General features: G+C 38.2%; 2 long non-coding RNA genes across 2 annotated transcripts; both read left to right on the forward strand.

Annotated features, from left to right (window-relative positions):
• Nucleotides 1-9603: 9603 nt before the first annotated feature.
• Nucleotides 9604-29486, forward strand: LOC114313071 (uncharacterized). The gene is made up of 3 exons (XR_014360878.1): nt 9604-9796; nt 25709-25800; nt 29299-29486. It is a non-coding gene; the product is annotated as an uncharacterized LOC114313071 (long non-coding RNA).
• An 11371-nt stretch (nt 29487-40857) lies between these two features.
• Nucleotides 40858-43364, forward strand: LOC145820003 (uncharacterized). Its single transcript, XR_014360867.1, has 4 exons — nt 40858-41208; nt 41299-41343; nt 42086-42131; nt 43149-43364. It is a non-coding gene; the product is annotated as an uncharacterized LOC145820003 (long non-coding RNA).
• The last annotated feature ends 28725 nt before the right edge of the window (nt 43365-72089 follow it).

Raw genomic sequence — 72089 nt, forward strand, 5'->3', positions numbered from 1 at the left:
TCAACTTTTTTTTAAAATAAAAATTAAAAAATAGTCATACGAACAATACGAGCAATCACTCTATGATCTTTTTTGACCAATCACTCTAAGATCATTATAAAAAAAATCACATTAAAGTATCCCTACTCGTGAATGTAGCCCCGGATAATGTTGATCTAGTGCTAGCATGGAAAGGGCTTAGCCATACAAACAATCATTATGAGATATGTCATAAGTAAAGAGCACATATGTTGAGCTGCCTAGGAAATAATAACCCCTATAAATGTTAAGAGAAAGATATTATAAGAAAAATCACTTAAAAACATCCACACTTCTGAAAGTAATCGGGAATAAAAAAAAAAAAAGTTATATTTTGTTTCCTCCCTCTGGTTCCTTCCTCAAAATTTTGGTGTTGCGTAATTCTTGTTAAATTTTGTTTTACTCAATAAAAGATATTTATCCAAAAATAATAATAATAATAATAATTGAAAACTACAAATATTTTTCTCATTGCAAAGCAGATATTCTATCAAATAATTGGTCATGTTTGAGTTTTGGATTAATTTTAGAATTGAATACCATAAAATTAAAATAATAAAAAAAAAAGAGAATAAATTTTATCACTTTTTCATTCTCTCTAGAAATCACCAAATGCAATTTTAATTATTAAAATTTTGAATTGGAATTCACTCACTGTGTTTAGTTAGAAGATTTAATGAGAGAAATAGAAAGAAAAAAATATATATAATTCCATTTTATAGTTAGTTATACTAGAAAATATAAAGAAAAAAAAAGTGAGAGATAAATAAAATAAAAAATGAGAAAGGTCAGAACTTCATTTCCTTTATGTTCATGAGAAAAGAAACAGGAAAAGTAGAAAAAATATATCGGACTCAAAACATAGAGGATTGCTCACTTTAGCTCAAAACAAAAAGGGTTGTTTCAACAAATTCAAAAAAACCAAAAAAAATAAAAAATAAAAAATAAAAAATTCAAAATTTCTCATAATGCAAGTTTTTTTTGGTCGTCATCATAAAGAGTGATAGTGAGAAACTTTATTAAAGTTGAGGGTATAATAATTATTTCATCTTTAAAGTCTAATCTTATCGCTCTATAAAAAATCACTTTAAAAGATACTGACTTTTATTACAACTTTATAATTTAGTTTCTTTAATTATTTATTTTATTATTATTTCATTTGGGTATAGATTGGAAGTTAGTTTTTTTTTTTTTTTTTTGTTGACGTTGTCTGGTTTAGTATGTGTTGTAACACTCCCAAAACTTATAATAAATACATCTACAAGCATATATAAATGATAGCATAAATCAGAGTAAATAGTCATTTCATTACATGAAGTTAATGATACAAAAGGGTTCAACGTGAATAAATGCCCTATTGGCTTACACATTTCCAAGTCTTGACTTAGTTACAACAAAATGAGTTTCGCTCAATACATTTTAAGCCTTTGGCTTTACAAAAAGAAATAAACAAAAGTAGAGAAGCTCTTGCTTCCAAAAGTCCCTCCAAGCTATTGCTTTGGCGGAAGCATGTCACCAACACTTGAAAAAGTTATTCTCAAATAGGGTGAGCCACAGCCTAATAAAAATCATCTAACATAGCATATGAAATTTAGCAAAGGTATAAGTACAAGGAGTGTATTTAATGTCTATGATAAAACATCCACGATTTATATTCTCGTAAGACATCGAATCTCAAATCATAATTCGGTTTCCTCCAATTCATTTATTTATCTCAATTCATGAGTTAATTTCATTATTTTTCATCAACCAAACTGAGACTACAACTCAATGGTTTTCCAATCATACAAATCATTCATAAACACTTCAAACTGTCCTTTCACGGATATTTCGTCCGCGGGAAACCGTCAAACGGGACTCATGTAAATGTAGGCTATATAAGTACTACAATTGCCATTTTACAGAAATTTCATCCGCTGGATCAGCACCCATGTATAATTTCAGGACTTTCACCCAAGACACTCCGCCCAACTTAATTATAATGGAGTCCACCCCCTTTCTTCTCCCAAACAATGGAGTTCATCCATTTTCTTCTCCCAAACAATCATTCATGCATATGCATTAATGTATTTAAACACAATCATACGTGGAGCACTTCCTCTTTCCACTCCCAAATAATCGTACATATACAATGCATATAAACATACTCATATTCAATGACAATCAACAAGAGATTAGTTTCAATTTACCTAATCTGCATGCAATTTCTATAACAATCATAGTTATCCTCTACCTATAGCCCAATACAGTTATTTCTAAATAGATATTCAATCTCAAGACAGATAATTTATTCAAGATTTTCGAAGGATGAGATAATACATAACCAATCTCACCATTCATATCAATACCCTTCCAATCTCACATTTTCGATGCCAACTTCAATTATTTATACAAAATAATAGTTTGATCCAACTAGGGCAAACTTTTTCCTTTTTCCCAAACATTAACCAAGTGCCAAAATCATCAAATTAGACACAACACAACATCATTTTCAAACCCGACAATCATTTATTTACCTTCACCCAAAACCCCTCTTTCCATTTTATACCAAAACCCTAGGTTTTGCTTAAAACATTCCCAAAGCACACCATTGTTACACAAATGACAAATATTCAAGCTAAATAACATATGAAGGTGTAGAACAATCCCTACCTCAAGAAGAGAAGACGAGCAAAGCAAGGTTGAAATTCTAAAGACACCGAAATCCAAGTTTGTTCATATCAAAATGAAGATCTTAAAGCACTCTACCTTTTTCTCAAAGGCACTAGGGTGAAAAGATCAACGGATCTAGATGAAATCAAAGAGAGAAGGTGAGTTTTAGAGAGAGAAACTCATGATTTAGGTTTTTGAAAAGTTTTAGAGAGAGAGAGAATTAAAAAAGTGGTTCAAAATGTCATCTTCACGGACTGTTATACACGCAGTTCGCTCGAGCGTGGAAAGTGACGCTCAAGCATCAAACACAAAGTTCCGCTCGAGCGCAAGAAGTAACGCTTAAGCGTGGAATACACATTTTCAGAAGTTTTGTAGACGAAAGACCCCACTCAAGTGTGAGACTGGACGCTCGAGCGTCCAATACATTCTTCCAGTATTTTGCAGAACTGCAAATTATTGAAAGTTGACAAATCCAGCTCGAGCGCAAGAATGGCCGCTCGAGTGGAGGAGCAAAATTTGTGAAGCCTGCTCGAGCATAAGAATGCCCGCTTGAGCAGAAGAGTCAAAATCTGGGTATCATATGTTTGGAAAAACAAGCAACTAACCTGTTCCAAACATCCAATTACAACTCGATAACCAAGATAAGGGGAGACAGGGAAAACAAGACATGAATATCCGTTCTAAACCATACAATCCGACTCTGGAATGCAATAGATAACGGATCAAAACTGGAATCTCTATATATGTGTACCTGAACTGATTTTAAAGCATAAAATTAACAATTAAATAAACTTGCAGTGACTAATTAGCGTGACTTTAACATAATCTTAAATTTTATTTTAAATTTTTTACCGTTGGATCAATTTTAGAGTGAGGTCAATAGCTTATCATTGTCATAAAATATACATGAAATATTATTTTTAAATTTACTTAATGCAGTAACGTAATCTTAAATTTTAATTTAAAATTTTTACCATTGGATCAATTTTTAGAGTGAAATCAGTAGCTCATCATGTTGTCATGAAATATACATAAAATATTATTTTTAAATTTACTTATATTGATGCGGTAGAGGTTGGATTTTTATTTGGGGGAATTTTTTTTAAGGTCCCTGGTATTAAGAGTTTATAGCATAAAGGACATTAAATATTTTCATAATGTCTAAGGTCCCTCACACATTGATCCAAAGAAATTTCAATCTCCAGAGAAATTCTCTCCAAATTTCTCTGGACTTAAATTTCTCAGGACTTCTCTTCAAATTTCTCTGGACTTCCCACTGTCCAGAGAAATTCTCTCCAAATTTTTCTGGACTTCTTTCCAAATTTCTCTGGACTTTTTTTCAAATTTATCTGGACTTCCCACTGTCCAGAGAAATTCTCGCCAAATTTCTCTAGACTTCTCTCCAAATTTCTCTGGACTTCCCACTGTCCAGAGAAATTCTCGTCAAATTTCTCTGGATTTCCCACTCTAATTTCTTTGGACAAAATAAGTTCAAGTCTCATCTTAGCCTAAACTCTCTCTCACTCTCTAATATTTTTTCTTTGGATATATGGTTGCAGAAGAAGCTTTTGATTCTCCAAATTTCTCATAGCCATCATTGGTCATTCAAAATCAAAGAATTTCTCTAGTTACCTACCAGGAAATATTTCTTGGTTATCTAAACTTCTTTATTATTGGTCATTCAAAATCAAACCAAACCAGAGAAATTTGGGCTACCTAGAAACAAAAAAATAATCATAATTTTCTCTGTGTTCTGAACAAACTAGAGAAAATTGTAATTGTTTTTCTCTATGATTATTTTTCTAAGAAACATTTTATCAAACAAGTTAGCTTCAAAGCTCATAACTATATGTTTTACAGTTCTAAAAAGAGTTTTGTCAAACCAAATCTCACAATTATGTGTTTTGGAGTTCTAAGAAGCATTTTGTCAAACAGTTTAACTTCATACTATATACATGGATGTTTATATGTGTATGAGTTGTGAGAGAGAGAGAGAGAGAGAGAGAGAGAGAGAGAGAGAGAGCAATCTCCTCTTGACCGGTCAAGAAGAAGAGGCTATCACACTCAGGTTCTGTCAAGTGGATCTCTATAATAGTGATTAGAGATATATCTAGGTAGTCACTTTCTGGCTATTTGATGTAGAGTATCTCCATCGGATAAGTTCTTCCAAGAATTGTAAAGATATTGCAGTTAAAGGAATAACTTGAAAATTTCTCTGCATCTAATGTGACAGATGTGACAATCAATCGAAGGTCAAGTCTCCTCTTTACAAGCTGCTTCAACAATCCAAAAAGGACATCAATGTGGATTGTCCTCTCATGAGCTTCATCAAGCATTATAACTGAATACTGAGATAAATTCTCATCAATCAAAATCTCTCTCAGAAGCATACCATCTGTCATATACTTGATTACTGTATCCGGTCCGGTCCAGTACAAATGACGACGATGAACTCCGATGATGGAGGTAGAGTTTGTCGGAGAAAGAAGAGCAAAGAGAAAAGAAGAGAAGGAGAGGCAGTTTGATTTAAGGGAATCAAATTTCTCTGTGATATATGGGTGTTGGGGATTAAGGGACCTTAGACATCATAAAATAATATTGTGGATCTCTTCCATTATTAAAAATGGGAGAGGGACCTTAGACTAATTTTCCCTTTTATTTGTTGATTATAACCATCCATTTTATTTTAGATAAATTTAAAAATAATAATTTAGGTTAGTATATATTTAAGGGAAAACAATCCGACAGTAAATGTCAGGGAAAATAATTATAATTTTTTTTATTAATATATAATTAATTTTCACTAACACTACTTTAGTGTAATTTAATAAATTTTCAAACCACTATCAATTTTATTGAGATTGTAGATTTGGCGATATTTGTTTAGATAGATTGGATAAGCAGGGATCGTAAGATAATAGATTGATGGTTTTGGGACATATAGTCTTAGGATTATTTGACTAAAAATAATATATATCCCATGTTTTTTTTTTATGAGATTAAATGTCTGTAAATGACTATTTTAATAAATCTCATGTTTGATTTAAAAATTATAAATTGTTTACAATAACAATATTAAATTTGAAGTATATTTTATTTTATTTTTATTTGAAATATATTTTATTTTATTTTGCAAAGACCATTTTAATTTTATTTAAATAAGACATTAGAAGTATGTTTTCATTTATGATTTTGCTAATACAAAAAAGAGAAAGAAAAGAAGTAAAAGAAGACTTATATCGTGAGATTAATTTACACCTGTTTAAAAAAATTCAACATATTTTAAAAAAATTTAAAAATGAAATAAATAAATTATATATATATATATATGAGGGTCAATTTCATTATTTATCTAGTTAATATAGAGATTGGCTCAGTCTACCTATTTCTGTCCCACACACCCGCATGAGATTGAGTTATCTCACATTTGGCAGATTATTAGTCACCACTAGTCCAATTTTCACTTTTCTAACTAAACATTAGACTATCCATTTTATTAAACATAAAGTTCAATCTCATACCTTAATCCTACCAAACAAAGACTCTTTTTGAGATAACCTCTATTTATTATAGAGAGCTCCATCTATCTGTATTTCTTTCCTACTTTCTTGTGTATTAAACTCTAGGATACATGCTATATGCACTCTATTATAAATTAGGGAAAATTATTGATAAATCTCATTTAGAAGTGTTTTAACCCAAGAAGTCCATGAAGAAATTTTTTAACCCATTTAGTCCCATGTATGTATAGTTTTATTCCATAAAGTCCTTTTTCTTGATTTACACTATTTTTTTGGACACTTATGCCCTTATATTTAATTTTGATACCCTTATAAATATTATTTGAACAGTTAGCAATTTTATGAAGTGAACATTCATATTTTAAAATTCACATTGGTAGGAATGTAAAATTGGCTCGTGGGCGGCCCGAAACCCGTCTGCGAGCCGGGGCGGGCCCGACCCGTTGATAATGTGAATATTCACATTGACATGTTAACATTCACATGAATAAGAGTGTAAAATTAGCCCGCGTCCCGTGGCGGTGCGAAACCCGCCCGCGGCCCATGGGCGGCCCGGGGCGGGCCCGGTCTGGGCCGTTGACAATGTGAATATTCACGTTGACATGTTAACATTCACATTGATAAGAGTATAAAATTGGTCCGCGGTCCATGGGCGGCCAAAAGCACGCCCGCGGCCCGGGATAGGACCGGTCCGGCCCGTTGACAATGTGAATATTCACATTGACATGTTAACATTCACATTGATAAGAGTATAAAATTGGCCAGCGTCCCGTGGCCTGCCAAAAGCCCGCCCGCGGCCCGGGGCGGGCCCGGCCCAGCCCGTTGACAATGTGAATATTTACATTAACATGTTAACATTCACATTGATAGGAGTGTAAAATTAGCCCGCGCCCCGTAGCTGCTCGAAACCCGCCCACGGCCCGTGGATAGCCTGGGGTGGGCCCGGCCCGTTGACAATGTGAATATTCACATTGACATGTTAATATTCACATTGAGAACAGTATAAAATTGGCCCGCGCCCCGTAGCTGCCCAAAACCCACTCATGGCCCGTAGGCAGCCCGGGGCGGACCCGACTCGGCCTGTTGACAATGTGAATATTCATATTGACATGTTAACATTTACATTGATAAAAGTATAAAATTGGCCCGTGCCCCGTGGCTGCCCGAAACCCGCCTACAGCCCATGGGCGGCCCGGGGCGGGCCTGTTGACAATGTGAATATTTACATTGACATGCTAACATTCACATTGATACGAGTATAAAATTGGCCGCGGCCCACGGGCGGCCAAAAACTCGCCCGCAGCCCGGGGCGGGCCCGGCCCATTGACAATGTGAATATTCACATTGACATGTTAACATTCACATTGATAAGAGTGTAAAATTGGCCCGCAACCCATGGGCGGCCCGAAGCCCGACCGCAGCTCGAGGCGGGCTTGGCCCGACCCGTGACAATGTGAATATTCACATTGACATGTTAACATTAACATTGATAGAAGTGTAAAATTTACCCGCTGCCCGAAGCTCGCCCGCGGCCCGGGGTAAGCCCGGCCCGGCCCGTTGACAATGTGAATATTCACATTGACATATTAACATGCACATTTATAGGAATGTAGAATTGGCCCGCCGCCCGTGCGCTGCTCGAAGCCCGCCCACGGCCTGAGGCAAGCTCGTTTGGGTCCGGGCCGGAGCATGTCCGAGACCCTAGGTTAGGGCCTAGGCCATCACTTTGAAGCCCGGCCTAGCCCATCGGCCCGCTTAAGGCCCATTCAAGGCTCGGTCCGAGGCCTAACCCGCCTGAGGCACAATGTCTTTTTTTGTGGAAAATAATAAAATTTTGGTAGAAAAAATTAAAAAGAATTAAAAAAAAATGGCCAGGCCCGCCCAAGCCCGGCCTAAGCTCGAGCCTAGGCCTAGGCCTACCGGCCCGACCCGAGACTGTCGTCTTCGGGCCGCGGGCCAATTTTACACTGCTATCAATGTGAATGTTAATATGTCAATGTAAATATTCACATTGTCGCGGGCCGGGCCCGCCCCGGGCAGCGGGCGGGCTTCGGGCCACCCACAGGCCGTGGGCCAATTTTACACTCCTATCAATGTGAATGTTAATATGTCAATGCGAATATTCACATTGTCACGGGCTGGGCCGGGCTCGCCCCGAGCCGCCTACGAGCTTCGGGCCGCCCATGGGACGCGAGTCAATTTTACACTCTTATCAATGTGAATGTTAACATGTCAATGTGAATATTCACATTATCAACGGCCCGGGCCCGCCCCGGCAACGAGCGGGCTTCGGGCCGCCCAAAGGCCGCGGGCCAATTTTACAGTCCTATCAATGTGAATGTTAATATGTCAATGTGAATATTCACATTGTCACGGGCCGGATTGGGCTCGCCCCGGGCTGCCCACAGGCCGCGGGCTAATTTTACACTCCTGTCAATGTGAATGTTAATATGTCAATGTGAATATTCACATTGTACATAGGCCGGGTCCCTACACATTGACGATATGAATATTCACATTGACGGTGTGAACTTCATATTAGGGGTATTTTGATAATTATGTCACCCATAGGACTTATTGAAACATAAGAAAATAATATGAACTAAATAGAACATAAGTAGATGAAAAGGGTATTTTGGTCTTCTTATCTCAAATAGGACCTAATGGAATAGTCAAAAAGAATATGGATTGAATGGAACATAAGTAATTAAAGATGGATTTATGAAAAAAACTCCCTATAAATTAACATAATTTTATTATAAAATTTCATAATATTAATCACAAAATGAGTAATCTCGTTACAAATTGGCATAAAAAAAAAATGTAGTAACCAAGTCTTAAAATTTTGTAAAATCAAAAATAAAATTTTTGACATTTTGTTATGCTAATTTATAATGAGATTACACTTTTTTTTTTTTTTAGTATTACGATATTTTATGATAAAATTACGTCAATTCATAAAAAGTTGTATGTGGTATGCATCTATGGGTGCACATCATTCCCATATACAGGTTTTGTTAGGAAAGTAGGTTGGTTTTTTAGTTTTAGCTTAGGTTAAAAAGTCATGTTTGAATTTGATATTTTAATTTGTTTGACTGTTATAAAAAACATAAAAAATAATTATAATTTAAATATAATGACATTTTATTTTATAATTTTTTTATAATTATTTTAGCCTGCTAACCCATGCAAAGCGAGGGCATAATAGCCTCAAGCTCATCCTCCAATCTAATTATCTTATAAAGAGTAATGATACATCTCTTAATTTTAAAATTTTAATTAAGCTCTACGGATATGACAGAAAATAAAATACAAAAACATATATATATATATATATAAGATCAAAATATCACATAACGGTGAGACCCACCTACATTAAAACCCATTAAAGCTCGGGCTACCATCATTAAAGCTCGACCAACCCATCATTTTTGCTTTATCAATTCCCAAAATCTTTGCAACCAGTCACTGCTCTCTCTCTCTCTCTCTCTCTCTCTGTATCCCTGATCTTTCTTCTTTCTTGTTTTTGCTTTTGTTGTTTTGGATTTGTGTTGCAGAGATGAATGATCCTAATCCCAAGTATACTTCTCCTAATCCTGCTCAAGGTACCTCCTCTTCTCTTCTTTTCTCTTTCTCTTCTCTTCTCTCTCTTATCTGTGACTAATCAATCAATCAAGCTGATTTCAGAGTTGTTTGTTTTGTTGGAAAATTATTTTTTTCATGGGTTTGTTGGGAATTACTCGGGCTTATTGTGCTCGACTACTGTGAAGATCTGGTTGACTTCATAATTACCCATCATCATCCCTATTTGTTTGTTACCCGGGTAAATTACACACCCATCCTTACAAATCAGCCATTGTGATTTTTTTTTCACTCTTTTGAGATTTTAATTTCATAATAAATTATCTTTTTCATTAATAAATTATCAAATCAATTAATTGTTTCTAATGATATTAGAAATATATTTTAATTAGTAATTTAGATAATTTTATTATTATATAAGAAAACAATTATAAATTTTATTTTTTTAGTTAATTCTGTTAAATAAAAAATTATAACAAAGTGTATTTGTAATTTTCCAAACTATAGAGAGTAATTTATACTTTAAGAATACCTAAAGGGTGCATTTGTAATTTACCCTGGTTATCCTAAAGTTTTTATGAATTTTTTATTATACACATCCCTTAAAACGGATATACTATTTGCATTTTTGATTATATCATTTTCTTTTTTAGTTATGATTAATTTTCTTATTTAGTTATAATATTATTTTAATTATGACTCATGGATCTTTAGTTATGTTAGACTATCTCCAATGGTTTCTCAGATGTATCACCAAATTCAAATTTGGTAAAGAAGAGGGACTTTTTGTGCTCCAATGGTTTAATCAAAACGATATCAAATTGAAAAAATAGCAAAGGTTTCACCAAACTGAAGATCTGGGTACCTTTCACCAATTTACTGTGCAGGACTTTTGTGAGTTGACACACCGGACGACCGGCTGGACGTCCGGCCAGTTGTCCCCCCAGTCATCCAGTTACTTCAATAATTCCCACAAAAATGATACTAGATCTGAAGAAAGGAGATGAAGAAGAACAAAGGAAGACGATCTAATCCCTCTCTCACTCAACACAACCCAACCATTCATATCTGCTCTTCTTTACTTCTCTCTCTTCCATCATATCCCTCTCTCACGCAAGATGTTGAGATTCGCGTAGATAAAAGATTCGATGCTCATCCTCCAATCTCTCATTACTTGATCGATCTAATCCTTTCTTGTAGTTTACGATCCATTCAGTGTGTTTCGTCCCTCATAGATCCTAAACTTTTCATTTCTCAAAAATTTGTCTTCCGAAGGTTTAAAATTTGTCTAATTCGATTAGATTTTGATTGCTAGATCGCTGTTATTATTATTATTTTTTGTGATTGGTGTATGCAATTTAGATATTTTGGAGTTGAATTATTTGACTATTATGAAGGATGGCGGCTACTAGGTCATTCTCATAACCACATCAGCTTCTCTCTTTCTCTCTCATTTCACCTCCTCCTCTGTTCAAGATTTGTATTGGGTTTTTTTTTTTTCAAATTGCCTTGCCGGTCGATCGGCAGGTCGTTCTCCCAGTCGACCGAAATTTTGCTGATAGTCAAAAATATACGGTTAGAACGCTGGATATCAAATAGAGAAATTCTTTAAATTTTTACTCAGATTTAGTGAAACATTTGATTCATCATTGAAAATATTGCAATATGTAGTGTTTGATTATAAATTTTTTATAATAATTATAACATAAAAAATATAAATTTATGTCATTTTATTCTATCTCAACGTTGTAAGATCTCTTTCTTTTGTGATAATTCTTGGATGATCAAACGTAAGTGGATATTATACCTTTGGGTTTGAATAATAAAATATTTTCTTTTATCCTTTTAACTTTTATTTATTATTTTATTTTATAAGTGGCTACTATTCTTCTTCATTTGTACACTTCACTGGACTGGTTTCAGGCTTTGTTTGTCATAACTTAAAAAAGTTAAAAAGTTAAAACGTCACTATCCTATTTAAGTCATATCACCTCTCTACTACGTCACTTCAAACACAATCCATACCCAACCCATATTTCATAAAAAGTCAAAAAGTACACTTATTTAGATCATCCCAAACTACCCTTAGTTTCAATAGTATTATACACCTCACTGGATGGGTTTTGGATTCAATTTTGAGAAATAATTTTTAGATGCGTTTTGATTTGTCTGTACTGAATTTTTTTTTCACATTTTAGTCTTTTTTTAAAAATAATAATATTTAGATATTTCAAGATTAGATGCATATAAAAGTTTAAAAAAAATTAATTAAAATATAAAAAAAATTCACTAAAACAAATAAAAATCTAAACAAAAATGCACACATATTTTTGTTTGAATTTTTTTTTTATTTAGTATTCTTTTGCAATATTTAAGTCAATTTGTTTGTTTTGTTTTACTTTTTAGATGCAGCTTAATTATTTATATCTAAAAATACAAAAAAAATTAATTGAAATATGAAACAAATTTATTAAAAATAAATAAAAATTCATCTAAAAATAGTTTTTAAAAAAGCTAATCAAATATTTTCTTTATAATAATGATATATTCTTCTTTTGTTTTATTTCATTGTGATGTGATTGAAATTTAGTGAACTTTGTTCTAATAAAAAGATATTCTTCTTCATTATTATTAATGAAATTCTATGATAACACTCCATTATATGCACATTTAGTTATGAATTTTGTATAGTTAATTATGATATATTATGATATTAGTTATGACTTATTGTGATGTTGATTATGTCATTATTTTGATTATGATTTAAATTTTTTTTTATTATAACTAATGTGATAAGTCGTAGCGTGCAGATCTGACCAACATTATGTTTCTGACCAACAGTGTGCAGATCTGATAACATTACCATTATGTTTCTCACCAACATTATACTTTATTCCCTTTTTTTTTTTCATCTTTATTGATGTAAATTCATATGTAATACATGATTTTTTCATTAATAAAGATTTTTTTTTCTGATAAAATAAAATAAAATAAAATTAGGAGAGATGCTCCCCTAGCATATAAACTCGGATTAAAATTTCTACTACTTTATTTTTTTTTCTTAACCCCACATAAATCTCACTTAGACAAGGTCTATAACATAATTAGGGCTTTTGGTCGTATAGTACTACTTGGTAATGTGAAGTTTGCAGGTTCAATTCTTATAGAAAAGAATTTTAATATATCTTTTGTTTACCTTATGTAAATAGCATAGAGATGAACAATAATTACATATCTAAGAGGATATTGTCATAGTGTTAACTTTTTTTTTTTTAATTTTTTTATTATATTTTAATTGGTTTAGGATGTTGTAATTGGTTTAGGGATTGATAGACATCTTTCATATTTATTATGGTATTTGAGAGGCAACATAAATGGCTATTTGTGATTAATGGAAGATGTGCTACCTTGTATATAACCCATAATTTTTCTGTGTACATAGATTCACTCTCTTTTTTCATTTATTTTTTTATTCTTAAGTCTCTTCTTAAAAATTCAACTCCAACTTGTAAAGGATGGTATATAGGGTAAGTCCTTGTAGAGCTTGTGGCTCATTTAAGGGTACTTAAAAAATGAAATAAATCTAATTAACCAACTAACTAGTTTGGAAATCAAATTACAAATAACTTACAAAAGCACCCAAATATTTTTTGATTCTCATTAAGTATATTTCCCAATATAAAAAGAGATACTTAAAGAAAGAAGAGAAATAAAACACTACAAGAGCATCACAGATTGGGGGACTTCACAAACAGCAGAACGAAATTGTATTATCGACATATGCCAGTGTAAATCATAAAGTATTATAACGCAGCAGGAAAAATTTCAGAATCATACCTTTTAGTAGAGCCTGAAGCAAAGAATCTTGTGGGTAAATCACGTGCTTCCAGGATATGAACAACCAGCCCAGCAGTGGAGTGATACTACAAAATGAGTATCACCCACTCAAGTCACAGTGCAGAAGCTGGATCGTTCTCATATGGGAGAGAGTTAGAGAGAGAGTCTGGGAAAAAAAGTTATGGGTAAAAACCACATAACGTATCTGATATCGATATATAACTTAACCATATAATTTGATATATAACCATATATATCAATCTATCCATATCAGTTGATATGATAGATACAGATATCATGATTGGTTATCCAAATAAGTTTTGAATTCAAATTCAAACTTACTTGGGTAAGGTTCAAAGGGTTCAAAGGGTCGTGCCACATGGCCACCCAATTTCTAACATCTCCCATTCGCACATAAGTTGGCATGACACTGCCACATCTCTATCTCAATCTCCTAAAAAATGAACAATCTCATACTAGCCAATGCATCGTATGACCGCTGAGAAACACCTGTATGTGGGAGCTCTATACTAGAAACTCAAAATGAGCCAGCATAGAGACATCAACCCAAAAAGAATAGAAATAGTGTCTCATATACCCCAAACCCATCTAATTACACCGATCCAAAAAAAACATCTCTAATCCCTCAAAAGAGTATGTTTGACCCTCTCAATTCTTGTAATATATTCACACTCAATCCGCCTCTCATACAGAGCGATGTGAGTTGCCGGCAATGAATATACAACAGTGGTGTAATACTAGATGATCTTCACTTTGCCCTCATGCCATTTAGTTTAGGATTGACTGCTTTCCCATTGATGTCCCTTAAGGTCAAATCATACATGACCGCATGCAACATACCAAAGTAGCAGAACATCAACCCCTTACCTTATGACATAGTCAAAAGTCACAAAATGGTACATAAATGAAAGTCATATCAATAATGACACATAAGACTCACACGATGAGGAAACAGGGATCCATTTTCTCACCTCATTACTCGGTCGCCAAGCACATATAGTATGAATACATGTTACGGTGGAGTAACTCTTCCAAAAGAGTGACGTCATACTTGATACACCGTACAGATCTTAGTCTAGTCGCTTTCTAGCGCCTAACTCGAATTCTCTATTTGCTTGCCTACCAGGCGCCAAATGAGATATCGCATCTGGCTAATCATAACAGGCACAACATGGAAAGTGGGTACTAACATCCATGTTTGGTCTGTATCACGACCTCATCTTGGTTGTAACCAAGGTGACATACATAGTGGATAATTTAAGCCTCTTTTGGCTCCAAATAAAAATAAACAACTAGTCTCATCCTTGCTCGCTCCTAAGCGCCAAGGGCGATTGCTCATATGAGTGAGCTAATCTTGCCTGCTGACATCATCATCTGCTAATCATTATGACACAAACAATAATAATGTCAACATTCCATCATCTCATAACAAATAAGTGATCGATTTTAAAAAAACACAACCACAGTCTACGCAATTATAGATTCAAGCATAAGCCTTATCAGCACCTCTTGCGATAAGCATATACAACAGAATCGACCATTTGCGCCTCACATGAAGTGGTTCAAAATCACTACCTCTTGCGCAATTACCTCTCTAAAGATATTTTGGTGACCAATCTGCTTCCATTCAAGATGCGCCCAACTAGCGCATTGAATCTTATAAGGAGCAAATTAATATACTACTAGTAAAGCATTTTATCCACAGTCTAATGAGCAAGGTCAATGTCTAAACAACTCAGTTGACCATTAACCAAAGATAACACTTATCATGCCGAATACGCCCACATAGCGTACTTTAGGCTCTCATAACAAAAAAAGATCAAGGAATATAGGTCATCTGTTTCTCCCAAAGACAATCTGAGGATTCACTCAATAGCTAAGGCTCTGACTTTTACCAATAGGTAAGTCAATGGGTTTGCAATTTTGCATATAGAATCGTTCTAGGATATTCCTGGTGTAAGTCATCAAAGACAAACTAGGAATTCTCCTAAAACAATCCCTAAGGATCATACATCCGAGCATATAAATTACATCACCCATGTCCATCATATCTAAAATAGAGGACTGCCCACCCTAGGTGGCGACAACCTTATAAATTCTTGGCTCATAATGACTAAGTAAGGAAAAACTTCTTTTGGACCATTGATCATGCCTCAATGGTCTTCATCGATCATCGTTTGCCTATCATGGCTTGACGAAATCTAAGAACCACTATTTGGATAACTGTTTTAGGCTGTAAAATATTTATTGGAACTAGCAACCTTTTTGCGCTCCTAACTTTTCACCATAAAAGCAGAAGGTAAATTCTTACGGATCTACTTATCCAATTCTCCAACGAGAAAGTTGGGTCACAATGTCCACAAATCAATGTTCCGAACTTATGTCAATCATAGCTTAAGTCGAAATAATCTCACTCCCCAAGAAGAAGTCTTCTCATGGTCTACATTTTTCTCAATGGTGCGACTTTTCGGTATTTAGCGAGCCTTATGCCTCAACAATGACTATCCAAATTGCGCATAACCTCAGAACAGTTTCGCGTCATAATGGAAAGTTAACCAAATTATAGAAATTGTTAATCCTCAAAGACTTTGTCTTAAATTGTGCAACATTGATCCACTTTCTAAAAACAGGGGACTAGAGCCTTTGGCATTATCCTTGGCTCTTTATCATCTTGCGGAGTAATCATGAATGTTTGCTTCTCAATCACCCAGTGATGACGTGGAAAATTTTCACATTCGCTACCACGCAACTAAGAATGTAGAGTATTCTTCTCTAATGGAGTAATCTATTAGTAGGCACATCGCTCCCACTGTCCCTAGGATATTGGAAATTTCTTTTCATTCTCAACTAGGCTACATTGAGTGCTATGCTTAGAATTCTCTATCTTATAGAGTTCCAAAAACTTTATTCACGTCACCTTTACTAAGAAAACTTTATGCGACTTAGTTACACTCCCACAAAGCTGCTTACCTATATGCATATGACCCGGAGGGTTTACATGACAGCATACAATAATGCGCCACGTGACCCTATGTGTTTATAAGACAACATACAATAATGTGCCATAAAACTCTAGGTCTTAACTTCGCAACCTTATGAGAAGTAAAAATAAAGATAAGTTGCTTAACGGTTACAGATCGCCCATAGATGGCTCTCCACTAACCCATTACTTAAATGGAGTGTAAAATCTGATATGGAGGACATTTAGTTAGGGATATAGGCAACAAACTAAAGTGCAATTCCCAATTGGGAAACATTTTGTGCCATCATCCACCTAACATTAACAATACTTAATTCATTATCTCTACTACACCATTGTGCTGTTGAGTATTAGGAATAATCAATTTTCTAAGCATCCATTTCTCTTCACAGAGTTTTCTAAAATAACTCAAATAGATACTCGCCACCTTGGTCAAAACTAAAAGCACGAAAGCTGTTTTCTAATTGATCTCAACCTCATATGTGCAATGTCAAAAATCATCTCAAAACTTTTGACTTATGGGAGATCAAATAGTCTTGACCCAGATACGTATCGTAATCTATAAATGTGTCGAGATTGAGGCTTAGCTATCATACCCTTACACATATCTAGTCACAAATATCATAGTGGACTAAATGTGCCAATACAAATGACCTTCTACGGCTTTCCTACTTACTTGTGCGCACCCATTGCGAACAAAGTTACACATTCATATGAGAGCAGGATGTCACAAGCGAGTGGGCCCAAGAAGGCCTACTCAAACCATCGTGTCATCATCTCATTAATGTGATCAAGTATAATAAGCCACCGGTTCATGACCAATGTCATAAACTAATTCCAATCATCTTAATGTGTGAGTTCTTGAAGACAAGTTTTAAAGGTTTATGCCCAACTAGGTAATGACTCACAACTAATTCATATTCACTAGATCATAAAAGGATGTCATGGAGATATCAAGTGCGCCTAAGTCGCAAATTTAACTAGTAAGTGCTAATTCCCTACACCTTCAAGTCAATTTTATTCTCCATACACTTTACTACATCTAGTTGAAAGATGACAATACTCCTCTTGCCATCTCTATTTCTCGCTTCATAGTTACTTGCAATTAATTCTACTATCCACAAGAAGGAGAGAATAAGCTATCAATCTATGACAGCTCCTGAAGTAACTTAAGTGCGAATTAGGCTAAAGAGTCTAATTCAACACAATGCTCTTACAAGCGATGCTTCAAATTCTTAGAGTCATAACAACCTTGTCAGCCTGACAATTTTCATTACTATGCTGCAACGTTTGCGCTTAGTGGTAAACGTTATTCAAAAAACGTTAGCCTAGCTAAGGAATCATCCAAAGAAGCACCTCAACAGGTCTCACACTCAAGTGTGGAAACAGTAAGTGTCCAGACTTAGACAAGTTGGCAATGCTAATAGATTTTGCAGCCACTTGGTGCTAATCTTTTCACTTAGTGTTAATAGATTTTGCTGCTACTAAGCGCTAATCTTTTAACTACAAGTGATACTTTAATGCACACTATTATAGTGCGTGAAATTTTGCCCCATCCACTCCCAACAGTTGGATAGAGAGCAAAACACTGCTCATACTAGCTACTCATCTTACACTTAATGACTAATTCATTTAAGCTCGTATTTCTTGGACGACGTGACTCTTGAATGTTACTTCATCCAATGATGCAACATTATTACAAGTCAAAATACAAAGTCAATCCGCGCAGCTCAATAGTCAAGATCATATACAGATCTATTGAGGGCTTACTAATTTCACAACTCCAAAACTCGCCAATCAAAGCTACGTAGCATGCTGCGAACCATAGCGCATACATCAGTTTTTATTGTGTCAAACAAGGCAACAAAACCACGGCGACTTTGAGTCATGTTTCCTTATTTTGGCTCAATTAAGGTCTGACCTAAACTCTTCAAGACTTTTGCTCATCTAAGTAACAAGATTACATTGTTCACATTTGAACATCTCTACTAAGTCTAGGTCAACTAAATTAACTTCCATAAACTAAATCAATTTAGAGAGAAATTCGCATTGGGATTAATTTGATTAGCATAATATAATTTGCCACAAAAATCTAAATTAAATAGTGGCAATATTACACAAGTCGCAAGATAAAAAATTTGCTATGCTCGTAATCATCTCTTGCGCCACATGTGACAATTATCCAAAATTTAATTTAATTCACGTGCAAAATATTAGTTTTCGAGAGTAAATCTACAAAGATTTCTCTCAACCGAACAACCTCCCACTGATTATGGCATGTCTAAAAAACATGATAAAATATTCTAATTCCATACAATAGCATCTTAAAGTAGATTCACAATCAACTCATGCTATGTCACATTTAGTAATGGAATTTAAATAAAAAACAATTAATCATGATATTCTAATCACAACATATTAGAAACTCTAGGCAAAAAATAATAATATGCTGTATATAATATTCAGATTATGCCATAACAGAAAGTATATCACTTTTGAAATCTTCTGAAATTTTTCTGAATTTTTCTAGAATTTTAAATAACTAATAAACACACATAAAATTAGAAATAAATATTCCAGAATCTGGTAAACTAAAAAAATATATATACCAGTAAATAGTAGACCATTACAGTGGTCTATAGTAAAAAATGCAGCTCCAGAAACTTAATCATGCAACAGCAGAAGCATTTTAAACCAGAAATAATGAATTATTATTTCAGGAAAAATATTTTTTATTCTCATAAAATTTTAAAATTTTTACAGAAGATAGAAAATTTAATTCTGAGTCTAACAGTACCAACCACGCTTAAAACAAAGTTATAACGAATTACTTATCACCATTTAACGCAATTCTGGATTTAAAAAAAAAAACAAACTGACCCTTAACATCAGCAGCCAAGCCGGCGGAGAAAAAATGGCGTGGCTCAGCGCGCGACGGCACGTGTGTGATGGTGCGTGGAGGCGCGTCGGAAGCGCATCTGGCGCGTGTCAGCGCGTGGAAGTCGCTCATGACGTCAGGTGGCGCATGAGGTCCACGCGTCGCCTTCCAGGGTGTTTTTTGGTCCAACTTCGGTACTGTCGGACTCCATTTTTCAAATTAAATACATTTATGGCATTAAAAAGGACATTTAATGAACATAAAAATGAGGTATTTTATGCTCTTAATCTAATGAGAGTGGACATCTACCTCCTTTATTAATATTCATGCATATATCATGTATATATATTTATATAAAAATATACACATATTTTAATGCATAAAAATAAGCACGGAAATACCAATATTCGCTCTGATACCAATGTAAATCATAAAGTATTATAACGCAGCAGGAAAAATTTCAGAATCATACCTTTTAGTAGAGCCTGAAGCGAAGAATCTCGTGGGTAAATCACGTGTTTCCAGGATATGAACAACCAACCCAATAGTGGAGTGAGACTACAAAATGAGTATTACCCACACAAGTCATAGTGCAGAAGCTGGATCGTTCTCATATGGGAGAGAGTTAGAGAGAGAGTCTAGGAAAAAAGGTTATAGGTAAAAACCACATAACGTATCTGATATCGATATATAACTTAACCATATAATTTGATATATAACCATATATATCAATCTATCCATATCAGTTGACATGATAGATATAGATATCATGAGTGGTTATCCAAATAAGTTTTGAATTCAAATTCAAACTTACTTGGATAAGGTTCAAAGGGTTCAAAGGGTCATGCCACATGGGCGCCCAATTTCTAACAGCCAGCAACAACCATCAACACAAACATTGATAGTGAGAGGGAGACACAGGCAGAGACTGAGTGAGTGAGAGTGATACAGAGGATTTATACCTGAAATTTTTTGTAGGAAGAGTTGAAGATGCTCCGAAAAATCGCGATGGTCAGGGCCCTGGTGGGTGAGACATTGTAGAACAAGACGAGTATGAGAAATCAAAGAGAAAAAGTGAGACACAGAGATATAAACAGAGAGAAACTATTATAAGTTAAAAAAAAATACCTAGATGAATCAGAAATGGTGAAAACGGACGGCGGCGCAGACGGACGACAAGGTTGATGGTAAGGTGAGGTGATTGGCGCGACTGAGCTTTAATTGAATTCGACTGAGGTGTGAAAGAGGCGCGTATTTATTTTTATATGAGTTTGAATTAGTAAAGTTATCCCCTACAAACCTGTTGGTCAGCTAATGCCTGTATGTGAATTTAGATACCAAAACGACGTCATTTTGGTATCAGCGACCAAATTATATTAGTCGCTAAAAGATCATACAACTCCCACCCAGATTTCATTCTCGTGCCCATATTTTTGGCGACAAAAATTGTAATTTGGTCACAAAAAATTACTTATTTGCAACAAAAAAATTTTAGTCAGTAATATTATCAATTTTTAGCTACGAAATTTTATTTTGGTCAACAAATGTCATTTTTTTGCGACCAAAATTTTTTTGGTCGGCAAAAGTGGTCAGCGAATGTGTAAATTCTTATAGTGAGATTATATGTATCTGTACGAGCACAAAATAATCTTCTCGTATAATCCTGTTGATCAAGTTTGCACTCCTCCAAACATCTTCGCTTTGCCACCTAAAAATACAAACGTGAGCTAACCGGCGGGTGTGTGCCAGAAACCCATCCGATGCCTAAGTCAGCAACAAGACAATAGACAATAAGCTATGTGTATTCTAGAGTAAGAATTGGGATACCTCTACATAGGTCTGGTCATGAGCTTTTATAGACTTGGTTTGGCTCAATCCTAGTAGGATTCCAACTCTCTTTATAAGAGTCCTTTTAGGAATCACACACCCTACTCACTACCAACCAAGTGAGATGGTTTGCACAATCCTAGTAGGACTCTAACTCTTTTTAACAAAGTCCTCCTAGGAGTCTCATCACTGCAAGCCAAGTGAGATGGCTGAACCCTTTACCTCGGTTATACATTCCTGACCGAATTGCCTTATCTCGGTCCCCTGCCATTCGGACCGTGTGATCGAAAGCCGATCTATCGAATGCCACCCTGCCGAGTTATACACAGCTCGGCCCTCGCCATTAATGTTACCCCAGCTCCGTGCTCAACATGGGCGAGCCGTGATGACCATGCTACAGGTTGGTATCCTGCCGAGCTACACCTAGCTCGGCCCATCGCCCTGCCATCATCCCGGTTAGAAGGTAAATAGGTCCCAATCCCAGCAACACATCCAACCATCCTAGTACCTACCTCGGCCCAAAGCCAAAATATAAAATATCTCCTTGGCCCATTATGCGGCCCAACTTCCAAAGAAAACTCGTCCTAGCTCGGCCCAATTTGCTCACAAATTACCCTCTCAATTGTCCCTTAATTCCATCTGCGTAGCATGATTGGGATTATTTTTCCTCCAGCCGAGCTAAGAATACCCCACTCTGCCAAGCTAAAAAATTGTTCGGTTTCATAGCTTGTTCGGCCCCAATAAGCCTTGTCAGTTGCTCAACATGTCTTTCCACTAATCTGGTACGACGTCATTCCCAGGATATATGGCGTGCCCCTATTATCCTCATTCTCCTGTTACAACTGTCATATACCTCCAAAATTTGAACAACCCCTGCTTTTTTGCCTTCAACGTATATATCCTTTGAGTTTGTAATCGTACGGCGAGTCGCTCTTTCAGTGTCTCGCCGAGTAGACTAGCTTGGTTTATACTAACCCTGCCAACCTGCTTTGGCCGAGGTAACCCTCATCCCGGCCAAAGAGTTCAAAAATTTGTTAGTCAAACCTGTCAACCTTCTAATCTCGGTTGAAGAGAACGAAGTGTTGATTATTCCGGCCAACCCTCTCCAGCCTAGATCTTGATCTCGGCTGAAGAGAACAAAATGTTGGTTTTTCTGGCCAACCCTCTCCAGCCTAGATCCTGATCTCGGCTGAAGAGAACAAAATATTGGTTTTTCCAGCCAACCCTCTCCAGCCTAGATCCTGATCTCGGCTGAAGAGAACAAAATATTGGTTTTTCCAGCCAACCCTCTCCAGCCTAGATCCTGATCTCGGCTGAAGAGAACAAAATGTTGGTTTTTTCAGCCAACCCTCTCCAGCCTAGATCTTGATCTCGGCTAAAGATAACAAAATGTTGGTTTTTTCAACCAACACTCTCCAGCCTAGATCCTGATCTCAGCTGAAGAGAACAAAATGTTAGTTTTTCTAGCCAACCCTCTTCAGCCTATATCTTGATCTCGGCTGAAGAGAACAAAGTGTTGGTTATTCTGGCCAACTTTCTCCAGCCTAGATCCTGATCTCAACTGAAGAATGGAAAGTGTTGGTCAAACTTGCCAACCTTCCCAATTGCCCCCTAGTCGGGCAAAGACTTATTAGAAAGAGTAGGCCAATCCTGCCAACTTTCCCAATTGCCCCCCAGTCGGGCAAAGACTTTTGCGCGGTCAATCCTACTTGTTAACCGTGTTAACTCTCGCTAAAGGCTTTTTGTCTGGTATCACTGTTGTGCCAGACTCTACCTTGGTGCGCCCCATCTTCCTCTACCCGGATGTGTTGGTGCACTCTCTCCATTAGGGCTTTCATGGTAAGGGGCGGCGTCCTTGTCATTGAATCCCTTAACTTATTGCCAGCCGGCAAACCTCATTTGTACTGTGCGATAGCTAGGTTTGTAGGGCAATCTCCAATCTGATTAAAAGTCTCCCAATACCGGTTATTGTAAGACCTCAATGTTTCTTTCTTGCCCATGTCTATGGGGAGAAGCTGGTCAATCTCCATTAGTGTCTTGGTGTTCGTTCTGAATCTAGTCACAAATGCCTCCGCTAGTTGCGCCCATAAAGCTATGCTACCTTCTGGCAACCTTTCAAACCACGTTAAACCCAGGTCACCAAGGCTAGAAGGAAACATGATATACATTAGAGCCTCGTTTCGCCGATACACGGCCATAACTTGGTAAAAGTGGCTCAAGTGTATGTAGGGGTCCGACTTCCCCTCATAAGTAGTGAATTTGGGCTGGTGGAAGCCTGAGGGTAATGGTGTGTTCTCTATCGTCGGAATGAACGATGAGCTCTGCAACTTTGCTAACGCTTTGCCTGCTGGTTCATAGGCAAGGCGTGACTCTGGAATTCCAACCTCGACACTCCCATGTGTTCTAGGAGCCAATCGTTGTAATGCGAAGACTCTGCGGGAGTCGCGAGCCTGAGTGTCTTCTCTCCTTCGAGCCCTTTCAGTCCTCATTCTCTCGGGCCTGGAGTAGCATGTCCTGGAAGTCTTTTATTGTGTATCGCCCGACTTGAGGCTTCTTCTTTCAGTTTGTGATAATGTGACTTGTCTGTCACGACCTTCTGAGTGGCAAGAATGTGTGTTGCCTTTGCGCCTCTCTTTTATTGCCACCTCTTTGCCTTTTATCTGGCGCTTTATTGTCTCTATGTCAACCGCCATTCTTCTTATTAGATCGTCTTGCTCCCTTACGCGATCTTCGAGAACCTGAGGATCCATCTTCCGCCTCTGTCTATCAGGGCTTTAAGAGCGGTGTGGACTTGAGCCCTGTCTTTCTCTTGCTTCTCTCCGCAGATTCCTTCGCTGGGGATCTAATTTCGCCATGGGTGGGATAGAAGGTAAATCTTCGCGCCTTCCACCCCCTTCCGGTGTTTGCCAACCAATAGTAGATTGTGGCAAGTCTTCATTGTGCGCCATTGCTTTCAACTAGAAAGGAGAACTTGATCAAGAGGTTTTGCTCTTTGTGAAATTCCCACAGATGGCGCAAATTGTACGAGCACAAAATAATCTTCCCGTAAAATCCTGTTGATCAAGTTTGCACTCCTCCAAACATCTTCGCTTTGCCACTTGAAAATACAAACGTGAGCTAACCGGCGGGTGTGTGCTGGAAACCCATCCGATGCCTAAGTCAGCAATAAGACAATAGACAATAAGCTCTGTGTATTCTAGAATAAGAATTGGGATACCTCTACATAGGTCTGGTCATGAGCTTTTATAGACTTGGTTTGGCCTAATCCTAGTAGGATTCCAACTCTCCTTATAAGAGTCCTTCTAGGAATCACACACCCTACTCACTACCAATCAAGTGAGATGGTTTGCACAATCCTAGTAGGACTCTAACTCTTCTTAACAAAGTCCTCCTAGGAGTCTCATCACTGCAAGCCAAGTGAGATGGCTGAACCCTTTACCTCGGTTATACATTCCTGACCAAACTGCCTTATCTCAGTCCCCTGCCATTCATACTGTGTGATTGAAAGCCGATCTATCGAATGCCACCCTGCCGAGTTATACACAGCTCGACCCTCGCCATTGATGTTACCCCAGCTCCGTGCTCAACATGGGCGAGCTGTGATGACCATGCTACAGGTTGGTATCCTGCCGAGCTACACCTAGCTTGGCCCATCGCCCTGCCATCATCCCGGTCAGAAGGTAAATAGGTCCCAATCCCAGCAACACATCCAACCGTCCTGGTACCTACCTCGGCCCAAAGCCAAAATACAAAATATCTCCTTGGCCCATTACGCAGCCCAACTTCCAAAAAAGACTCGTCCTAGCTCGGCCCAATTTGCTCACAAATTACCCTCTCAGTATCGTATCTTAAATTTGTGTAATTTTATTATAAAATTTTATAATATTAATTGTAAAATGTATAATCTCGTTACAAATTGAGATAACAAAAAATGTTGTAACTAAATCATAAATTTTTATAATTCCAATCACAAAATTTTAGACACCCATAAAATTTCATCATATTAATCACAAAATGCGTAACTCCACAAATTGACATAAAAAAAAAAATGTCGTAACTAGGCTATAAATTTTTATAACATCAATTACAAAATTTTAGACAATTTGTTATGCTAATTTATGACAAGGTTATACATTTTGTGATTGATATCACAAAAAATCATGATAAAGTTATGTCAGTCATAAAATTTTAAACATTTTGTTATATTAATCTATGACAAAATTATATATTTTATAATTGATGTTACCAAAATTTATGATAAAATTACACTAATTTAACACCAGCTTATGATAAGATATATATGATATATACCTTTGAAGGATGGACCCGATAGGCTTTCTCATATTTCTAATAATTGATTTATTTATTGATTCTTATTTTTTGTGAAATAAGGTTATTATCAAGGCCCCCCCAGTAATGGCACCACCTCAGTATACTGCTCCACCACCACCACCACGGAGCCAACCTGGTTTCCTTGAACAGTGGTATATCTATTTTCTTCTCTTTATTACATGATATATGGAGGAAAAATTTGAGTGTGCATTGTACACCATATATAATCTTACACAAAATCTTTTATATTAAAATAAAAGTTAATATCATACAGAATAATTATAAAAAAATATAAAAAATCAAACAAGAAACCTTACTGAAACTATAACAACAAACAACAAATTCCACAAAAAGAAAAAAAAGAAAAAAAAAGTATAATATGAGAAATCATCAATCTTCTCATAAATGTGATTTGAAAGAACAAGATATACATTTAAATAAAGTTCAACCCCGTCGTCACCATTGTTGTCGTCGTCCTTGTCACCGCTGCCTAACTCTGTCACTGCCTTCTTGTACATTGGTCATCGCCGGAAGCCAAAGTTGAAGAAGAAGAACACCCACAATAGTAGAGAGGAGACCATTATGAGTATTAAAAATTCAAAAATCTATGTTAGAAATTGGGAAAGAAACTCTCAAACACCTCTTCCTAAGTATAACAAATCCAAATTTACACTTTGAATGTACTTTTATTTCTCGTTAGAAAGTTGATGAAAAATTGTCGGAGGGATGCCGAAAATCACAAAGAGAGAAACTCAACATAGTGTCATAGTCATTGCGAGGCCCCTGACTTTTTTAAACCTTATTAGGTCCCTAAATTTTGAATTATTATATTAAAGCCCTTAGTTCGTCGATTAATCACAAATTAAGCCCTAGGACTGAAAACGAATCACGGGCGAATCCGTACACACCCTAATCGATCTTGGAAGCTTAGAAATCACTTCTAACACTCTAAAATTAATTACTGAACTCTCAAATTTTAGATTAATCGCTCTAAACCTTTCGATTTTTACAGCCATCGTTCGGTTATTTACCTTTAAATTCAAAGCAAGATAATACAAACTGAATTATTTTACACTTGGAATAGATACTTTAATTGAACCCAAGCCCTCACATCTTTATTAAATCACAAATTGACCCCAAACAAGTACTATTATATATTTATATATATACACTTAAATCTTTTTTAATATATTTTACAATTTCCAAGATTTGTACAAATATATATATATATATATCTAACATGTCCATCAATTCACCATCCCATGGCTAGCCATCATACCCCCCTAGACTATAATCATTGTACTTTAAAATCTCTTGAAATCTTGAAGCAATAATGACTTTGGTACCTATAAAGATTTGCTATATTTATGTGTGTACTTCTAAGATATTTACATTAGTCCTAGACCTAACTGGATCATAATTAAATACATCATTAAGGTTCTAATCCTCCTCATTTCATTACATTTAATGTGAAGCCCCGGAAAAAATGTATTTGAATTATTTCCTTAAAGCCCCTTAGTTTCTTAAATTATTTCGAATCTTGCCAGTTAGCATTTTTAATTTTTATCGGAACAAGAATATCCTAGCCTAATTAGGTTCCTTAGCCTAATTTAATTTAATTATACATAAGTAAGGTTCCAATACACGAGTTTAATTCCAACCCCTCACTTCTTTATTTAAATTCTAAATTTACCCCAAACTAGTATTTGTACCTTGTACCTTGAAGTACCATCAATCATGTAATATATATATATATATATATATGTATACATCTTGAAGAGTGTACCCTAGGACATAAAATAATAAAGAATTTGCCCTCCACACTTCCCTATGGCTGCCCTTCCTTGGGGAATGTGAGAAATCAAATTCCAAGAAACACCATCATGAGATTCTAGGAAAATATACAACCTAGTGACCTACCTAGGATACAAAATCCAAGAATTAGTTTTATTACAACTAGATGTGGCCTAAACCAATGGAATACACCTCCTAAGTCCCTTCCATTCCTTTAAAATTCAAGCAAAATCATAACTTTCCATCCAATTCCAACTAAAGGGCTTTTATGTCCTTTTGCCACCAATTTGCCTATATATACCACACCCTCCCTAGCTTGCAAACATACACACAACACACTCACTCACACACATTTTGGTTAGAGAGAGGGGGGGAGAGCAAGGAAGAGAAGTCTAGAGGAGAAGAGGGAGGGAGAAAAGAGTTTCTTGTGCAAAGTTTGGAAGGTAAGCCACAAACACAACCTTCTCTTCATTTCCTTTTCTAATGCATGTTTTTGAAGATCCTAAATAATGTTTTCCAGATCTGTTATTATCAAGTTTTTATGTTAAAAATACTAAGATTTGAGTATGGAGTCCATCTCTCTTGTATTTTCCCCATTTTGGCACAAACCATCTTCTTTTTGTACGAATCTCTCAATTTTTCAAGGGCACTCTTTCAAACAAATTTTCTGAGTTAAACATGTGATAGTTAGCATATTTTCCTCACAAAAGAAATGAAACTTTCCCACGGTGGAACCCCCTTTTTATAAATTTTCTTGTTTCGGGCATTCTACCTTAAAACCTGTTTTTGCAGTCAACTTTCAAAAATTCCAGAAACATGTACAAAAATATTCTGAACCTCTATTTTATGTCAAAACCTTCCTTAAGGAGTTAGCTTTCAACTAAAATTGGTTTCATCGGAAAACATTTAGTGGTTTGCAAGAAAATCAAGTTTTCGTAACAGTCGACAGATCTGGGCAGATTCTGGACAGATTCTGAAACAGTGCTGGACTATTTTCTAAATAACTTAAATTGGGAAATGCAATCCCATTTCCGAAAAATGTTCTAGGAACTAGATCAAATTCTCTACGAACCATATGAAAACCGAGTCCGGTGGATGAACCTAAGTAGTCCTTCCATATTAACCTTCATGTGATGTTAAATCTGGAAATTTGTTATGTTTGGATGTTTTATACCCTTGTATTCATGAAAATGTTTAATGGCCTATTATCATATCTTGGCATAATGTTGTATGGGTATGTTATGTTATTTATCTTCTTGAGGAGGCATGCTTATGTGAATTTTATTTTATTGTTTAGTTGGACTAACCTTGACTTAAAACACTTAATTCAACGGGAAACCTAATTGGGTGGGTATTGGGTTTTCGAACACTTGAGTAATGAAAAGATGAGAAAATGTGATATATGATTTGTTGGGATGCGTTCCCTATTCGAGGTTAAAACTTGCGCAAGTGGTTTTCGGGACCCTTGAACGGAGCGGTTGTATTCGGACCCTAGGTGGTTTGGTGTAAGGAGGGATTCGGGCAAGGCCCTATTTTTACCGTCTCTTTTGAGGCCCTGCGGTTGGCGCTACGCGGTATATAACCGTTGGTAGGCATCCGAGGTTAGTTCTGCAACAAAGCAGCAAAAGAGGGGGCATACCGAATAATCCGCGTCCGATTCTTGTGGTCGGGAGGACGAAATCTCTTTGGGGGATTTCTAGTTTGCTAACATCTGACCTAACTCTTTACATATTTATTTGAATATCTTGCTTTACTATTTGATGTTATAATTGTGATTGTGTATTGGACTGGAAAAAAGGGGTGGGGTGTGTGTGCGTGTTTACTGGGCATTCAAAGCTCACGGCGTATCATGCCAGGTGACGAAGAGGAACTCATAGCTGGAGACGTCGAACCTAAAACCTTTGAAGACTTTTGGCTATCCTAGAATATTAGAAGTTTCCTTTTGGATATTTTGTAAGACTCATGCGAAGTTTAAAACTTTCTTTTTGGGATGTAATGTAATGGAATAATCTTTTGAATCAAGTATAATTGTGGTTGTTATGTATCTATATTCTATGTATGAACCTTACCGTTGCTTATGAGACCTAGTGTCAATGTCTTGTAAGATCTGTCAAAAAGGTAGTGCGCTGCCTAAGAAAGCTGGACTTAGAAGGGAGGCTATTTTGACTCCTCCGGCGATCTGGGATCTTACTTGGTTATTGGCCATAGGACTCACTAGTGACTCTCCCTTGACTGCAACCTATAGTGTAGAATCGGGGCGTCACAACTTGGTATCAGAGCCTAGGTTCAACCCTTACCCACGCGTTCCGACCTACGGTTAGAGACTACCTTTCCCGACTATGTTAGAATCTTTCTTAACCTATCTTAGGAAATTTCTTCGAATTTCGGGCACGCCAAGATCAACTCATGAGGACTTACTTCAGGATCGTGAAATGGTTTGAACTTTGAGTGCGGCCTCATCGCGCAGTAGGGGGGTACTATTAGTTCTACGCGTCTTCTATCGATTGTCGTACCCCCATCTTGTATTCATAGCCTTTATTCAATGTCACCCTTTCCCAAAACTTAGTCTTGTCCATCTAGTCTTGTTTTATATACCACTATTTGTAAATTTGACCTCCTTGACCCTTGAATATTTTGTTTAGCTCAAGGCTTCTTGTAAATAATTTCATTTTCTTTGCTCAGTGATGAATCTTGGATATTTAGTTTGAAACGCGGATGGCCAACGCAGTTTCAAGTTAAATATCTAGTTTAGTCACTACATCTATAACCTTGATCATATTGAAGTTCGAAACCATAACATCATACCATTCATCCATATTTCAGTTAATCCTGATGTTGTCACCATAACTGCTTCGTATTTTTCGTCTCCACTTCAATCCAATTTTAGGAATCTTGTAATTATTATTATGTATACATGGAGTTTTGCTGTGTGAACACCCTAGGATAATTAAACTCTAACTTAAGATTAGTTGCTTACCCATAAGGAATTGCCTCTGTAGTTAGAATTTGACTTACGCCTCACCCCATTCAAAGAAAAACAAATGATGGACCATACTTCGAGACAAGTAATAACATGAGCTTGCAAGCAACAATAGAAATGTAGTACCAGGAAATCGAAACCTTAAGAATGGACTAGTAACCGTGGCTAAAATCCCGAACCTATCAAGAATCAAATTTTGGGGGAGTCTTACCATCTTTGCGGAAATAATCGGCACAACATTGACTTCAGAATGAAAGGAGGTAGAATCCAAGAGGATTTGGAGCTTGTGGAAAAACAAAAAAAACAAAAAAAAAAAACCCAACTTCATGAGGGACTAAAAAGGAGCAACCAGAAGGCAACCGGCAGAGTCTTTGCCTTGCAAGAGGAAGAAGCAGACCCGTTAGTAATCGAGGGTAATTTACTGCTATGCAATTCTTGGGTGCATGTTTTATTTGATATTAGTGCATCACATTCTTTTGTATCCTCTGCTCGTGCTAAATCATTAGAACTGGTAGGAGAACCCTTAGAAGCTTCCTTAGATGTAATGTCACCTATGGGAGGATGCATTCAGATAAGATTGATCTGTAAGGACTGTAAAATAGGAATGTCAGACTTCGATATCATCTTGGGTATGGACTGGTTGTCCACCCACCGAGCGGTGATCGACTGTCGTCAGAGGAAAGTGGTAGCTCACACGCAAGATGGAACACGTTTCCAGTTTAAGGGGGATAGACAAGACCCCATGGCTTCAACAAAACATCGGACGTAGTGGCATGATCAACTTGCGGGTAGGATAGCAAGTCTGATTCTAAGGCTAAGTTTGGAAAGTCTCAAAAAAGTTAAAAAGTTACTCAAAAAGTTAAAAAGTTATCACTATTCATCAAAAGTCAACAATTACGGCTGCACAACTCCCAATTCTAATTTTCTCCTACAAACCAATTTTTACAATTTTTTATTACACATTTTTTCATAAAAAGTAAAAAAGTTAACCCAAACATTCGTATTTTCAACCTCAATTTTTTAGTCTAAAAAGACAAAAAGTACACTTATTTAGGACACCCCAAACAATCCCTAAATGAGGAGGGCCAAGGAGAAATAGAACTTCTGTGCATAGTATGCGATTATGCAGATGTATTTCCTATGGAATTACCAGGATTGCCGCCAAACTCGGGAAGTAGACTTTAGCATCGAGCTATAGCTTGAAACTACCCCAAAATCCATGGCTCCGTATCGTATGGCACCAGCAGAACTACAAGAATTGAAGACACAACTACAAGAATTGCTCGAGAGAGGATTCATTAGGCCACGTACTTCGCCATGGGGAGCACCCATGTTATTTGCTAAAAAGAAGGATGGATCGTTGAGGCTATGCATCGATTATCGTCAACTCAATCGAGTCACGATTAAGAACCGCTACCCACTCCCAAGGATTGATGACCTTTTGACCAACTTAGAGGCTCAAGGTGCTATTCATAGATCAATCTCAGGTCAGGTTACCATCAACTACGAGTCAAGGAGGAGGATATACCAAAGACTGCCTTTCGTACTAGATATGGCCACTATGAGTTTGTAGTAATGCCCTTCGGACTAACCAATGCACCGGCAGTATTCATGAGCCTAATGAATAAGATTTTTAGACCATACCTTGACTAGTTTGTAGTAGTGTTCATTGATGACATCTTGGTATATTCAAGGTCTGAAGAAGAGCATGAGCAACATTTAAGGATTGTCCTTCAAGTTCTCAGGGATAATCAGTTATATGCCAAGGCGAGTAAATGTGAGTTCTGGTTGAATGAAGTGAAATTCTTAGGGCACGTGGTATTAGAGAATGGGATTACAGTGGATCCAACCAAGGTGGAGGCAGTATTAGATTGGAGGCAACCAAGGACCATGTTAGAAATCCGCAGCTTCTTAGGATTGGCCGGTTATTACCGGAGGTTCATCCAAGATTTCTCCAAACTAGCTAAACCAACGACTCGCTTGACGCAAAAGGGAGTAAAGTACGAGTGGGATGAAGCTTGCAAAAAATCCTTCCAAGAGCTAAAGAAGAGGTTAACTAGTCCGCTGATTTTGACCATCCCAAAACGGGAAGTGGGATACACTGTGTATTACGGTGCATCTAAAAGAAGGATTAGGTTATGTGCTCATGCAAAAATGGAAAGGTAATTGCGTATGGGTCTAGGCGGTTGAAACCACATGAGCGCAACTACCCCACACATGACTTGGAGTTAGCGGCCGTAGTTTTTTCCCTAAAGGAATTGCGACATTACCTATATGGAGAACAATTTGAGATTTTCACAGATCACAAGAGTCTGAAGTATCTATTCACACAGAAGGACCTTAACTTGAGACAGAGACGATGGATGGAGTATCTTGAGGATTTTCAGTTCACTCTCTCATATCACCCCAGTAAAGCCAATATGGTAGCAGATGCTCTAAGTCGTAAGAGCAGAGGGATGATGGCAAAGATCTCCGTCAACGAATGGGATATGGTTAAGACACTCAGTGAGTTCAGGATCCAAGTAGAATCTCAAGACACAAAAGCATGTCTTAGTGCGCAGAAGGTGATGCCTAAAGTTGATGAATGAGGTCATGGAGGCCCAGAAGCAAGATCAAGAGGTAGCCTACATCAAGGGACGTCAGGAATCAGCAGAACCCATGCCCGATTGGGTAATTCACCCCGATGGGAGTTTAAGATACCAAGGTAGACTGTTTGTACCAAGTGACGAGTTACTTAGAGAAATGGTACTGAAGGAATGTCATCATTCTACATTCGCGGTACATCCAGGAGGGACTAAAATGTACCAAGATTTGAAGAGGCAGTATTGGTGGAATGGAATGAAGGAAGTGGCTAAATTTGTAGCAAATGTCTGACTTGCCAACAAGTGAAGGCGGAACATCAGAAACCAGGGGGAATGTTGCAACCTCTACCAATAGCCAAATGGAAGTGGGAGTACGTGACGATGGACTTTGTGACAGGGCTGCCTAAGTCACCTAGAGGGCGATATGCTATATGGACCGCCTCACCAAGTCAGCACATTTCTTACCCATCCAATAGAATGCTTTTATTATTTAAGGGGGATAGACTAATGATGCAACAAATCAACCAACACAATGGGAAGTGTAGATCGCCACATCAGGAAATTGACAAAACAAGCCCTCATGCGGAAGCAGCAGCGTCATTACCCTTGTAGTCAACAATTCAAGAAGCTCGGAGATTAGCTTATCTCCTTAGTCATTAATCAGGGAGGAATTCGATTCAAGACGCTATTATTAGAAAGACCAATGGCGACTCTAGACAGAACGAAGAATAACATAAAAAGAGAAGATGATCTGAATGATTTAAAAACACGTTGCCAGCACTAGGACGTAATTTCCCACAATAATTTCGAGGACAAAATTTATTTAAGGGGGATAGGTTGTGAGGCCCCTGACTTTTTTAAACCTTATTAGGTCCCTAAATTTTGAATTATTATAATAAAGCCCTTGGTTCGTCGATTAATCGCAAATTAAGCCCTAGGACTGAAAACGCATCACGGGCGAATCCGTACAAACCCCTAATCGATCTTGGAAGCTTAGAAATCACTTCTAACACTCTAATATTAATTACTTAACTCTCAAATTTTAGATTAATCGCTCTAAACCTTTCGATTTTTACAGCCATCGTTCGGTTATTTACCTTTAAATTCAAAGCAAGATAATACAAACTGAATTATTTTACACTTGGAATAGATACTTTAATTGAACCCAAGCCCTCACATTTTTATTAAATCACAAATTGACCCCAAACAAGTACTATTATATATTTATATATATACACTTAAATCTTTTTTAATATATTTTACAATTTCCAAGATTTGTACAAATATATATATATCTAACATGTCCATCAATTCACCATCACATGGCTAGCCATCATACCCCCCTAGACTATAATCATTGTACTTTAAAATCTCTTGAAATCTTGGAGCAATAATGACTTTGGTACCTATAAAGATTTGCTATATTTATGTGTGTACTTCTAAGATATTTACATTAGTCCTAGACCTAACTGGATCATAATTAAATACATCATTAAGGTTCTAATCCTCCTCATTTCATTACATTTAATGTGAAGCCCCGGAAAAAATGTATTTGAATTATTTCCTTAAAGCCCCTTAGTTTCTTAAATTATTTCGAATCTTGCCAGTTAGCATTTTTAATTTTTATCGGAACAAGAATATCCTAGCCTAATTAGGTTCCTTAGCCTAATTTAATTTAATTATACATAAGTAAGGTTCCAATACACGAGTTTAATTCCAACCCCTCACTTCTTTATTTAAATTCTAAATTTACCCCAAACTAGTATTTGTACCTTGTACCTTGAAGTACCATCAATCATGTAATATATATATATATATATATATGTATACATCTTGAAGAGTGTACCCTAGGACATAAAATAATAAAGAATTTGCCCTCCACACTTCCCTATGGCTGCCCTTCCTTGGGGAATGTGAGAAATCAAATTCCAAGAAACACCATCATGAGATTCTAGGAAAATATACAACCTAGTGACCTACCTAGGATACAAAATCCAAGAATTAGTTTTATTACAACTAGATGTGGCCTAAACCAATGGAATACACCTCCTAAGTCCCTTCCATTCCTTTAAAATTCAAGCAAAATCATAACTTTCCATCCAATTCCAACTAAAGGGCTTTTATGTCCTTTTGCCACCAATTTGCCTATATATACCACACCCTCCCTAGCTTGCAAACATACACACAACACACTCACTCACACACATTTTGGTTAGAGAGAGGGGGGGAGAGCAAGGAAGAGAAGTCTAGAGGAGAAGAGGGAGGGAGAAAAGAGTTTCTTGTGCAAAGTTTGGAAGGTAAGCCACAAACACAACCTTCTCTTCATTTCCTTTTCTAATGCATGTTTTTGAAGATCCTAAATAATGTTTTCCAGATCTGTTATTATCAAGTTTTTATGTTAAAAATACTAAGATTTGAGTATGGAGTCCATCTCTCTTGTATTTTCCCCATTTTGGCACAAACCATCTTCTTTTTGTACGAATCTCTCAATTTTTCAAGGGCACTCTTTCAAACAAATTTTCTGAGTTAAACATGTGATAGTTAGCATATTTTCCTCACAAAAGAAATGAAACTTTCCCACGGTGGAACCCCCTTTTTATAAATTTTCTTGTTTCGGGCATTCTACCTTAAAACCTGTTTTTGCAGTCAACTTTCAAAAATTCCAGAAACATGTACAAAAATATTCTGAACCTCTATTTTATGTCAAAACCTTCCTTAAGGAGTTAGCTTTCAACTAAAATTGGTTTCATCGGAAAACATTGAGTGGTTTGCAAGAAAATCAAGTTTTCGTAACAGTCGACAGATCTGGGCAGATTCTGGACAGATTCTGAAACAGTGCTGGACTATTTTCTAAATAACTTAAATTGGGAAATGCAATCCCATTTCCGAAAAATGTTCTAGGAACTAGATCAAATTCTCTACGAACCATATGAAAACCGAGTCCGGTGGATGAACCTAAGTAGTCCTTCCATATTAACCTTCATGTGATGTTAAATCTGGAAATTTGTTATGTTTGGATGTTTTATACCCTTGTATTCATGAAAATGTTTAATGGCCTATTATCATATCTTGGCATAATGTTGTATGGGTATGTTATGTTATTTATCTTCTTGAGGAGGCATGCTTATGTGAATTTTATTTTATTGTTTAGTTGGACTAACCTTGACTTAAAACACTTAATTCAACGGGAAACCTAATTGGGTGGGTATTGGGTTTTCGAACACTTGAGTAATGAAAAGATGAGAAAATGTGATATATGATTTGTTGGGATGCGTTCCCTATTCGAGGTTAAAACTTGCGCAAGTGGTTTTCGGGACCCTTGAACGGAGCGGTTGTATTCGGACCGTAGGTGGTTTGGTGTAAGGAGGGATTCGGGCAAGACCCTATTTTTACCGTCTCTTTTGAGGCCCTGCGGTTGGCGCTACGCGGTATATAACCGTTGGTAGGCATCCGAGGTTAGTTCTGCAACAAAGCAGCAAAAGAGGGGGCATACCGAATAATCCGCGTCCGATTCTTGTGGTCGGGAGGACGAAATCTCTTTGGGGGATTTCTAGTTTGCTAACATCTGACCTAACTCTTTACTTATTTATTTGAATATCTTGCTTTACTATTTGATGTTATAATTGTGATTGTGTATTGGACTGGAAAAAAGGGGTGGGGTGTGTGTGTGTGTGTTTACTGGGCATTCAAAGCTCACGGCGTATCATGCCAGGTGACGAAGAGGAACTCATAGCTGGAGACGTCGAACCTAAAACCTTTGAAGACTTTTGGCTATCCTAGAATATTAGAAGTTTCCTTTTGGATATTTTGTAAGACTCATGCGAAGTTTAAAACTTTCTTTTTGGGATGTAATGTAATGGAATAATCTTTTGAATCAAGTATAATTGTGGTTGTTATGTATCTATATTCTATGTATGAACCTTACCGTTGCTTATGAGACCTAGTGCCAATGTATTGTAAGATCTGTCAAAAAGGTAGTGCGCTGCCTAAGAAAGCTGGACTTAGAAGGGAGGCTATTTTGACTCCTCCGGCGATCTGGGATCTTACTTGGTTATTGGCCATAGGACTCACTAGTGACTCTCCCTTGACTACAACCTATAGTGTAGAATCGGGGCGTCACAGTCATAGAGGAGGTAATTGAACTAGGAGACGTGGGGTATCTTGTTTATATTTTGTCTCTTAATCTCTCAATTTGTTTGGCCGGATACAGTCTTAGACCGTTAAATCTCTAAACAGGGACTATTAAATCCCACTTCTAAGGTTTTAAATAGTGGTTTTTTATATATCGTATGCCTATTATGTATGAGAGTTTTAGATTTTTGATACTATTATTCATCGATGTATATTAACCGATATATGATTGTATTACTGATATTGATACATATCTCGGTACCTTTATTTAAATTATGTTCACTCTAAATGATTTCTTCTCCTCTACCATCTAATAATGGTCAAAACTAATTCTGTCTCCAAAAATAAAAAAAAGGTCAAAACTAATTCTTTAAATTTTATTCTACTTTAGCTCAATAATGCATGGTATATATAATTTCATCCAACAATCTCATGATTACTGAAAAAACATATGTGAAATCCACCGAATTAGTTATCCTCTATACCCTAATCCAGTCCTCTAAACAAACATAACCATATATTATTAATATACAAGTATATTTTAATATATATGTATATGTGTGTATGTATGTTTGTTTGTTTGTTTTATCTTTTAAAAATTCCAATATTGATAAGTAATTTTTTGTTTGAAATTGCAGCCTAGCCATATTCTGTTGTTGTGACCCCTCCATATTCTGGCTTGTTTTGGGAAGTTAACTTTTAGCCACTTTTTTTTGATTTGTAGTAAAAGTTAAAAGTTAGCATTTTTGAATTTTTTTTCATTTGGGAAGTTGGTTTTTAGCCAATGGTGAAATTACAATTCTATCCTTCATGGGTCAAAATGTGTTACATGAGTGAAGTTGTAACTATTTTAAACTAAATGGGGGTAGTTTGGTCATTTTATTATAATTTGACATCATAAACAAACATTAATTAAAAAAATCAAAAGTTACTTTTTACCAACTTTCCAAATCATTTGTCTAAAAAAGCTAAAAGCTTGATTAAATGCCAAAAAATTACTTTTTATCATCTTCTCAAAATAGGCCTATGTGCGTTCTAGGCTTCTAGCTACTATACCCTGCTTTTTTTTCTTTTTCTTTTTTTAATTGTAAAAATACCAGAATTTTCTAGTTTTCTTTTTTCTGGGTGGTTGTGATGTTCAAAATAATTTAGTAGTTATCATTACATATAAGTTATGTAATTTTTATTTTTTTTCGAACCTTCTTCTTGGTTGTCACATTATCCCTTGCAATTGGCCACCATGGCCAAATTTTATTTTATTTTTTTTTGAATTGGCAAGAGATAATTTATAAATACCATGACAATTTTAAGCTATAATTTTGTGAGAATGAACATTAAACTATATAAGAAAATCTAATAATGTGAAATCAAATAGAGTTGCTTATGCATATCATAATGATAACGTCCATCACCCCTTAAAGTGGGTTCAAATTCAAAACTTCAATAGTAATTAAAATTGCGTTTGAATTTTACGCAGCGATTTGTGAAGTGGCAATTTTTTACCTTTGTCACTTTATTTAAATTCACAATTCAAATTCAACCTCGTGTAGTAATATTGTTAACCAAAGTCAATAAATGGGGTTTTTTTTTTTTAAATTTTTTTTTTCTTTAAGGTTGTGTTTGGTTCGTGGATTTAGAGAGTGATTTGAAGAAAAAAAAAAGTGTGAAACATAGTTATATTTCATTTATATTTCACCTATGTTTTTCTCTTTCTATTTATAAATCTCTATCCAAATTCATGAATTAAGTATAGTGTCAACATAATGAAAGCTTCGTGACAACAAACATTCACACTCCGTTTGGATGGGGCGATTGGTTAGAAATGATAAGAAATGGTGAGAAAGATAATTCTTCTCATAATTGGTTTGTAAGTTGGGTGTGAAATGGTAAGAAAGTGAACTCCCTCACTTAGGGGTGGTTTGAGATGATCTAAATAAGTGTATTTTTTGACTTTTTATGAAATATGAATTTGGTATGTGTAGGGCTTGAAGTGATGCGTTAGAAAGGTGATGTGACTTAAATAAGATGATGTGACTTAAATAGGATAGTGACTTTTTAACTTTTTGACTTTTTTAAATCCTGCCAAACAGGATCTTAATTCCAATATTATGTAATTCCAATATTATATTATTCTCACTTACATAATTTTCTTTCTTACTCATTCAAATGTGATAGTGGGAACACATCATCACGAACTGACCCTTCAGATCATATTGAGGACATAAATTGATCAAAAACAGCGACTCATCATCCAGCAAACACATATAGAATTTCCCTTTGTTCTACTCATACAAATGTGTGTGGGTTATATAAATATTTATGTATTATATAAATAAATTAAATAAAAATTTATTTTTGTAGTTTGTCAATAAATAGAAATTAAAAATTTAAAGAGCAGTTTTAACAGTAATTATTTTGTGAATTAACTTCTAATACGTAAATTTTTAAACAATGATACAAGGGTATTATTGACATACAAAAAAAAAAAAGTTTCGAAATATCAACTTGAACTTTTGGTTTATAGATGCCATCTCTCTTACTCCTTCTCACCTCTACTTGGCATCCATCACTTTATGTTTGTCTCTTCACCACTCTTTAAAAAACAAATTCTATTTCTATTATTCTCTCTATCTATATCCAAAACAATAATTGAAACTAATATACGACGATAGATATAAACATCATGTTTACATGTATAGAGATGCAAATATCTTTCTCATGTTGGTGACTTCAATAATTGAGTTTTTCAAATAGTTCTCATTTGCATAAACTCAAGGTTGGGGTTATTATGTAAAATTAGGATAGGTGTCTATAGGAAGAAGGGAAGAGGGATGGAGTGAGGGCAAAATTGGCATTATCTTTGCTGAGGTCATTATCTTCAATTAGGTCAAAATTTGTTGACTAATAGAATGATTAAATTATTACAAAAGTTTTACAAGAGGAGATAAGTAAAATTTTAGAAAATAAAAGGAGTGTCAATGTGATTTATCTTAATTTTTAGGGGAAATTATCTCTCAGTGTAAGTTGAGAAAATTATTATATATGTATGAAAAAAATTACAATTTTAATTATTAATATATGACAAAATTTATTACATAAAATTTTAATTATTACAATTTTAATTATTATAAAATTTCTCCTAATTTTTATTACATAAATAAACAAAAGCAATTGTGGCGTGTCGGGCAGGAAAAACGTGTTGCTTTTGTGTCAAAGTAATGCCACTAGTTCCATACCTATCTTATTTATTTTAATCTTTGGATTCTTTGAGAGAGATTACTTAGTGATTTGTTTAATAATCTAATAAAATATATAATTTAATATTTAACTATAACAAATTAGGATTCAGACTAATAGTTTACTTGGGTACGTATCTCTATACAAGGGATTATTGCCTCCTAAGGGAATAAAGGAACCTAGAAAATTTGTAAAGAAATTTATCTCGAAAAAATAATATATTGTCCAAGTACAAATTTTATATAACAAGAACTACATTTGAAATGAATATCAACCATAAAATATTTAAAATTTTTACAAAGTAAGAGATTTAAGAAGAAGTTTAGAGTAAATGGCTAAATTAGAAAATTGATAGATTTTTGTCAATCTCTCATCATAATTTTAGATCATTATGGTACACAATTCAAAGAAACTGATAATTTAAGATTAACAATTATAAAAATATTAATATTATCTAATCCAGTCCAAACAAAAAGGGTTATGCACAATTTTGAGGGAGGAACAAGATGGTGGGGTTGGTTAGCTCATCTGTTAATCACTAGTACAGTTCGATACTATTCTTAAAGAACAAGATGGTGGCATTATGCCTTGAGATCACCTTTATTCTTAGAGCACTCGCTCTCTCGCTTCCCTTTCCTCCAAAGTACTCCAAACTTCCTTGAGGTATATAAAAAGACTCAAACACGTCCTACCTCAGTACTCTACTAAGCCCCAATCTTTCAATAATCAATCAGTTCTCTATTTCTTCTTCTTTGTTTTGGATTGTGTAGCAAAGATGAGTAACTTCAAGAGTGATAACCCTGACCCTGACCCTGCTAAGGGTACCCCTGCTACAGGTACCCCATGCATCTCACTCTTCTCCCTATTCTTTGTCTCTCTTTTTTCTTTCTTTATTCTTATTTATTGTTTTGGGTTTTGTGCTGCAGAGAAGAGTGAACCTGAGAAATCTAGTCTTGACCAAGTTGACCAAGGTACCCCATGCTGATTGCAAAGTTGTTGTTGTTGTCGCTGTTTTTAAAATAATAGATGTTAATTTAACAAAGGGTAAATTATGCTTTTCACCCTCTTATATTCTAATTATAATAATTAAATTCTCAAATATGTTGTTTTAATATATTCTTTCCATCACTCATTGTTTAAAAATGGACAAGCGTTCACGTGATGACCACGCAAAAAGGAAAATTTTTGTTTACACTTTTCCCATTCAAACTACCACTCAAATTCGATTTTGAAAAATGTTTGGTAGCTCGAAAATAGTTGGATTGAATTGGCTCGAAACCCAAAACGATGTCGTTTTGGATTCTCTTACCGGTAAGATATATGAAAATTGTCTTACCGGTAAGATAATTTTCATTAAATATCCCTCTCGTAAAATGAAACTACCATTCCAAAACGACGTCGTTTTAATTTCGAGCCAAATTCGAGCTCGAAAATTTCGAGCTACGTAGCATAATCGTTCTATTTTAGTGCTTCTTATGAACCTTAATTCCTCTTATACGTGTTTGGAATTTTTCTCTCTCAATTAAAAATTTTCTTTACAATAATGATAAATTTTCTTCCACTCAATTTTCTCTCATTAAGTTTCATTATAAAATATTTATATATAAAACCCTCTTCTTCATTATTAATGTCCCTATGAGTGAAAATCAAATTTCAGATATTGCTGTATGATCCATTGAGTTTTTCAATTATTTCCAATTGATGCAAAAACAGAATTGATTGGCCCAGAAACAAAGGAAGCTTGGATCCTTGCAACATGGTATGCTCATACAATTCTTTATTCTTCACTAATTTATTTTAACTAGTCATTTTAACAATTTACATTATCTAATATAAAAAAAGAAAAAGAAAAAAAGAAGAAGAAGAAGAAGAAGAAGATGATGAGGAGATAGATAATAAATTATTTTTTAGATGAATCATACTTAATATCTCTATACTCTATTAAAATTTCACTTTAATTCATTCACTTTTAATTATCATAATTAACTTTCTACACTTGAAGTCAGTTGTAATATCACAATTCTGTCCGTCTGACGTAATAAGACTAATGGAACTTGTCATATGAGGCATTCTCTTCTCATTAGCACTTTCATATTTATACTAAAATCTCAATTTAGTCATTGCATTTTTACTAAAGTTTTACTTTGTTCCTTCCACTTTTAATTTCCGTTGACTTACAGTAAGGAGTTGATTGTCACAATTAAAAGTAGGAAGATGCCAAAGTTTAATTAACTCTTTCAATGAGTTTCATAAGTAGATGGACAAGTTTAAACCTTTAATTTGTGGGAAAAAAAATGTTGATGTAAGACCATATGATATTCGGGAATAGACTTTGAGTTCGGATCCCAAATGGTCCCAGTTTGAACCCGAACCCAAGGAAGTGGTTCTCATATATATATATATATATATTTTATATTTGGGATAAATTACATATTTAATTTCTATAATTTGATTTAAATTTCGCTTTAAATCTTATATTTTTAAATTGAATAATTTGGTCTCTATAATTTAAGCCTACTTTCAATTTGTTCTTCTATTCAAATTGAAACTTAAAATTAATGATTTTAAGACACTTGTCAATCTCGAGTTAAATATATAGAAAATATTAAAAACGAAAATTTGGATAAAATAAACAAATTAAAATTAAATTTAAAGTGTAAAGATTAAATTATTCAAATTAAAACTACAAAGATTTAAAAGCAAATCTTGGTCAAATTAAGGAGGCAAAAAGTATAATTTATCATGATAATTTATGTATGTTTTTGTTTGTTTGTAGCCTTGCATCTTTGTGTTGCTGTTGTTTCGGCGCAGGAGGGGTTGCATCTTTGTGTTGCTGTTGTTTCGCCGCAGGAGGGGTTGCTCTATGTAATTGGTAATTAGTTTGATGACATTTATAGTTAGTTGTCTATTGTACATGTAGAAATTCAATATAGCAACAATATTATGTTATTATCATCCATCAATAATAAAACTACATAGGTAATAGTGATGACATGATATCATCATAACATAAAAACTTTTTTTTCCATAAAGAGAATAAAAAAGGCAAAAGGAATGAAAAAAAAAAAAAAAAACCTAACTATGATTGGCCGATGATGGGGCCTTTTAATTGGGCCCCTTTCTCATATTGGGCTAGCTTTGTTGAGGTTTATGGTTAGTGGGTCAAACCCACATGTATTCCTTCCTCCCAAATGGTTGGACTTTGGAGATTCCACAAAATGCCAGCTTGTCCAAATGGAACACCTTAATGAGGATAGGTCTGTCTTCATAGGATACCTCCCCTCTTCCCCCTTTTTTCTGTATATTTATGCACAGTGAAAATTAGTTGACATGTGAAGCCAACACACCCCAAATTTAGTAGCAAATTTAACAGCAAAAGCTCAGTTAACAAAGGGTTTTTATTTATTTATTTATTTAAAGAACCTTTAATTATTTGATTTTTGTTTTCTCTGTTTGACAGGGGACCATTGTGGTTCCACTGATATATATATATATATATATATATTTTAAAATTATTTTACAAAGATCCAATCACATTTTAGTTTCTAATGTCATATGTTCCATATTCTTTTTTCTATTTTAATTTTGTTTCCAGAGTCTGTTAAAGTTGTGTAACTCATTAATTATAGTATATATATATGCTTTAGCTTACAAATATTCGTTCCCCTCTCATAGCAATGGGACCATTTCTCTCAATATCATTCATTTACATTATTTATTTTAGTTTAATTTATTATATCTTTTTTTATTATTTTTTATTTTTTCTTTTGGCCCTATTATTAAAATAAAAAAATAAAATAAAATTACAAATTAGTAAAAACAAATAAAATAATTGTAACATTATCGAAGTGTAAGTTGGGTTTATGCTCTAATACAAATAAGGACATAGTTTTCATTTACACTTTTATATATTTACAATTACTTTAAGTTCTTCAATTAATTTATAATTTTTTCAAAGAAAACTCATGTACAAATGATAATGACATTGACACCTTCTTAGGAAGTAAAAGTTCAATAAGCAAAGAAATGAGAAACAACCCATTACATTAGAGAACTTTCGAATACTACATAGGCATAGCGATGCCATATTAAAACTTGACCTCTTTTTTTCTGTCCTTAATATAGGAATCTCGAGACATTATTTAACATGAATACTTTGAAACAAAAAGATTGTAGGTTAGAAAATATGGTATTTTTCAAATTCTTTTATTTCCTTACCTATGTCCTAATAGAAGAATCTTGAGACATGGAAAAAAATTGTAGAGTAGAAGATCCAGTGTTAAGAAAATTATATTAAAATTTGTGTGGGGCAGTCATATGATTTGGGTGGGCATATATATATATATATGAATTGAAGACACCACATGTATTTGCTCCAACTAGAATTTTCACCCTGTAGAGAAGACCACCTTGTAAAGATAGATAAGAGGGGTGGGTGGGGTGTAGTACTTCCCCATGTTCTCTTTTCTTTCTTTCATCGTCTCAAAATAGAAAATTTTGTGGAGAAAGTGCTAAATAGGTCGCATCAAACACCGACCAAAGCTTGTTCTGAACATGACTGTAACAAAAGTTCCTCTCAATTCACCCAAAAAAACTACTGTATAAGAGAGAGATGTCGAAGCTCACTACCAGGTACTGCTGTTTTGCTTCATTAAGATGGTATAAAAAATAGACAAAAGAGAGTATGATGGCTTATTAAGAAGTGCTTTGATGCTCATGTTGAAATCAACTTAACTGTCATATTCAGCTTAGATTTAGAAAATGAAAACAAGTAAACTAACATGACCAGTGTTGTACCAATTTATATTAGATAATAATATGGAGAGTTCAAATCGTCAGACATGTTCAGCTTGAAATAAAATAGTGATATGCCATAAGTTTCATCATTTGAAAACTCCACTGAAACATAAAAATTATTCAATGAGTACTTGCCATGTCATTGGATGTTGGTTTTGAAGGTCTAAAATTAATAGGATATAGCATTACTAGACTATTACAGTAGCCAATAAATACCTATTTTGGCTTTTAAAAGTTGCCTTAAAAATTCAATTTTCCTTTTGAAAGATTAATGTAGTGGCAGCAAGTGGGCATTTGATTCTGCTTGATTGAGTTCAAAAGCAAATAATTTAATGAAAATAACATTTACAAACTCCACAACCACTTGCTCTCTCAATTAATAAATACAGAAATTCTAATTCAGTCTACTGGGTGGTTTGCTCAGATTCTGCCATTGGCTTCTTCAATTGCCGGTTGACCCCCAATATGTTCAATGATCGGAAATTAATTGTAAAATTCAATGTAAACAATTACAACTTGATTAATGATTCTAAAATTTAGACATCCTAATTAATGCTGGAAAGGATCTCCCATGTCTCATCCATCTTCCCATCAAAATACAAAGACATTGAAGGAGCAAAATTACCTCAGTCAAAATGCAACCAATTAAAAGCAGGAAGTGGAGATACCACTACATATGCAAATACGATTAATAATTCATCCACACAAAATTTGTTCAGCCCAAATGAGACAGTGACAGGTTTTCGAAAACTCTTACCAGTCAAAATCTCATTTGGACTGAACAAATTCAGTAAATGTAGTGGTACTAATCATGTGAGGACCAATTCTAGTGAAAGCATTTAGATTTCTTTGTTAGAAAATACACTATTCATAAAAAATCTCCAAATGGGAACTTGTATCTCTGAAAATACACTATTCATAAAAAATCTCCAAATGGGAACTTGTATCTCACAACTCACCAAAAAAGTACAGAGACAAGTTTTGATCAACAAGAAGACTACAGCAAGCTACAACGCTCAGCAAGCAGCAAAAGCTACATTAACATGTTTTTTCTTTTTCTTTTTGTTGGATTGGGAGTCAAAAAGCTACACGATGATCAATCGTTACCAATTCACGAAAAATAAATTACAAAACACAAAATGCACCAACTATAAACACCCGGCTAATATAACGATAAAGGTGCCAATATAATAACGTACCAAGATAATTTCTTGTAGAGAAATCTGGAACTATTGAAGATCACAGGTGCAGCATCAGAGCAGCCGTCAGAGTGCATGCCCAGAAGTGTTTCTGCAAGTAAGAATTCTGTTTGAGAAGAAAGTTGAAAACCCTTATTGGTATCTTGCTGATGTCTGCCGTGCAGCAATGTCATTGGAAATTGAATTTTATTTCCAATAATTCAAATGAATTTAATCTCAACCCCCTTGGCTAAGCCTGTTAACGCTTCTTCAAAGCAAGAAATGTGAGAATTAAGATAATTTTAATTCAGAAAGAAAAATACATCCTGCCATGATGTTCAACTTTTTGAATCTTAACACTTGAATGATCAAATCTTAAATGTATAAACAAAACCCACTCATAGAACATTTTTACAGAACCATATGAGAAAAGTAGAAGGAACATAATTTCAAGCCTATTCTATTCACAAAATACACTACAGGAAATCGCACCTTTGCCGACTAAAAATTTGGTCGGCAAAAGTCCATTTTTAGTCTGCAAAAGTTATTCGCGACCAAAACTTTTTTTAGTCGGGAAAAAGTTGGATTTGACGACTAAATTTTTGGTCGCTAAATATATCATTACTGCGACTAATCCATTTAGTTGCTAAAACACTAGCCGCGAAAAGTGACATATTCCCGACTAAGCATGTTAGCTACCAATTGTCACATTCCACGACCAAACATGTTAGTCGCTAAAAGTCACAATCCACGACCAATAGATTAGTTGCCAAAAGTCACATTCCACGACCAAACATGTTAGTCGCCAAAAGTAATGTTTGCGCGACTAAAAGTTTAGTCGGCAATAGACCTATTCACGACCAAACTCTTTGGTTGCCAAAATTAACAATTTTACCAACTAATTATTTAGTCGCCAAATGTACCCTTTTGCCTACCAACATTTTGGTTGGCAAAACCACAATTTGGTCACCAACATCCAACAAAATAAACCTGTAATTGAAGACAAATATTCCGTCCAATCCATTCAATATAATTTGTAATTAAAAAGAATCATTCATACCAATAAAGTATCTAAATCATGAACATTCAACAAATACATAAATCATCAAATCCCGAACCTATTTAATAAAAGTCAGCAATTATTATAAGTTTCCATCCACAAGTAATTCTAAAGTACATATTCCTTCAATTAAAATTCTGATTCACATCTTGACTATCAGAAAAATTTAAAACATGACAAGTACTTGTTATTATGTTTTAAATTTTTATCCATGAGCATTTATCAAAAAATATAACTAGTAGTGTACCCAAATATTTTCCATATACACCCATCCAAAAGTATAACTACTAGTCTATCGAAATATTTTCCATACACATTTATCCAAAAATATATAATCCTTCAAAAAATGCTTATAGTGCTAATTAGTCCTGTACAATTTAGTTTCGTGCACAAGTTCATCCATCTGTACCAAAGAAAAAGAAAAAGAAAAAGAATGTCAAAATTGAGCAATTATAACTTTTATTTGAGATGAAAGCCATCAATTACATGAAAGTATTAACATACCCAAAATTTAATCAGATCAATTAATCCACAACATAGAAGCTAAATAGAAACCATTAATAACAATGAAACACAAAAGACATTAATCAAGTTAAATAGAAGCTAAATCGTTTCACTTTTCCCTTCCTTTTTATACTTATAGATAGAAGATAATCACATGTTTTCTAGGGCGAAGTTAATCCACTCCACATGCAATGGTACGGTTCCATGTAAGTCGTCTTCCCATTGAACTACAAGAGGTCATTAAGAACCAACAACTAAATGAAAGGTCATTCATAAATAATTAGTAAACAAGTATTAGAATTGATCTTACATTTGTTTTGGTTAGGATGCCTTGATCTCGAATAAGGTCTTTCACGTACCTCCTTACACAAAATCCACATTCCATGCGTGTCGATTGTTGTGGGCACTACATACAAATAATTAATGTGATTTTTATTAGAAAACTACATATAACAATTGTACTCAAGACGAATCATCATCATTACCTCAACAACTTTCCAAGTTGGCTTTCTATTCATCCCTTTAGTTGTTCCATAAATCCAAAGACTACTTTATAAAGAGAACAAAGATTACTACATTGTCATTAGAATAGCTCTATTGCAAAGAAATGCACAAAAGCAATAAACTTATGTGTTTATTTCAATTTTCAAATTGAGTCGATTTGACCATGACAAAATGAATCAAGATAGTACACTATCATCAACGATAGATCAATGACTACTAATACCCAATGGTACCTAAAATTGAACAAACTGCAAGTATGTGAGCTCAGCAAGTAATTATTTTTCAAACACATGAAATAAATAGCACAAAGAAAATTACCCAATAATATATGGACACAACAACATTTATTTTCAAATTGACGATATCCTTCTGTAACACCAATGTCAGTGCACCAGTAGCAATGTTTTGTTATTATTTGCAATTTGTTAATGGAAAATAGAGGCTTAATTCTTCATGGCTCAATGGTAAATAGAGGTTGCAAAAAATGAATGGAATGTTTTAGACAACAATCGACTCTGCATTGAATAATTAAAGAAATGGAAACAAGGAAAGAAATTTATTTGAGAGAGAGAGACTGTGTCCATACTAACTGGTTTCCCATCCTCTGCAAGTACCTCAACTACAATTCCAGCTTGATTAGCCTAACACAGAGAAACAAAAGGGAATTTTTATTTAATATCAAGGCACCCATAGACCATGAATTAAAAAGTGAGTTTGTTAGCAAATTTTTGCGTGAAGTAGCCAATCTGCAGAATCTACAATCAAGCTTTCACAGCTAAAAATTATTACTCAAAAGTGATAATTTTACCTTTCTTTCTATCTCATTTATGCAACGTTTCAAAATTCAAAATTGATATTCTATCTCATTTTACCTTTCTTTTTATCTCATTTTACCTTTCTTTCTTCTTCAATATTTAGTTCTTGGTGTGGTTTGGTACCTAAATTAGATGGTTCAAAGAAAATGTTCAAGGTGTAGGGATAATTTCATGGATCATCTTCTAATGAGTGGTCTGTTGCCCCAAGGTGGGAAGTGTGATATGATTAGCTAATGTTGTCCTTGTGAACAAAGCTTTCTTTGGAGTTTGTCGGTCGAAATTGCTTGTGATCTTAACAAGAATAATGGTATCTGATGCAGCCTCCGGGATATATAGTAGTTCTTGGAAAGCCATGTTATAGCAAATAGTAGCTAATTTCTCACCGCTTGTGTGTCACATTATTGTAGCAGGGTCTAGTGTTTGTTTCTTGGAGGGATTTATACCTGTACTTGTTTTCTTTTTCCTTTTCTTTTTTTGATACTTGTTTCTTGGACCTCCAAATGGTTGTGGGTCCCTAATTTTTATTCATAGATAAAATCTGGTGTGTTTTTTTGGATTTATAGGCTCTTAAAATGATTTTAAGTTTTATTAGGATTAGAGTGAAGGATGTGCAGGGTGGAAAGCCCTTTGTATATGTGTTTAGGCTTTTTTACCCTGCTAACTGTGTGGAGATGTGTACACAAAAGTCTTGTTTTATGATTCCCACTCACTTCCCTCTATGACGGCATTCTCTGCTCATTGTATAGCAGGGGTTTTGTATTAAAGGATGTTTGGGCTATTTTTTAAGTGTTTTTTTTTTTGGTTAGGATAGGAGTATTGAATCCTAATGCCAACACAGTGTGTATTCTATGTGTAGTAGGGAGTTAACCTTGATGCTGCTGTAGAATGGAGTTGCTGTTACTGTTAGTTGTTGCTGTATGTAGCAAAGCTGCTGGAGAGCTGCTAAGTGTTGCTATTGCTGCTGATTGTTGTTGCTACAGAGCTTATTTTGGTGCTATTTTGGGTGCTACAGAGCTTTTTTTCATGCTGATTTTGGTGCCCCAAAATTCGCAGCAGCACACACAGCAGCAGTAGGCCACTCCGAACTAACAGCAACATGCTTCTTTGCCAATTCAACAAAGAAACACAGGCATCTCTAATGTTGCAAATTTTTGAGAATTATATGTCAAAAAAAAAAAGGGTCCTTAACAACATTTCTAGAAAGAACATACCAACTAGGATGGTGCAGAAACCTTTAAAACTATCTTGCGCAACTCCTTTAGGGCACTGAAGTCTCCTTCTCCTATGTTTTTCTTTAGTAGTTGTAACTTCTCTACAACTTTCTGCCAACTAAATACAAGTAGCAATATGCCATCAGAATTAAGAAAGAGCATTAAGGTAAAAGAAACCACACTCACACCAAATCAAAACAAGAGAAGATTTCCATACTAACAACTTCACAAAATAACTCGAGCTGCAGAATGGACCTTATCCAAAGATTATGCACGGAAAAGTTCAGTTAATGAATACTTGACCCGATCCTTTTAAAGGTTTCAGGGATGGTAAGCATCTATCGGGAACAAAACCTTCTATGCAATTGAAGTCACCTAGAATTTAAACGTTGACATCACAGTTTGTAGTAATGAATGGCATATTTGCATTGTTAGAGTTCAGTGCATCAATAATATGGGGCAACATTATACAAGTGAATTCTGCCCATGCAGAAGTACCCTAATTAAACCTTAGTTTAGACGATGCCAATATCTGTTTAGTAATGCTGGTGCATCTAACTGTAGACACCCCATTTTTGTCCGTCCTCAAGACTTGGATGTCACCGTTTGAACGCTCGGTGATCATCCCTGTTCGTGTTTGTTTTGAGTTCCCAGAGGTCTCGGCTACGCGCCTTGCCTCAGGATCTCTCGACTTGCTTGTTCTGCGCTTGGTTTTGCACCAAGGACTTGTGTGTTTTTGTACCTGAGGGTAGAGAGTAGCTTGTTAGCTGCCCCTGACCCCCACCGGCCTTGGCTTGAGGCCATCGGCCGTGTATTCTTAATACCGGCCATCGGTGAAATATATCATTGGCCGGTCGACACTTGGTGTGGTCGGCCGACCATCTGTTTGGCCGATGGCCTCCTTTTCTGGCCGATACCACCTTTTTGCCTTTTTTAGGCGTGGTGCATGCTAGCTGTACCAGCTGGAATGTACAAACCCTGCCCTGTGCACATCTGTGGTTGTTTTTGCCTCTTTTTGCACCTTTTTGGTCTAGCTTGTTGAGGAAGCTTGGACCTTTGTCTTAGCTTCCTCAAGAAGCTTGGACCCTGCCTCAGCTTCCTCAGGAAGCCTTGGCCCATTTGCCTTGGCTTCTTGAAGAAGCCTTGATCCTTTTAATTAGCTTCTCTTGAAAGCTTAGCTTTTTTGATGGTCTATATAAGGAGACAAACCCTCTCCTTGTTTTTGGTTCAGCAAAATCAGACCTAGAACATATATATTCTAATACATACATCTTCTCTCTCTCTATATCTCCCTCTCTCTCTTCATTTGTGTGTGTTTGAGGGCCTAAAAGGGTGATTTGTTCTTACTTTTGCACTAAAACACACACCATTACACCATACTTCGACTTTGGGAGGTGTTGAGGGTTTATTCTTGAGGTTTTGAGCTGGTTTTGATCAGAGGAAGGTTGTTGGACTTGCTGTTCTTGAGGTGTTCTTCAAGGGTAACACTTTTGCTTTAGATTCCCCAATCTTGCACTAGCTTTTGACTTGCTTTGCATACTGATTTAAGCTTCATGTATAACTGAAAAAAGTCTTGTATTTTCATGCTTAAGATACTTCATTAAGGTTGTTTTGGTATTGGGGGTCGACCTCCCCTTCTTAGGCCTTGTTTGGCCCTTTTTGTGCTTTCTTTGTTGAGCCTTGGTTATCTTTGTGTATTGGCTTTCTCACCACTGAAATCTAGTGGATTTTCAGTGGTGAAGAAGAGGTTTTGAGGTCTTGCATAGGGGAGGGACACCCCTCTCCCTTTGTCTCTCTTTTGTCCTTGTTTTTGGCTCATAAGGGTAACATGCATGATTAGTTGTTCTTGGCTTCATTTCAGAGGTTTTTGGGTTTTGTTGGGTCGTATTATGCCTCTGTTTTGGGTCGGATTAATGGCCTCTTTCATGTTTAATATACTTGCTTTGTATTCCTCTCTTTGGCCTAGAAGTGCATCATGCATTTAACCTACTATGTTCTCATGTTTTGGCCTAACTTTGTGAAGTTATTAGCCATGTCTTACCATGCTTAAGGTCTGTTGGGAGCTTATTTGATCATATTTACCATGTTTGGTATAGCCCCTTTGTGTTTTGGCTTGTGAGCCTTGAGGGTGTGAATCATGAGCATGCTTGAGTTGGGTTGTTTCAGTGGTTTGAAGTCATTTCCCATGCTATTTCAGTCCATAACCCATGCTCGTATGATTGCATTTATCATCTCTTTCATGCCTTGAAGAGTTGTTTTATTGTGCCTTCAAATGAGCATTGTGCATGCTTAAGTGTTTAAGTCTTTGGGGCTGCCATATCAGTGGGTTTTGGGGGCTCATTTTGCATGTTGAAACTCTGTTTTTGGTTGTTTAATTCATACCATGTGTGGTCATGATAGTGGTGGAATGCGCTTTTTTTTTTGTGCCTTAGTCTTAGGCTCATTGATGTGCATGTTTGCATGAACAATTGTCCACCATTTACACCCTCTTTGGCCACTATTTTGGAGAGGGCTGAGGCCTTCTCATTTCAGCATAAGTCCATCGCATATTTTGCATGTTTGGTATGTTACATTGTATTGGTTGCTTGCTTACATTGCATTACATTTGCATGTTTGCATGTTGTTTAGCTAGTTGCATTGCATGTTTGGACATTGCATGCTTGCATGATAGATTGCATTGCATTTGGCATGTTTTGCATCTTAGCCTTATGTTGCATAACTTGAGCCATGTTTGTATACAGGCATTGCATTGCTTGGTTTGGGGTGTCAAACCAAGCATGAGGGGTGAGGTGTGTTCGTACTCAAAGTGACGAAACACGTCTCAACCCTTGGGTCGCCAATGCCCTTGATCCCAATATGATAGGGTGTTGGCATTCATCTCTTTTGTTGCATGCATTTTACATTGAATGGCAAACTTGGCCTCTTAGGCCATCATGCATCAAAATGCATAATTGATGGCCCGAGGGCCGAGGTTCATGCTCCCTTGAGTCCATTGCATGATGGGGGTGTAGCCCTGCTCACATTTGCTTGAAAATTCCATGCCATACACTGCTTGCCCTCTGCTGCTGTCAACTGCAGGATTCTGCAGGAAGAAATAGCCGGCCGGCTACTTTGAGTGCCGACCGACCAAATACAATTAGTCAGTGGCTCAACCAATGGTCGATGACTATTCCCTTCGGCCGGTGGTGTTCCCACTTGGCTGGTGATGCTCCCCAGTGTTCAGAGAAGCATCCTTGGGACTTGTACAAATTTTCAGAGGAGCAGGGCAGTGTAAACAGAGGCAACAGTGGCATGGTACGGGTTTCCAGGCAAGACGAGTCAAGCATGCACCATTCGCGCATTTTGAGGCAGGGCTGCGGCCATCTTCCTTCTATATTTAATTTGTTAATTAATTAGAAGTTCTGTAATAATTAATTTAGCAGTATTCATTTGGTTGTGTAATATTTTTTGGACCCTCCGAGTGGGGGCAATTGTGTAATAAGTGTGTGTGAGTGTGTGTGAGTGTGTGTATGTCTTCCAACCCCACTTCTTTCTTCCCTTTTATTTACTAGCTTTCGATGGTTAGTATTAGGACATATTTAAATTAGTATACCTTATGTTATGCATGCGTGCATTCATACATTTGTCTTGCATGCACCAGGCTCAGCGCATCATACTAACTGCATTCGTGTTCCAATTCCAAATTGAATACGTGTTAGTTGTAGCATTTCGCATGTCATTTTAGAATAGTCGAGCCTATTGTATTCGCATTCCTGCATTGTTGCATTAGGCATTCCTGTATAGTTAGGATCATGCATGGATTTCTAACATAGCTTTTGTTTTGGCTTGGAGTACTCGGTAAGCTTTTACGCTTTAGCATCCTTGCATGCGTGTGAATGTTGCCATGACAGCATGATTACCATGAGGCTATTTGCTTATGTGATATAACTGCTTGAATGCCTGTGGATGGAGGTTGAATTACCTGAATTGGAATAATGCATTAAAACTGTGAGTTTTAAGCCCACTTGATAGTGGTAAAAACCATCTTCTCTAGAAGCCCACTTGAGGGTGGCAAAACCTGCATTTTAGCCTACTTACGAGTAGCAAACTACTTTAAAAAACAAACATGAAATGTTTTGTTCTAACTCAGGCGATTCAGTCTATACTTGTATGCTGTGCGCATCACATAGTAAATCTAGGCTAATAACCAGAATAAGAACGCATAATGTTTTCAAAATAAGATATCATGATTAGTAGAGGCCGATCTTCGGTTCGGGCGAGAGGGGGTGCTCATAGCTGACCTTCCCCAATCGTACCCAAGTTCCCGAGCCGAGGCAACTCTGGTGATGACGGACACGTGGCCTTAGGCAAACGAGTCAGGGTTTCCTAAATTCTCCCAAAATAAAATATTTAGGTGGCGACTCTGTATCTAGCAAAACAGTCCATGTTTGGCACTTTTTTACAAAAATTTGTTTTTCAAGACGATTTGTCGGATTTGGACTCTTTAGTTTAGATTAAGAACCGTGACAATTAGAGTCCGAACTGTAGTGAGCCCAATATGAATAGAACGGGATTTATCCTCCCGGGGGCGTTCGGGGACGTCTACAGTTTTTGGCGACTCTGCTGGGGATTTAGAGAACTTGACTCGAACTCATGATATCTTGTTTTGACTACACTTATGTGTTTCGTTGCATTGCATGTGCATTGGTGCGCCTAGGACACCGTGTTGGCCATCTGCTATTCCTGAACGGTTTGCCGGAGGCTTGCCTTGTCAAGGCATGACTATAAGGCCGACCGGTTGCGAGCTCTGCCAGTATGGGAACACAAACCCCAGTTTTTACCAGGGCACCCTTTTTGACCGTTCGACCTAGTGCATATCGAAATCCATAGTGACCATTCCAAGCTAGGACAGGTTGCTTACCCGATCGTAGGTTGTTTGAAACTGCTGTGTGCATAGTGAAACCCTAGCTCCTGACAAAATAGGACAGGAAAACCCTACCCCAATATAGGGGTGTTTTGGCTCTCACTTATCTGCTATGTGCTTTAGAGTTGGCCTCTACAGAATTGCACGTATCAGTTTGCAAGTTTGAGCATCAGGCCTGCGGGCACCAGTATTTTGAGAATCAGTTATCTGCGGGTATCAGATTTGGATTTGGGGACAGTGATTTGGGAAAAAATGATCAGTGTTTGAGAACAGTGTATTCAACTTATCGACAGGGTGTTGTCATGCCAAACCATATGTTATGTTTATTTAAGTTGTTATGCTGTCTGTTTGTCTGGTCGTTTATTTCCTTATTATCGCTTTATTTATCTTTTTGCTAGGTAGTTTAGCACGATTGTTTCTGACCCAGTAGATATTCCTCAAACACCCTGGATTAGAGGTTGCCGACTCCATCGATCTGAGGATCTGGTAGACGGACAACCAGTGTACTACTCATTACCCCAGTTCCTAGACGGAGGGCAGTCAGGCAGAGAATATCAGTTCAGCGATCAGTACAGAGGGCTTTATCTACCCCACCTGAGTACAGTAGAGATTAGGGTTCTGTTTCTCCCGTAGAGAGGGAATATATACCAGAAATTCAATCAGATCAGAGCAGTATGGCAAGCTTAGAGGAGACGGTGCACCAGTTCCAAGAGAGCATGAAAACTATGCAGCAAGACGCTGTCCGACAGGTGGAGTTCGCCAAGCAACAGGCCACAGTTATGACTGAACAAGCAGAGTTAATCGTGAGGCTACAACAGCAAGCCGGAGCATCTTCTTTGCATCAAGCCCCTCCCCCGCTAGGAGTTCCAATACTTGGGGAGACAACTAATGTTCAGAATGATACGGACATTCCCACAGGGCCACCTCCGCCCCCAATCCTACCCCAGATCCTACCCCAGTTATCCAAAACACCCACCAACCTACCGGACTCTCCCTTTGAGTTCGAGACAGATCCCACCGCATAGAAGTTGAGCAAGCTTGAAAAGCTGTTCAAGAGATCCCAGGGAGTCAAGACCATCCCTGATATCGAGGATGGGTACACCGACGCAGCTGTGACGCTGCCGGACCGATTCAAGATGCCGCACATCGACCGGTTTGATGGATCCGGGGATCCTATGGTACACCTGCGTTTGTTTTCAGACATCTTAAGGCGATGGGCCTTACCAGACTCCAGAAGTTGTCTCTATTCGGCCGGACCCTGTCGGGCGTCGCGGCCATCTGGTATGCCAAATTAGAAGATGATGTCAAGAGAAACTGGGACGAGATGGCTGAGGCCTTCATTGCGTAATACTCATATAACACGCAAATCGAGATTACGACCCGTGATCTTGAGACAACGAGGTAGGAGCCTAAAGAGAGCTTTTTAGAGTTCGTGACCAGATGGAGGGCTAAGGCCTCAATGATGACCCTAAGGCCCACAGATAAAGATCAAATTCGGATGATTGTGTACAATCATGCTCCCCTTCCCTACCTTTGCTGATCTGCATGAGATGAGAGTACAGATTGAGGATGCCTTGAAGCAAGGCTTAATTGATAATGATCGGGAGCAACCCAGAAGAACTTTCAATCGCCACACCAATGCAGGCCCGAGTGGCGTCATAATTGCAAGAGCCTCAGAAGTGAGCATGGCCACCACCATCCCCCCTCCCCCTCCAAGACCCATGGCAGCTACGCCTTTCTCCGGTGCGTCCAGAAACAATACACAAACAGCCAGATACCCACCCAAAAACCAAAGAACCTTCGCTCCACTATATATGCCCCTGTCCAAAGCTCTAGGGGTTTTAATTAGAAAAGGGCACTTGAAGCCCCTAGAGCTGCGGCCATTGCTGGAAAGACTTCCCCCTACCCACAACCCAGCCAAATATTGCGCATTTCACCAACAGCACGGTCATGACACCGACCAGTGCTTCCGATTACGTCATGAGGTTTAAGATCTCATTGATAACGGGGTGATTTTGCCTCCCGAGAAACCTAATGTTACAACAAACCCTCTCCCATCACACAACCAAGCTCCACCTCCCAAAAGAATCAATTTTATCCAGACTGGGGTCGTGTCTTACGATCCTAGCATATATATCACTCCTTCCCACCTACCTAAACCGGAGGTGTTCCTTCTTGACTGCATTGACTTGTGCATGTTGGACATCTCCATAACCCAACCTGAACCGATGGTGGTGACTGTCGAAGACAGAACAGGGGAAGTTTCAGAGGAGAATGGGGTTGTTGAGCCAGAATCTGAGGAATCTGGGAGTTCCATTGAAAATGTATACAGTCCGAGTGACTACATTTTGTTGGCAAGCCAGGATAGATCAAGTGTGGAATTGCCAACAGGGGCAGAGCTGTGTGTGATCCAAGGGGATGGATTTGGACAGAGGACAGATGGTTTGATGGCTGTGGAAGAGGACCTTGCCAACCTCCAGTTTTTCAATGACCAAGATCCAGGGGACGCAACAGTCAACTGGTTTGATTATGAGGAATCAGCAGAGGCTACTGGCTGGTTGGATGATCAACCGGATGTTGTGGAAGAATTCCAACCAAAACAAGGCCCGACAGGGGCAAGAATGTCAATGACGGCCGGAAGGGCCGAAGAGCAGAGTACATCGCCAGAGAGCGCCGGTGTTGAGAATTTTGCTCAGGATCGGAGCATTTTGAATTATTGGACAGCCAGCTGTACTGACACAGTCGGAACAGGAAAGGTTTGAGGATTCTGAGAGAATCAGGAAGGTAACGCCCATGTGGGAACTGAAAGTGCTGCGTGTACAAGGACGGAGAATGCTACGAGCATGTGGATGGAAAGTACTGCGAGTGTGATCGTACCGGAGCCGGACAGGTGTCTGTCGGCTGCCGATGGAATGTGGTGGCAAGACGACGATCTATGTCTTGCCCACACGGATGAGGATTGGGGAAGTAACCAGCCGGACGATACCTGGTACATCGGCGAGGTCGATCATATGACAAGGAGCGGGCGGTATTTCAAGCCTCCACATCTAGATCAGCCAGAGGTGTCTGGGAAGGATAAGGAAGCTGAAAAACAGAAGGAGAAGCTACTTGAAGATGAGGTTGCGCTCAAACAGCTTAAAAAGATACAGGCAGACATCTCTATTTGGGGACTGCTTATGGCATCACGAGTGCATCGACAAGCTGTCTTATCGGCCATGGACAAGGCCAAGCTCTCAATAGACACCACGCCCGAACAGCTGGTGGGCTTAGTTTTTCCAGGAGGAGCTACCCCGATGTTGACTTTTTCTGACACAGAACTGCCACATGATTGTGCGAACCATAACAAGCCACTCTACATCTCTGTGGAGTACAGAAAGAAATGGATACCCGTGGTGCTTGTCGACACAGGGTCCGCCATCAATGTGTGTCCAGCAAGGACTGCCTATGCAATCGGTTTAAAGACCGCGAACTTTGCGCCGACAGCCCAGGTGATTCGGGCATACGACAACACAAGCAGAGAAGTCGTGGGGACAGTGAAAATTCAGACCAAGGTTGGGCCGGGGCAGCATGAAATTGACTTTCACGTCCTAGAGGTTCCCGCCACTTTCAATCTACTCTTAGGGCGGCCGTGGCTGCATCAAGTGAAGGCAATTTCTTTTACCTTGCATCAAATGGTGAAATACCCCTATGGAAAGGGAGTAGCCATTGTTTTTGGAAATTCATCGATCCATCCACCGCCGGAGGTGTGTACACCAGTCCTAGAAATTGAGCACGGTATGGAGGATGTGTTCTTATCCGTTTTCACTCTGGCTGAGGCCCAGGTCGTGCAGAACATTTTGGCTGTTAATGAGGGGGTGTATGTCAGTGCTCAATCAGTATACCTCATGAACAAGCTTCAACACATCCCTGGGATGGGATTAGGAAAGAGTGGCCGGCAGGGCGTCGCAGCATTGGACGAAGTGCCGCACAACCCACATACCTTTGGTTTGGGTTATCTACCCACCAAAGAGGATTGGATAAGGAAAGGCAAGGAGATGGCTGGGAGAGCCAGAGCAAAGCAGGCAGGGAAGCCTTTTGAGTTAATGCACCGACCCATCCAGGGTACCCTAAACGGACACTTCGTCCGGGAAGGGGAGGACTTTCCATTTTGTGGCTTCCTAGAGCCATGGTTGAACACGGAGAGGAAGCGCGTGCCGGGGTTTGAGATCTTCTTCGACCTATAATTATCCGAGAATGACGTTGCCGAAGAGCAGACAGACCCATTAGCTGAAGCTGAGCAGAACAAGAAAATGGAGTCTGAGGACGTTGAAATTGAAATGGGGGTAGCACTGGCTTGTCTACTTTCAGATCCTCCGATCGAACAGAAGTGCTTGGGAGATAATTTCTCGGTGTCCATGATCGGGAATGAAACGGCTGCGGACCTACCAGCAAACATTCTGGATGCATCTATCGCACCTTCTCTCATTTGGCAGTACGAGGGGAGATTTTTGTCAAGCAGCACCGGGTCAGGTAGTGAGCCGAAATCTGATTCCACCGAGTCTTGTGAGTCGGAATTAGGTTCCAGCTCGACTGAGTCTGAGTTCGGTATTCCTGGGGGTGACAACCCGGATGCCACAGTCATGTCCAGGTCATCTTTTTCTTTTTCTTTTGAGTCTGTTGTAACAGAAGAATCAGATGATTTGGATATGCTTAATGAGAATGATGTGGTTGTGGTTTCTGAGTACTTTTCTGTGCCCTTGATTTATTGCATTAACTCAGACTTTCAAAATTTTGATGAAAACGACGAGGAAGAAATTCCTCCGGTTTTGCAACGCTTAATTGAGCAAGAGCAAGAGAGATTTGTTAAACCCTTAGTTAATGAAATCACTACTGTGAATGTGGGTACTGAGGAGGACCCGCAGTTGGTCCAGATCGGGTCCACGTTGTCTTCAGAGGAACGCGAGCGCTTAGTCGCTTTATTAAAAGATTTCAAAGATGTTTTCGCGCGGTCCTACGAAGACATACCTGGAATCGATCCTGAGATTGTACAGCACCGGATCCCTCTTGACCCCGAGGCCTGACCTATCAAACAGAAACTTAGAAGGATCCGCCCAGACTGGGCCCTCAAGATTAAGGAAGAGGTCACCAAGCAAATTGACGCAGGGTTCCTGCTAGTTTCCGAATACCTAACTTGGTTGGCCAACATCGTTCCGGTACCGAAAAAGGATGGTAGGATCAGGGTATGCGTGGATTTCAGGGATTTGAACAGAGTTAGTCTGACGGACGACTTCCCCTTGCCGCATATCGATGAGTTGGTGGATTTCACAGCGGGGCATGCGTTGCTTTCATTCATGGATGGCTTCTCAGGCTATAATCAGATAGTGATGGCACCCGAAGATCGGGAAAAAACTGCTTTCACCACCTTGTGGGGGACTTACTGCTACAGAGTGATGCCGTTTGGATTGAAGAATGCTGGAGCTACATATCAACGGGCCGCGACCACAATATTACACGACATGATCCACAAAGAGGTTGAGGTGTACGTGGACGACATGATTGTCAAGTCCAAAGAAAGAGAGGGCCACTACACCGCCTTGCAAAAGTTCTTCCAAAGGATCAGAGAATTTCGGTTGCGGTTGAATCCTTAGAAGTGTACGTTTGGCGTTACAGCGGGAAAAATGCTGGGGTTCCTAATTACACAGAGAGGTATCGAAGTCGACCCTTCCAAAATCAAGGCCATCTTAGAAATGCCACCACCGAGGACTGAAAAGGAGGTGCGAGGCTTTCTGGGTAAAGTGCAATTCATAAGACGGTTTATCTCAAAAGTAACCTTGACTTGTGAACCACTTTTTGGCCTCCTGAAGAAAGGAAAGAAATTCCAATGGGACGGCCGATGCCAAGCTGCTTTCGAACAGATCAAAGAATATTTACAGAACCTGCGCGTGTTGTCACCGCCGGAACAGGGGAGGCTGTTGATATTGTACCTTTCAGTGATCGAGACTACAATGGACTGCATGCTCACGCAAGAATCGGAGGACAAAGTGGAGAGAGCCATCTACTATCTGAGAAAGAAGATGCTAGAGTATGAGACTCGTTACACGCTGGAGAAAGCTTGCCTAGCTTTGGTATGGGCTACCAAGAAGCTGCAGCACTACCTGTTAGCTCACTCCGTAATGTTGGTTTCACGACTAGATCCCATCAAATATCTTTTCGAGAAACCGGCGCTTACGGGTAGGTTAGCTCGTTGGCTGCTGTTGCTTTCCGAATTCGATCTGAAATATGTGACGCGCAAGTCAGTCAAGGGAAGAGCAGTAGCAGAATTTTTAGCTGATCATCCGGTGGAAGGGGGTGAAGCAGTTGAGTCCTTATTCCCAGATGAGGCCATTTTGCATATCAAAGATGAGTCTTGGATGATGTATTTCGACGGAGCATCGAGCCAGTATGGGTATGGGATAGGGGTATTGCTGATAGCACCCGACAATTCCCGTATCCCTTTAGCATTTAAACTCCGATTCAAAGTCTCGAACAATGAAGCAGAATATGAGGCATGTATTGCCGGTCTAGAAACAGCCCTGGAACTAGGGGCAAAACGGTTGGACGTCATCGGGGACTCGAACCTTGTTGTGTCTCAAGCAAAAGGAGACTGGAAAGTCAAAGAGGAAAAAATGATAATGTACCATTAGACCTTGGACCTGCTGATTCCTCGATTTGAGAAGCTAAACTTCACTCATCTACTAAGAGAAAACAACAGGTTCGCAGATTCACTTGCAACTCTATCTTCCATGAGAGACATCCCGTTTGGAGTCCGGATGCGTCCAGTCATTATTGACCAAAAATTTGCGCCAGCCTACGAGTCGATTGCTGCTATAGGTGAGGTTCAGGACGAGAACCCCAGATATTACGACATTTGGAACTTCTTGGAGAAGGAGGCGTATCCACCAGGGACAAATGCCAAAAATAAAAGGGTAATCAGAAGAATGGCCGTTCAATTCATCATCTGTGGGGGTAAGCTGTATAAAAGAGGCCATCTGGGAATGCACAAGCTGTGCGTTGAAGCTGAAGAGTCGAAACGCCTGATGGAGGCCATCCATGGAGGGGAATATGGTGTGCATATGAACGGGGTAATGCTAGCGCGGAAGATCCTTAGACAAGGTTATTATTGGTCTACCATGGAGGAGGATTGTATCGGCTTCGTTCGGCGATGCCACAAATGTCAGATCCATGCAAACCGCATGAACATTCCGCCGTCGAAGCTATACAACATGACTTCGCCATGGCCATTTTCAGTTTGGGGAATTGATGTGATCGGGGCTGTCACTCCAAAAGGGTCGAATGGGCATGAGTTCATCCTAGTTGCGACAGAATATTTCACAAAGTGGGTTAAGGCCCAATCTTATGCGGTGTTGAAGGCGTCGCACGTTGCAAAGTTTATTAGGAACAACATCATCTGTCGCTATGGGGTCCCGAACGAGATCATTTCAGATAACGGTTCCCACTTCAAGAAAGAAGTGATTGACTTGTTGGAGAAATACAACGTGGCTTTTCATAAGTCATCTACATACCGGCCGCAAACCAATGGAGCGGTTGAGGCCGCCAACAAGAATATCAAACACATATTGTAGAAAATGGTGGAAACCTACCGGGATTGGCCAGATAAGCTGCTGTTTGCTCTGTGGGGCTACCGGACTTCAATTAGAACTTCTACTGGGGTGACTCCGTATTCATTGGTTTATGGGATGGAGGCCGTTCTACCTATTGAAATCGAAGTTCCGTCTTTGCGAGTACTGGCTGAGTGTCAGATAGCCGAGGCAGATTGACAGCAGAGCAGGTTCGAGGAACTTATGCTCTTTGACGAAAGAAGACTGAAAGCACTGTACCATGTTCAAGGTTATCAGTGTAGAATTGCCAAGGCTTTCAACAAAAAAGTTAAGTCCAGGAATCTAAAAGAAGGAGATTTGGTGCTCAAGAATAACCGAGCTCCCATCCACGACCCTAGGGGCAAGTTCAGACCCAATTGGACCGGTCCCTACATCATCAAGTCCATCTGGTCAGGCGGAGCTGTGGTTTTGATGGACCTAGATGGCCTAGAGTTCTCACAACCGATCAACATGGACAAGTTGAAGAAATATTACCCCTGAGAGGCTCGCTAGGTCGAAAACTTGGAAGGGCGACCTAGGCAAAATTAGATCATTGAAAAATTTGAAATTATAAAAATTGAGCTCGCAAGGTTGAAAACCCGCAAAGGGCGGCCTTGGCAAAAGTTAGAGCGCAAAAGGAGAGTGAAAATACTCGAGTGAACCCAAGCCTGAACTACGTAAGGCTTGATTCCCATCTTTGGGATACGTAGGCAACTTCATCCTAAAGTTCAGCCATAAACTTTTCCCCGATCAACTTTGTCCATTTGATCATCTCAACCATCTTTGTCTATTCAGCATTTCAATTATGAATCTCCGGTGCAGTGCTTTTCAGACTAGGGGCAACTTTCCGTTGCCATGAAGTGCTCCGGTACTATTCAGACTAGGGGTAACTTTCCAGTTGCTGAGATTTGGGGTTGTGCATCTCAGTGACAGATTTCAGGCGTGTCCAGTTCTGATCCATATCAAAAATGGTTTTGAAAAGTTTTGATAAAAGTTGACTTTGTTCAAATTAATCTTTCTACAACTTAGACCATTTTTGGACCAAAGTGGAAAATTTTCAGTACCCACAACCTTCAATTTCATTGATTTCAATACAGAGTTCTCCTGCTCTTGCATACAAATTGAAGTTGCTTTTTTATTACATTCATAAAGAAAACTTGAAAGTTCTAATAAAGCAATAAATCCGGGGCATAGATGAGTCAGGTGCTCCTGCGCCCCCTCCCAGAGCTGGTTGAAGCCTCTGATGCCAAGTTGGGCCCAATCTGTGCCTCTTCATTGAGCCAATCTATGCACTCATCGGACAAGGTGCAACTGAAAGTGGGAGCGGGGGCTAGGAGCTCTCTAGTCCTCCATGCTGTAACATACCGGGCGAGTTGTGCGCCTCGGACCGGAAATGTAGCCGGGTACTCTATCCCCTCTGGTGGACAAGTTTGATCATGACCGAACTGGCGCCGGATCCAGAACGGAAAATAGAAGACACAGTGTGTCATGCTAATCAATTGAATCCCAGGTTGACGGGACATGCTGTAACTTATTGCCGGTAGATTGAGCCAGGGGCATCGCCAAGCAATACGGTCTGCGGACAAGCGGCACATCCAATCGAACCACCATCCCTCATCAAGGGCATTGACCAGGCGTTGCCGGAAGAAGTAGCCGCGAGCTGAGTATGCTGGGCAAGAGTCCACAACCTGCAACTTGTCTATCAACCACACCTGGGAATGGATGAAAAATGAGAGAATAAAGAATAGAGAGATGTACGATGAGAGAAAAGTGAGAAAATGGTTTTGTGAGAAAAACCGAGCCTGAGGGTCGAGTGATGTGAGCAAATACATATGTAAGATTGGGTGGGAAACATTACCTGCAGCAGTAGCGGACTCCCTGCAAATTTGGTCGTCTCTCGGCGATAAAAGGCGTCCAAACCCATTAACGTCTCAGCCAAGGTCATGGCAATGCAGTTCTTGCCCTCCTTCAAACCTTGGGGAACCTCGACCAACCGGACGCTAGGCCCTCTGGAGCTCGAGACAAACAAGAAATGAGATAACATGCACAAACAAAGGGCATGCCGCCAAAAGCCTTGCCAATGATGGTCACTGCGGTCACCGGCATCAAAAAATTAACAAACCAAACTCGGAATATCCAGCATTCCATCACAAATCAAAGATCAAGCGTCGTGCATAGTAAGTCCACACATTCGCCCTAAGACTTGGGCGTGGCCAAAGCAAAGCTGAGGCAAGATTTCCTCATCGCACTCGGATTCCATCAAAGCTTGGAAATCTTCGAAGGTAGGACACACCTCTTGCCCGCCAAAGCTAAGGACATGTGTTATAGGATTCCAAAACCTTTCCGCGGCATGGAGAAACGGAAAGTGCAGTGGAGTGCGACTCAGCGTGAATAGTGCGTTCACGCCAAAGCCCCGGAAATTCAACTTTTCTGAACCATCCAAGTTGGCGATCCAAGCTGTGAGATTTTGGGCAAGAAACTCTTCCATTTGGAGCAAATCAGTGTTGAATTGAGGAAAACTACGAAACTGAGACCCTTTGTAGGGGATAAGGTGTGAGTGGAGGACAGGTGTCAGCATTCTAGTGGTCTTTACCATTTATGGCCGGCCGGCCAAATGTAGTGCCGACTGACCACCATTTTTGGCCAGTGACCATCTCTCACGGCCGATGGCCTTTCCCTCTGGCCGATGGCCCTCTCCCTTATTCCATAAGTTGCTTATGAGTTGAACATGCTGAATAATCGTGGTTGGAATCTCCCCCGATGCCTTCCGGTGGTGATCTCGCGAAGACACGTCTATTTGTTTATCGAGTTGTTGTACATTTGCTTATCGAGTTATATGTTACAGTCCTCAAATCTTTGCATTTGCTTAATCGAGTTGTATTTACACCCGGTCAGCTCATTGAGTTCTTTGTTGTTGCTTATCGAGCTATTTTGTCATTGGTCAGCTCATTACCTGATTATTACGAGGCAAGCGCTTGGCTTTCAAACACTATCTCAATTTCATTCACATTGTTATGTGATGCCACGCGATGCGATGCATAGGGCAACAAATGTAACACCTTTTTAAACAAAATAGCTATTTCATTTCCACCATGTCTTTTGCAAAAAGATACATAGTTTTGAAGAAAGTAAAACCTGCCTGAGGTAGTGCAATGCGCTTAAACTACTAGTAAAAAGAAAAGTAAAGCAAAAGGAGAGCAGGGCAGCAGAGTATTGAAATTGATATCGGTAACCTCCCCTTGCGGTCAATGCACCTCCCGCGCCCTTGTTCGGGTTAACTATGTGGTTTGGCACCTTCATTACTCAAGACAGTGCAAGGAAGTGCACTTTTGGAACGTTAGTAGACCTTTGAGTTGACATCAGGCCATGACTTCTATGAGCGATGCCCGGTGCATGCGAAGAGCACCCCTCCCCGTATCCTTTTTGTCTCTTGCGAATTCCGCAAATCGCTTCAACTATACTGTGTTGCAGCACTTTGCATTTCAACATCATGAATAACATGTCTTTACCATGCTTCAAGTTGAATTTGCCCCTCTTTTCTTTTTATACACATTGCATGCATTGTCGCGTTATGCTTTACTTACATGTGTTCAAGTTCTTTTTATACACATTGCATGCGTTGTCGCGTTATGCTTTACTTACATGTGTTCAAGTTCCTTTCCATACACATTGCATGCGTTGTCGCGTTATGCTTTACTTACATGTGTTCAAGTTTCTTTCTATACACATTGCATGCGTTGTTGCGTTATGCTTTACTTACATGTGTTCAAGTTCTCTTTATACACATTGCATGCATTGTCGCATTATGCTTTACTTACATGTGTTCAAGTTCTCTTTATACACATTGCATGCGTTGTCGTGCTATGCTTTACTTACATGTGTTCAAGTTCCTTTCCATACACATTGCATGTGTTGTCGCGTTATGCTTTACTTACATGTGTTCAAGTTCTCTTTATACACATTGCATGCATTGTCGCGTTATGCTTTACTTACATGTGTTCAAGTTCCTTTCTATACACATTGCATGCGTTGTCGTGTTATGCTTTACTTACATGTGTTCAAGTTCTCTTTATACACATTGCATGCATACGTGCATTGCTTTACTTACATGTGTTCAAGTTCTTCTTATACACATTGCATGCGTTATCGCGTTATGCTTTACTTACATGTGTTCAAGTTTTTCTTATACATATTGCATGCGTTGTCGCGTTATGCTTCATTTACATGTGTTTACCTTCATAGCATTATTATGCTTGTTTCAAATCGTATTGTCATGCGTTCTAATCGACTTGCGTTGTCATGCACTTTCAATTGCATTGTTATGCATATTGCTAATGATATTGTACCTGTTAAGTTTTCTTTCTCTTTCAAGCACAATATTGTATGTACGGTTCATTTGAAGCTGGTGCAACCAGATGAACCGCACAGATATTGTATTCTCCACGTGAAACGTAGCGAAAATTACATAATTCTCTTACATCCTTTCTGCATTGTAATGTAGTTGGATTTGTGTTTGATTGCTTAAAACTGTTGCATGATATGCTTCGTTACAGCTTTATTTGCATGATCATAAGTTATGCTCGGCTTCTCGCATTGTCAGTCGCATTTTGCCCCTGCCTTCGGGCGCATATCTTATCTGTAGCCTGTATGCTTGTTTAAGTCTTCGGCCTTGTCAAAAATGGGTCGTCTCTGGGCTTTGACACTCACTCCCGTCATTGTTATGACTTTCGAGTTCTGTCAAAGAGGGGCAACTGTAGACACCCCATTTTTGACCGTCCTCAAGACTTGGACGTCACTGTTTGAACGCTCGGTGATCATCCCTATTCGTGTTTGTTTTGAGTTCCCGGAGGCTTCGGCTACGCGCCTTGCCTCAGGATCTCTCGACTTGCTTGTTCTGCGCTTGGTTTTGCACCAAGGACTTGTGTGTTTTTGTACCTGAGGGTAGAGAGTAGCTTGTTAGCTGCCCCTGACCCCCACCGGCCTTGGCTTGAGGCCACCGGCCGTGTATTCTTGATACCGACCATCGGTGAAATATACCATTGGCCGGTCGGCACTTGGTGTGGTCGACCGACCATCTGTTTGGCCGATGGCCTCCTTTTCTGGCCGGTACCACCTTTTTGCCTTTTTCAGGCGTGGTGCATGCCAGCTGTGCCAGCTGGAATGCACAAACCCTGCCCCTGTGCATATCTGTGGTTGTTTTTGCCCTTTTTTGCACCTTTTTGGTCTAGCTTCTTGAGGAAGCTTGGACCTTTGTCTTAGCTTTCTCAAGAAGCTTGGACCCTGCCTCAGCTTCCTCAGGAAGCCTTAGCCCCTTTGCCCTGGCTTCGTGAAGAAGCCTTGATCCTTTTAATTAGCTTCTCTTGGAAGCTTAGCTTTTTTGATGGTCTATATAAGGAGACAAACCCTCTCCTTGTTTTTGGTTTAGCAAAATCAGACCTAGAACATATATATTCTGATACATACATCTTCTCTCTCTATATCTCCCTCTCTCTCTTCATTTGTGTATGTTTGAGGGCCTAAAAGGGTGATTTGTTCTTAGTTTTGCACTAAAACACACACCATTACACCATACTTCGACTTTTATCTTTGGCATTTATCCACCAGGGACAAATGCCAAAGATAAAAGGGCAATCAGAAGAATGGTCGTTCAATTCATCATCTGTGGGGGTAAGCTGTATAAGAGAGGTCATCTGGGAATGCACAAGCTGTGCGTTGAAGCTGAAGAGTCGAAACGCCTGATGGAGGCCATCCATGGAGGGGAATATGGTGTGCATATGAACGGGGTAATACTAGCGCAAAAGATCCTTAGACAAGGTTATTATTAGTCTACCATGGATGAGGATTGTATCGGCTTCGTTCGGCGATGCGACAAATGTCAGATCCATGCAAACCGCATGAACATTCCGCCGTCGAAGCTATACAATATGACTTCGCCATGGCCATTTTCAGTTTGGGGAATTGATGTGATCGGGGCTGTCACTCCAAAAGGGTCGAATGGGCATGAGTTCATCCTAGTCGCGACAGATTATTTCACGAAGTGGGTTAAGGCCTAATCTTATGCCGTGTGCACGTTGCAAAGTTTATTAGGAACAACATCATCTGTCGCTATGGGGTCCCGAATGAGATCATTTCAGATAACGGTTCCCACTTCAAGAAAGAAGTGATTGACTTGTTGGAGAAATACAACGTGGCTTTTCATAAGTCATCTACATACCGGCGGCAAACCAATGAAGCGGTTGAGGCCGCCAACAAGAATATAAAACACATATTGCAGAAGATGGTGGAAACCTACTGGGATTGGCCAGATAAGCTACTGTTTGCTCTGTGGGGCTACCGGACTTCAATTAGAACTTCTACTGGGGTGACTCCGTATTCATTGGTTTATGGGATGGAGGCCGTTCTACCTATTGAAATCGAAGTTCCGTCTTTGCGAGTACTGGCTGAGTGTCAGATAGCCGAGGCAGATTGGCGGCAGAGCAGGTTCGAGGAACTTATGCTCTTTGACGAAAGAAGACTGAAAGCACTGTACCATGTTCAAGGTTATCAGTGTAGAATTGCCAGGGCTTTCAACAAAAAAGTTAAGTCCAGGAATCTAAAAGAAGGAGATTTGGTGCTCAAGAATAACCGAGCTCCCATCCACGACCCTAGAGGCAAGTTCAAACCCAATTGGACTGGTCCCTACATCATCAAGTCCATCTGGTCAGGTGGAGCTGTGGTTCTGATGGACCTAGATGGCCTAGAGTTCTCACAACCAATCAACATGGACAAGTTGAAGAAATATTACCCCTGAGAGGCTCGCTAGGCCGAAAACCCAAAAGGGCGACCTAGGCAAAAGTTAGAGCGCAAAAGGAGAGTGAAAATACTCGAGTGAACCCAAGCCTGAACTACGTAAGGCTTGATTCCCATCTTTGGGATACGTAGGCAACTTCATCCTGAAGTTCAGCCATAAACGTTTTCCCGATCAACTTTGTCCATTTGATCATCTCGACCATCTTTGTCTATTCAGCATTTCGGTTATGAATCTCCGGTGCAGTGCTTTTCAGACTAGGGGCAACTTTCCATTGCCATGAAGTGCTCCGGTACTATTCAGACTAGGGGTAACTTTCCAGTTGCAGAGATCTGGGGTTGTGCATCTCAGTGACAGATTTCAGGCGTGTCCAGTTTTGATCCATATCGAAAATGGTTTTGAAAAGTTTTGATAAAAGTTGACTTTGTTCAAATTAATCTTTCTACAACTTAGACCATTTTTAGACCAAAGTGAAAAATTTTTAGTACCCACAACCTTCAATTTCATTGATTTCAATATAGAGTTCTCCTGCTCTTGCATACAAATTGAAGTTGCTTTTTTATTACATTCATAAAGAAAACTTGAAAGTTCTAATAAAGCAATAAATTCGGGGCATAGATGAGTCAGGTGCTCCTGCGCCCCCTCCCAGAGCTGGTTGAAGCCTCTGATGCCAAGCTGGGCCCAATCTGTGCCTCTTCATTGAGCCAATCTATGCACTCATCAGACAAGGTGCAACTGAAAGTGAGAGCGGGGGCTAGGAGCTCTCTAGTCCTCCATGCCGTAACATACCGGGCGAGCTGTGCGCCTCGGACCAGGAATGTAGCCGGGTACTCTATCCCCTCTGGTGGACAAGTTTGATCATGACCGAACTAGCGCCGGATCCGAAACGGAAAATAGAAGACACAGTGTGTCATGCCAATCAATTGAATCCCAGGTTGACGGGACATGCTGTAACTAATTAATTAGAAGTTCTGTAATAATTAATTTAGCAGTATTCATTTGGTTGTGTAATATTTTTTGGACCCTCCGAACGGGGGCAATTGTGTAATAAGTGTGTGTGAGTGTGTGTGAGTGTGTGTATGTCTTCCAACCCCACTTCTTTCTTCCATTTTATTTACTAGCTTTCGATGGTTAGTATTAGGACATATTTAAATTAGTATACCTTATGTTATGCATGTGTGCATTCATACATTTGTCTTGCATGCATCGGGCTCGGCGCATCATACTAACTGCATTCGTGTTCCAATTCCAAATTTAATACGTGTTAGTTGTAGCATTTCGCATGTCATTTTAGAACAGTCGAGCCTATTGTATTCGTATTCCTGCATGTGTTGCATTAGGCATTCCTGTATAGTTAGGATCATGCATGGATTTCTAACATAGCTTTTGTTTTGGCTTGGAGTACTCGGTAAGTTTTTACGCTTTAGCATCCTTGCATGCGTGTGAATGTTGCCATGACAGCATGATTACCATGAGACTATTTGCTTATGTGATATAACTGCTTGAATGCCTGTGGATGGAGGTTGAATTACCTGAATTGGAATAATACATTAAAACCGTGAGTTTTAAGCCCACTTGATAGTGGCAAAAACCATCTTTTCTAAAGGCCCACTTGAGGGTGGCAAAACCTGCATTTTAGCCTACTTACGAGTAGCAAACTGCTTTAAAAAACAAACATGAAATGTTTTGTTCTAACTCAGGTGATTCAGTCTATACTTGTATGTTGTGCGCATCACATAGTAAATCTAGGCTAATAATTAGAATAAGAACGCATAATGTTTTCAAAACAAGATATCATGATTAGTAGAGGCCGATCTTCAGATCGGGCGAGAGGGGGTGCTCATAGCTGACCTTCCCCAATCGTACCCAAGTTCCCGAGCCGAGGCAACTCTGGTGATGACGGACACGTGGCCTTAGGAAAATGAGTCAGGGTTTCCTAAATTCTCCCCAAATAAAATATTTAGGTGGCGACTCTGTATCTGGCAAAGCAGTCCATGTTTGGCACTTCTTTACAAAAATCTATTTTTCAAGACGATTTGCCGAATTTGGACTCTTTGGTTCAGATTAAGAACCGTGACAATTATAGTCCGAACTGTAGTGAGCCCAATACGAACAGAACGGGATTCATCCTCCCGGGGCATTCGGGGACGTCTACACTAACATGATCCTTTCTTTATGTTTTCTTCCTTAAATTTTGATAAGTACAGAGTTCAAAAAGGATTGGATCAGTAACTTCTCTCTCGTTTCTCAGATTACAACCTGAAAGCCCTCCCTAAGAAAAATCCCTTGGATGGTCACTACTTAGTAACATACTGATTCTTTCTTTCACACGTGTTTGGCTA

The sequence above is a fragment of the Camellia sinensis genome, chromosome 2 (assembly GCF_055761805.1).
Source record: "Camellia sinensis isolate YWXY chromosome 2, ASM5576180v1, whole genome shotgun sequence".
Lineage (NCBI taxonomy): Eukaryota > Viridiplantae > Streptophyta > Magnoliopsida > Ericales > Theaceae > Camellia > Camellia sinensis.